A 72,089-nucleotide genomic window follows, 5' to 3' on the forward strand; every position below is an offset into this window, starting at 1 on the left:
GAGGGGAAGCTCTCCGACCAACATGCTTCGGAAGATCTGTCTTTCAACTATGGTTTATCATATTTGGGAAGAACGAAACAATCGAGTTTATCAAAGGGAAAGCAGCTTCGCAGAGACTGGTGTTGGCCAAAGTATGTAATACAATCACAAACCTTCTCCAATTGCGTTGCCTCAAGGATTGTGATTCCTCCAGATCTATTTTGCAGTCTTGGAATATATCGCCGGATTGCTGTCGCCCCCCTCCGAGACCGCCGGACTAGCTAGTGGAAGGAGATTCACAGTGCCGATTTAGGGCTATATCACTGGATTGAAAGCTTGACACCATCCTTTAACGGATATTTCATTACTCTGTTAAACGAAGTTATCAAGCTTGTTTTTGGATTGGGCTTATATGCCTATGTTGTTTGGCCATTGGCCGCCTCTTTTTGCCTTATTTAGGCCTGTTTACCTTCATGGGCTGCTTTGGCAAAAGGCCTTTGTACATGTTTTCCTTATTTAATACATTGCTTAATCTTTCAAAAAAAAAAAAAAAAAAAATTCCTGGAGGTGTCATGACGTGTTTCAGCACTTTCACCCAGAGTAATTTTGCAATTAGTGTACTAGTGCAGTAACTTACATAACATTATAATACAATTATATTACAAAATGAGTAACAATTATGTAATATATTTATATTAAAGACATAACTCTTAGGTAAAATATTATTTCATTATTCGCATAACATCATTAAAAAAATGAATTAATACATTTATATATTTGTTACATTATTAAATTAAAATTATTATATTAATAATTTAATATTATTGCATTCACAGTGTAAAATAATTGCACTAGGTACGACATAAATTCCTGACGAAAATGAGACACTATACATAGTGATTACTTTGGTATTGTTCGTAAAAAATAATATTTAAATCTATTTATATATTCAAGAAAACAAAAAAAAAATTTTAACGAAAAAAAGTGTGTTGCATTGTTAGCATTATTATGTACTAGTTTCTTTGTGCAGCTGTAGAGTAGGCCCTCAGAAAATTTAAGACTGAGAAGTTCAATAATTCATTTCCCTTGAAAAAATTGATTGAAAGCTAAAAGAGAGAATAATTGGTTCACAGCTGGTGTAGTGGTGTGTAATTATATATATTGGCCGACATATGCATGTGAAAAGTCTCCTCAACTGGGTCCACACACACGACTCATGGAAGAAGACCAAAAACAATTCAAAGTGATAACACAACCTGATATTTAAGTAAAAAATTAAATAAAATTAATATATTTATTTATTTGTTAAGTTGTGATTGGCTGAGGTCTTTTAGTCCTGGATTGTATAATAATTTGTTAGTCTGATCTCCATCGTCCCTTTCACCTTTGAGATCAACCAAATCAAGCCACTAACATACAATTAAGAGAGGAATTATTAATCGGTTAACCTGAGCTGTAGGGCAGATTCAACTTAAAAAATATATATATATATATATATATATATATATTATTACTGTTTATACTTATATAATCAATTTATAGTATTATTCTTCCTTTTCTTATTAACTTAATTGTTCATGTATTTATCTGGGCTATATATTGCTACTATCTTTCTTCTTTGAAATGTTTCAGTATTTATCTGGGCTATATGCTGCTACTATCCTTGTTCTTCGAAATATTCCTGTGTTTATTTTTTATTTCCCCCCTTTAAGAATATAAATTATGTTAATTAGAAACCACAATTCAAAAAGTTTACAATTGTTAGAAAGTGAGAAAATATCCAATTTTTCATTCAAATTATGACATAAACTCATATTTCTTAAAACATGGGCAGTTTTATTTCAAAATCTAATCACCTTTATCAATTAATAGTTAAAAGGATGTTCAAGATTCAATTGAATCATTTTTTATTTTATTTTTACCCCGAAAAACGAATTCCAAGGGGTGTTTTGATGGTGGATAATAAATATGTTCTTATATTTGATTTTAATTTGAGATCTAAACTTGGTAAATTAGGTTTTTAAGTCTTCTCTGATCGAATTTTTAGTAAAAAATGATCAATTTCATGATCTAGTTACTTGGACATGGAAGTAAGACAATATTGAACACAGCATACCTTTATCATATCTCACTTCTATAAGAATTTTTTTTAATATTTCACAACTTTTATTATATTCATCTTTAACTCTTTTACTTGGCAATCCTAACTCCGCCTTGTGTGCAAACGAATCCCCTTTGGCTTTATCAGGATTTTTGGATGAAGGGGGCTAAGAGCCAATCGTATATGAGCCACTTTCGAAACTATTTCCGCATGGGGACACCCAAAAATCACATACATACTCATATGGTTTCAACAGTCGTAGCACAAACCTCTTCTGCCTCACACCACAAACTCTCCTTTCAAAATAAAAAGAGTTTTTTAGAAGGGCATTTTTGGAATAAATTATGAACGGTCACTTACAATTTAGTGGCTATTTAAGATTGTGTTCACTATTTTATTATATATGGTGACTAAGATATAATTTTTTTAATTTTATCAAACAAAAAGTCCACTTACAGAAAAATTTAATAAGATCGCTTAAAATTACGCTCTTAAAATTTTTTATACTCTATTTTCAATTTTAGTGAGTTTTGGAAGTTTGCTGTTAACTTAAGCTCTTAATTTTTTTTATTCTCTATGCTATATATATATCTCCTTAAGTCTCAGTGGGTTGCAGTTTGTTGCCATATTGCAAGTGGCCCAAACCACTATGCATCACAACGTTGTTAGCCCAACTAAAGCCCATCCAAGGCCTAAGCTAGGACAAGCCATCTCAAATGTTTTAGTGTATGGATAGGCTTGGGCCATTATCTAGCTAGTACTTGAAAAAGATTCTGAATAATAATAATAATAATAATAATAATAATAATAATATTCAGGAGAAAAAATTTATTTTCAAAGTTCTTGGTTTACCTATAGTAAAGTTAGTATTGCTCAAGGGAATGGAGACACCCTATGTTATCAATATATATATAGATAACATATAATGCTCTATTAATATCAAAATAGAGGTCCTATAATTAGCATATACGGATGTAGGGGTATGGTGGTAATTAAACCCTATTCAGCCCTAAACAGGTTAGTTCAAGTTACGCATCGTGATTCCTGCAATAATAGTGACAAGTAACCTGATATATTGATTATTCAAGTAATCTATGAAGTACTCGCATATCAGGGGTTTAGTTAAAACATATAGGTTCGATTTATGGTAGGGTTTACTAAATTCGTGGAGTTATTCCAAATGATCAAAACGGTCAATTATTAATAAAATTTCTTGTCATCTCTTGTGAAATATTCATTTGGCTGAAGACTTTTAAACACATCGTGAGCTAAACCTAAAAAAAAATTGAGGTTCAAGATAGGCTTCCAAAGCCTAAAAAAATGAAGAGTTAATTACAACGATACTCCTGAGATTTGTTATAATGACACTCATACATAAGTTGAATTTTTTTTTGGGACAATGACACCCCTTCACAAAATTTAGAACCAAACAGACTCTTAAAAGGTTTGAAAAGACAAAATTGCCCATCAATATTTAACTAATTTTAATTGTAAAGTATTAAAATTTTAAAATGACACTTTTGCCCTTCTACCAATCTCTTCTAACCTATCGATCCCCACCCCCTTCTCTCTCTTTCACCAGCCGCCATCATCTCCTCAAAGGCAGCCCCTTAACCACAACCACCGCCACTTACCCTCAGCCACATCCCGCCGCCACCATCTCCTCAACCTCAACCTCAACCGCCGCCGCCATCATCTTCTTCTCAATGACAGCCGCCGCCACCACTTCTCCTCAATCACAGCCGCCGCCATCATCTTCTTCTCAATCACAGTCGCCACCACCATTTCTCCTCAATCACAGCCGCCCATCGGTGATTGCATAGTATTACATCTCTTATCACCACCACCACGCTTTGTGCAAAAACAACAGAGGAGCAACCAACAGATCAATCCAGATCCGTTTGCATCATGAGACAGTGGTCAGAGGTTACGGTGGAGGTGGTGGTGGTATCACCGAAATTATCTGAATCAGATTCATTTGATTCGTTTGCGCCATCTGAAATCTCGATATATGTGAGTTGATATATATTCAAGCGATATATATATATCGACTTAAATACACTGTTTTTGCGCGATCTGAAATATCTAAATCAGATTCATTTGATTCATTTGCGGTGGCGGCAAAATACACTTTGTTTTGGCCATATATCAATATATGTGAGTCGACATATATATATATATATATCTGTAACTTCTCTCTCTATATATGGTCTCTAACTTAACTTCTCTATATATCTATAATATATCGAGATATATATATATATAGGTAATGCTACTGCGAGAGCGCTCTCGCAACAGCAGCGGCGTGCTCTCGCATAACAGCCATTGGATTAGCAGACATTGAGATAAGTTCGTAAAGTATAATTAAAATATTAAGAATGCTACTTTTTAGGGGCAACAGAAAAAGGCAAGAAACTTTTATATTTTTTATCATTTGTATCTTTCTTCCTTTATTCTTTATTTCTCACGTGGGTTATTTAATGCACGATCTTTCACATTCAATCTCTTTTATATATATATATATTTTTTTATCATTTGTTTCTCCCTCTCTTTCTTAGTTCTCTCTCCACCTTGATTTGTCAATTGGGGTTCATCCTCTTGTTTCAAAAAGGCAGAAAATACTTTTTCTTACTTTTTAATTATACTTTCATAATTCTTCTCTCTTTTCTCTTTTACTCTCTTTGTTTTTTTTTTTTTTTTTTTTTTATGAGGAAGTTTGCTATGTAATTTCCGATCAAAGGGACACTCCTCCATCCATCTTCTCATCCTCCCTCGATGCTATTATACTAGATTCCGGTAAGTTAGACTCCATCCTTTGTAGTTTAAAATATTGGTTCACCAATTGTTGTTTACCTTCTTCTATGTATCAATCAACAACAATCCCAAAATAATAATAATAAAAAAAAACCATGTTTTTGTTTTATTATATGTATTTCACTATATATTTAATGATATGCCCCAAATGCCATAGAATATTCATTTATTTATTTATTAAATTGTCATTTTAATTAAAAAAAACATGTTATCATTTGAATTGTCATTTTTTCCAGAATACCACATGACTCTTTTGTGTAGTTAATAGATGGATGTTTAGATATATGTGGCCATTTTGTTTTTTATTAATTAAAATAAATGTTATCAATGCATTCTACAGGATTCTGTGTAGTTAAAAAATGGATGTTGGAAGTCAAAATTATACATGTTTTTGATCTTAACGAGGATGATGTGGAGGTTATTCAGTCAAATGATTAAGGAAAAAGAACACTAACTGAATATGATGAGAATGAGGACATTGTTCCTTATGTTGGCTTGGAATTTGAATCCATAGATGAGGCATTTAAATTTTATAATGGATATGCTTATAGCAAGGGATTTAGTGTCCAAAAAAGCTCTTCACGTGTATCTAAGAAAACAAGAGATATAATTGGTCATCAATTTTGTTGCTCACTTCAAGGATTTCGAGAATCTAGATTTAAGAATAATGAAGAAAAGAAAAGATAGTTTGCTGAAACAAGAGTGGATTGTAAAGCAATGATATCACTTGTTAAGAAAGAAGACAAATGGGTTATCTCTAAAGTTGTCGAAGAACATAATCACTCTCTTGTAACTCCAAGTAAAAAACATAAGATGCCATCACATAGGAAGGTAAAAGAAGTTCATGGTCAAATGTTATCAAATATGTGTGAATCAGGTGTAAAAACAAATTTGATGACGAATTTTTTGGCCATTGAAGATGGTGGATATCGTAATATTGGTTTTACCTCAAAAGATGCAAGAAACTTTTTGGGTATTAAACGAAGAGCAGAGATTCAAAATGGAGATGTGCAATCGGTTCTTGATTTTCTAGAAAATCAACAAACTAATAATCGGTCGTTCTATTATTCAATTCAAGTTGATTCAAAAGATAGGATGACTAATTTTTTTTGGGCAGATTCTAGATCACGAATGGACTATCACTATTTTGGGGATGTTGTTTGCTTTGATCCAACATATGGGACAAATAGGTATGGCATGCCATTTGTCCCTATTGTAGGGGTTAATCATCATTATCAAATAGTGTTATTTGGTGGTGCACTTCTTTTTGATGAAACTGAGAAATCTTTCGTTTGGGTAATTTCAACGTGGATGAAAGCGATGAATGAAAAAATACCTAAAGTGATTCTTACTGACCAAGAGTCTGCAATTGCTAGGGCAATATCACGTGCATTACCTGCAACTCAACATCGTTTTGTCTTTACATATCACAAGAAATGCTACAAAAAATTTGGGCCGTATATACAATGAACATAATGGATTTAAGAGTGATTTCAATAATTGCTTGCATGAATGTGAATCCATAGAAGATTTTGAGTTTACTTGGGATGAAATGTTAGAAAAGTATGGCTAGAAAGATAACAAATGGTTGATGGGGTTATACGGGAAAAGGGAAAAATGGGCAGCTGTTTATACACGTGATGTCTTTTGTGCATCTATGTACACAACACAACGTAGTGAAAGTATAAATGCCTACTTTGATGGGTACTTGAAGAAGGATATGCCATTATGTGAATTTGTAAAACAATATGAAAAAGCTGTCGTGCATAGGAGGGAAATGGAAAATGATGAAGATTTTGAGACACTCTATAAGAGGCCTTTTTTAAGGATTGAAATGGACATTGAAGAAAATGCATCTAAAGTTTATACAAGAGCAATCTTTAGAATGTTTCAAGATGAGTTACTAGCAGGTCTCAATTACAATCATGAAATGACTGCGAATATGGATAAAACAAATTTTCTTGTGTGGAGAGGCAATTGAAAAGATGTTGGACATATTATCAATTTTGATAATTCTGCTATATCTGTTAATGTAAAATGTACATGTCAACTCTTTGAATTTGCAGGATACTTATGCCGACATATCCTAAAGGTGTTTGTTGTCATGAATATTCGAAATGTTCCATCACAATACATATTAAAAAGGTGGACAAAAGATGCAAAGTCTGGGCTGTGGTCAATGATAGGTGAACAAATGCAAGTTGATTGTCATGCGCCTGTGACGCTTCGGCATAACAGTCTTTGTCGTGAGGCTTCAAGCATTGCCGAAAAAGGTGCTATGCATGAGGAAATATACAACTTGGCTATGAATGGTTTGAGGAAGTTGTCAAATGAAATTGATGTTGCAAGGAGAACACTCGCAATAAGCCATGCTAAATCTGAAATGACAAGAAATGGTTCTACAGTTTCCAATAATGTTGACAATCATAGAAGGTTACTTGATCCTTTGATTGTGAGGCATAAAGGGCGCCCAGGAAGAATTCAATCATTTTTAGATAGGCCAAAAAGGCTTAGTAGGGTTACCAAGCATGTGATTGCCTCACAAAGGATACAGAATATTGATCACTTGGTATGTGATTATTTACATTAATTTCAAAATTTACTATTCTATATAATCTTTCATGTAGGACAAAGAAAAAAGCATGCTTCTAGTTCAAATGATGCTGCTGGTTTTGATCTTAATGATTTTCATGAGGTAACTACTTATCAGATTGTAAAGTATCACTTTTTATTTAATTATATTAATCAATTTATTAAGATTGACAAATATTTCTCTATTGCAGAATTTTGGAAATGATATATGAAATCTTTTGTATTAGCGTGATGGTGGAGGTGAAATCTAGCTAAACAAAATTACAAGCAAAGATCTTCTTCTTCTTCGTTTTTTTTTTTTTTTTTTTTTTTTTTTTGTCAAATGGAACTACTATGAAGAAGTGAGCTTCAATAGATTGTTAGTGTTCTATGTAATTTTTATATTCATGTTTTGTTGTATTTTATTTTGAAATGTGTTTTTTTTTTACTCTTGTTGAGTGTTGTGGCCCAGAGAGGTATGCCTCTCTCTTTCCCTGTATTTGATGTTTTGTTTTTAATGAAAAAAGGTAACATTGTCCTGGGATTTCTTTTCTTTCTGAACTGGGTGAGGCTATTCATTTCCAGCGGTATTTTCCTCGTCTGAATGAGTTGGTGAACCAATATTTTAAACTACAAAGGATGGAGTCTAACTCACCGGAATCTAGTATAATAGCATCGAGGGAGGATGAGAAGATGGATGGAGGAGTGTCCCTTTGATCGGAAATTACATAGCAAACTTCCTCATAAAAAAAAACAAAGAGAGTAAAAGAGAAAAGAGAGAAGAATTATGAAAGTATAATTAAAAAGAAATAAAAAGTATTTTCTGCCTTTTTGAAACAAGAGGATGAACCCATGTGAGAAATAAGAAAGAGAGAGGGAGAAACAAATGATAAAAAAATATAAAAGAGATTGAAGGTGAAAGATCGTGCATTAAATAACCCACGTGAGAAATAAAGAATAAAGGAAGATAGAGAAACAAATGATAAAAAATATAAAAGTTTCTTGCCTTTTTCTGTTGTCCCTAAAAAGTAGCATTCTTAATATTTTAGTTATACTTTATGAGCTTATCTTAATGTTTGCTAATCCAACGACTGTTATACGAGAGCGCGCCGCTGCTGTTGCGAGAGCGCTCTCGCAGTAGCATTACCCTATGTATACATATACATATGTATGTATATATATATGTATACATAATATCTCCATATTGGCAGACACAGACAGCACAAAGTGAGTATATATATATATATATCAGGTTATGAATATATTGATCATATTGCAGATCTCGCAAAGTGAGTCGGTATATATTGATCATACAGAGAGATGCGAGAGAGGTTATTTTGGACATTTCAAATTTATTAGAATGGATAATTTAGTAATTTTGTTATTCAAAAGTGTCATGTCAGGGCATTTAGGTCATTTTACCACATGTGAGGGTGTCTATGTCAAATGCAGTAAAATTGAGGAGATGTCATTGTTTAAAAGTGGATTAACTTGTATATGACTGTTAATGAGGTAAATCTCAGAGGATTTCATTGTAATTAACCCAAAAATGAATGTCCTACGCTCTAAGGAACATATAAACTCAGTTTCAAATGTCAAAGTATACATTTTATTGCCGTACTCCTAAAACTTGAAGATAGATGCAGTTAGACAGAACAAGTACTTAACACTCAATGCATCAGTGGGAAGAGGAGGAACACCAGAAAGTTTAATTAGTCATTCCCGAACAACTACAACTAATTGTTTTCCGACGTTGCAGTCACTGAAAAGTTCTTAAAAGAGTTGCAGGACTACTATGTCAATACCTTCATGACAGTACCTGGCAACATAATAATATAATTTATCGCATTTAGTGTTTGAAGCACTTTTGCACAAAAAGAGTTAAGATGATATAGCTATGGGACTCTCCGTGAGATAAAGGGAGCTGCACTTCTGCACACATTTAGATCGATAGCTCTCGACCACCATGTATACCACTAACTGAGTAGGGTTTTTTTTGGATTTCTTCGCCAAAGAAGGCAATTTTGAGAAGCTTAGAGACAATTCGTTTAGCCTAACTTTTTATAAGGGTATTATTAGGACATTAACTTTTAAATGATCCACCAATTATTTTTTAAGTTTGGTTCCTATTTATTTTTACTCTAGTTTAAGGTTACTCTAAAGCAAAAATATTTCAATTTTGATCATCAAAATCTAATTTATCCTATTTTATTCATATCCCATGACTAATGAATGAGGAATAATTAATATATTCATAAAAATAACAAATCTACCCAAAACATAATTTAATCGGACCACAAAAGAATGTTTTCTAAAAATTTTGCTAGGACAACAAAGTCCTACTTTTAGTTAATATTTTTCAATTTGGTTCATAATTTCACTTACATTGATTTTCTTCCAATATTGCTCTTTTCTATATAAATATCATTAATGTCATTTTCTTGTATAAAAAATATTCAAAGAAAAAATTATACTATATATATATATATATATATATATATATATATATATATAACATAGTCTTAAATATACATAAAATTACCTTTAATTTTGAAATTACTTCTTTGTAACCAATATAAATAGAAAAAAGTGAAAATAATTTAAATAATTTATTAATGGTACAAGAATACACCTCATCAATACTTGTCAGTTGATAACTTGATATGCATGCTTAGTTGTTGTTGATGGCGATTTTTCTTATATCGTGGTCTTTAATTGCTTGTATATATAGAAGTTTCAGCTTTGATATTATTTTATGAGTTGATATGGTGATATTTTAATTAAAAAAAAAAAAAATTAAGACATTTATAAGAAAGGGCAATCTTGGGAAAAAAATATTGTTTATAAAATAATGTACAATTGGAATATTTGTTAAAAGTAGGATTCTCCTAAAACAAAAATAGCACTTATTTGTCTTTAAAATTTAAAAATAGGACTAAGTAGTTTCTCCTTTATTTCCAATCATCTAACCCATTGCAGCAAAATTAATTATCAAACATGCTATAAATCACAACATAGTTTCTGCATCATATGAAATCCAAAACGCAAAACGGTCCTTCAGTAATCATATATATAACACATATATATTATATATATAGAGAGAGAGACATACAGAATCAGGGGTGAAAGAAGATAAGTCAAGGCCTTGAGTTTTTTTTTTTTTTTTTGCATTAGAAGTCGCATTTTAGGGTCGCACGACAAGTATAGATTCTTCACCAAAACCCCATTAGAACCTTGTGGCACCTTCAAGTGTATAGTTTTATCAGTGCTTATATATATACATATCACTCTCTTTTGGGAACGCACTTGTATACTCTTTCAATAACACCTGTTTGTTTCTCACTTCTTCTCTTTCCACCATTGTGATTACAAACTCTCTCTCTCTCTCTCTCTCTCTCTCTCTCTCTCTGTATGTGTGTAATCAGTATGTGTAAATATAATTAATAGGGTTAATTACAATGACACCCCCTGAGGTTTACTATAATGACAGGTATATACAAGTTAGACCATTTTTGAACGATAACACCCCTTTAAGTTTGATAAAGTTAACAAAGACACCCCCTATTAGAATTTTTGATCCAAAGAGACCCTTAAAAGGTGAGAAAAGACTAGATTGCCCTTCAATAAAATACTAATTTTTGATTTAAAATATCCAAATCTTCAAATGACAAAATTACCCCTCTTAATCCCAATTTTATCTCTCTATCCTCTCTCACTGAAAACCCATAAATTTTGCCCCCAAAACCACCACCACCATTCCGCCATTGCCACCGACCACTGCCACCTCCACCAAAAAAACGAAACAGAGAAATTTTAAATGGGTTTAGTGAGAATTATTGCATACTATTAATTTTTTTTATATAAGTAATAATCAATGTTTTCTCTGTGTCTATCCAATATGTTTCTTCAATTTTGTGGGCAAAATATATATATATATATATATATATATATATATATGGGGCGATAGTGGTAGAGAGAGTGGAGGCAGCTGTGGATGAATTGCGGCAAAATGGTGACGAACGAGCTGTGACGGCTTGATGGAACCGATAAAGACGGGCTGGTTAACTGCAGCGGTGAGCAAGGAGGGGCTCTCAGCTTTGATGATGTCCACCGGCCGGCAAGGAGAACTCGGTTGTTGATATCTGCGATCGGCGATTAGAGCGACGAGGAGCTCGGCTAGTGGCTGTGGATCAGTGAGACAGATCCGGATGTCCACCGGCAGGGACTCTCAGCTTTAATGATGTCCACCGGCGGGCAATGAGAACTCGGCTGTGATTTGCGACCGGCGATGAGAGCGAATGCGAGCTTGGCCTGTGGGTCCGTCGTCAACACTTGCTGTAGTCCCTTCCCTGTTCGTGGAGGTAGAACTTGCATCCGGAAAAGAGAAAAGCTCTTTTCAGACCGCGCTGATTTCCCCGAAAACATCCATTGCTCACTCGTTTTCATATCGAACAATAAACCTCTCTGATTCGTCAAATGGAACTCGCATCCTTCTGGGCGTGCTTATAGTCCTAGTCATCTAATCCACACGAGCTTTTCTCTGCCCTTAGCCGAGGGTGATAATTGTTGAGCTAGGTAGCGAAGTCCTCAAAACCAGATGGTAGTTTGGTTTTTCCAGCCGCGTCATACTCCCGCTCGATCGATCTTGTAAGATCAACTAATTCAACGGGGTTAATGTGGTTCGAAGTTGTCGGGTTGTGGACCGGTGAGATAGATCCGGCGAGGGAGGTGAAGCTCGGCTGTGGTTGGCGACGGTGCTGCAACGCTTTTTTGTTGGACTTGGTTATATATATATATATATATATATATATATATATATAATGGTGCTGATGTAATAGTGTATATATATAAGGGCAAAATTGACTTTTCATAAGTTCTGATATTTTACCACAAAAATGAATTAAACATTGAAGGGCAATCTCGTCTTTTCTAATATTTTAAGAGCTTGTTTGGATCAAAATTCTCACAGGGAGTGTCATTGTTCAAAAAACGGCTAAGTTATATATGACTGTCAATATGTCAAACCTCAGGGGGTATCATTATAATTAACCCTAATTAATATTTGTACATGTAATTAGTCTGGACCAGAATTGCTCTATTTATAGCAGATGACTCCGTATTACTGTGGTTTTACCCTTTTGATTTGTAGTTAGTACTAATTGCTTGATAAAGTAAAAAAAAAAATAGATATATATAAAAGAGAGAATTAGTTGCATGAAATGACAAGAGAACCCCTTTGGGGGTTGGACTGTGGACAGGAGCTGTTTGGAGAGCATGTACTGAAATGTAAAAGTAACAGTTATTCAATGCTCATCACCGCTCCCAAGGTGTTTTGATTCTTGACTGTTGATCGATTTCTTGTATACACAGTACATTTTTTGTATGCATCAATAAATTACTGAAACATTGCACCTTCGAAATAGTATATGTTTTATTCTCATGTTAAAAATAAAAAAATTAACGAGGGTTAAACAGTTTTGGGTCTTCCTTCATCCCTAGAATTATCTATTCCTTGAATGCACTGGTACACACAGATTTCATGTAAAATCTAGGAGCAAAAATACTGAAAAAATAACAATTTTATTAATTTAACAGATTTCATTTTAGGTACATTAATTCTCTAAATCTTTATTCTCTGATTCAATTTTCTTGAAATGTTTGATGCAAGATCTTAAAGCTTCATTTTTAAAGGATTGTGATATTACATTAATTCTCTATATCATTCTTCTTTGATTCAATTTTCTTGAAATGTTTGATACAAGATCTTAAAGCTTCATTTTTAATAGATTGTGATATATGTTTTCTTTGAATCTTACCACATGTTTATATACATGGCTTTGTTTGTTTCGACGTAAAATATTTTTTTTCGAAAAAGATTGTTCTTTTTCAAATAATTTTTTTTTTTACTTTTTTAATATTTCCAAAAGCTTTTTAATTTTTCTTATATTTTTTTCAAAAAAACAAACTTACACCTTTTTTAACTAAAGAAAAAAAATATTAGTTGAGTCCAACCAATAAACATGCACCATTTTAGTTTGTTAAGGATAGATTGGACATATGCATATTCGGCCCACCCAATGTCTACTGTCTGCATATTTGGATCATTATTAACATATATGCATATTTGCATATTTGGATCGTTTCACAAAACCAATCTCAGAGCCCATTTAGATTTAGATTGATGCCAGCCCACGTTTAACATAATTTTAGTTGAATAACTTCCTTGAAGCCCAAATTGGTAAAACCCAACTCCAGTGTGGATTGTTTTAAACACCCCCAATTTAAAACGTTCTCAAATGGCATATTGGCATGATAAGAGTTAATTAAACACTAAGTACTATTTTTGATGAAATTCATATAATTATATCCATTCATAATAGTTCTTGATCAAACATAAGAAAATATCTGCAAGTTTGAAGAACCACTTCTCTTAACTTAATCAATAATTCGAAGTGTTTTTCTCTTGTATTCTTGATGAACATGCATGTATATAAACGTATGTTCACATCCCCCTCACACCAACATGCTGCGGGACATAATAGACAACTATACCTGTTGCACGGTGATAACAAGAACAAGTTAAACTAACAAAAGCACTTTTAATTATTCTAATCGCAATGCCCATTAGACAAACAGTCCATGCATTATTGCTCTTACAGATATTTAGTAGTTGAGCCTAGGAAAACCCGCCAAACTCCCTATCCCACAAGGCTAGCCCAACATCACGCATAAGCCCGGTTAGACTATGGGCCTCAGACCAGTGCAACTGGGCTTCACATTGCGCCGTGGAGGGTGGGGATAACCCACTGAAAAATTGAGGACATTATATCTGTAATTGATATATTTATAATAACAATATAAAAATAAATAAATTTTGTTAGGAAGATCACCGATTCACCATATTTGATCAAACAAAGGCCACATGGACATTTGGAGGCCGTTTTACATAATAATGGAACCAAGAATTAGAATAAATTTTATTCAAGGATAATTACAAAAAACATGAACTTTTGGAGGGCTTTTTACATAGTAATGAGTCAAAATCAACATTTTAGCAGTCATGGATTTTGCTTATGAAAAAAAAATATTCATTTGTCCAAACTACCCTTTATATTTTCAGGTACCACTTGTCAATTAAACTAAAATAGCTCAGCCCTATCATCAGGCACGGATTGGAAACTAAGAGAAAATCCAGATAACATTATTTGCCACAATGTACATACATAAATACTTCGCCCACTAAAAAGTCCTACAAGAGATGCAGGGCCACCCTCAAGGTCTTCAGCAATATCTTCCAAAATACACTACTTTTCCTTCTCTGATATGAGCCATAACAAAATCCAAGAATTTGGAATAAAGGGAATAGTGCTCGGAAACTGCGAATCCTTCCATAGCAACTCACTTGCATGTTAATGAGGTTCAGCAGGTTCTTCACTCCATCAGGTTTATCAAGATTGCATCGGGAGAGCGTTAGTGAATTCACATGTTGAGGAGAACTGCATCTAGCATCTTTCCTCCATCACTGTCAAAAGTTATTATGCAAAACAATTAGTCATTGACCGTGTTCAGTGTAAATGAGCTTGAGATATTACTACTATGTTATTATGAAAAGTCGTGATACTCAGGCCGACTAGTTAGGGCCGAATTGCGAAAGTGAAACAAGCCATCAATGGTCATATCTATTTCACTCTGACAAAACAGGCCATCAATGGTCATAACTGTTTCACTTTGACAAATAAGTCTAACTAGTAGGCCTGAATATCATTTCCCTATTATGAATTATGATGTCTCCTATTCAAAAAGAACCGTTACATTGCCCTTATATATCAATGCAGCAACATCTTTAGTTCAACTAGGGCTAATCATGAACTAATTTTAGATTACTTACCGTGGTACTACTAGAACTTCTTTTCATCTAAGTTGGTTTCTTGCCAAAGATAGCACTGTAGACACGGGCAAAATCATTGAACCACATAAAGCATGGTCTTCAATGGCGTTCTTGCTCCTCTTCTTTTTCTTCCTACCTCTATTGCACCAATGACTACTTTCTATTTCATACATTCTATGAACCAAAAGCCGTGAATGCTATAATTTAATTAAAGTTCTATGAGACATGCTAGAATTGACTTTCATCTAAAATGATTTCTATGAATGCTAGTACCATACAATTCAATCACTTTCGGATTTCTAATTAAAGGAACATATGTTTTTGTAAAGTAAATTAACATACACAAATGATTTCAAGATTCGTTTCATAGATGATCACAAATACCAAATTTAAAGCAAAAACGCTCTTCAAGTAGGCAGTGTTTGACATCCCCGGAGAATTGAACGATTAAATTTCATCTAAAATGGGGCATTTAAAAAGAATGAGCCATCTCCACTGCTCACAATATATGTCTGCTATTAGTATTTCAAGAAATCAGACATATTGTATATAAGCACAGATAACACTACACCCCATTGGAACTTCTCGGTACCTTCAAGCGTGTGGTGCTATCTGTGCCTATATATATACATATATGACATAGTCTCTCAAAAATGGGCTTGGAAGCCTAAAAAGCCCTTCCCCAAAACAGATGAATGTTTGGTGAATGAATTTAAACAGAGTTCAAAGAAAGCCCATTTCAAAAAAACCATGAAAACTTGCTTCTCAGGATAACATCTCTGGAAGTGGGCTGCACTTCAAGGAATAGAACTCTGTTTAAAAAATCTAACCCCATGTATTATATTGTGTATTTCATAATGAAATGCTACTGCGAAAAGACTCACCTTTTCTATACTTTCAGCACTTCCAACAATATGGCACTCCATCAACTTTGCAAACTGCCCAATGAGTTAACCAACTGCACCAGATGCTTCATACACAATGCATATTCTCTTTTCTTAGGAGTACAGATCTCATAAAAACCAACATAAGCAGTCATTCCGGACATTCCTAATAGGAAACAAATGCACAAAAATTACATGGGGCATTAGAAATATTAATACAAAACTATGAGAAGGACGTATCTAATTCAGATACTCTGTGATACTAACATATTTACAATCAACCAAAAGCTGAGCTCTAGTGGTATATCGTCTTCTTTTAAAGTAGAACGTTGAGAGTTCAGGTTCCCATATAGGGGCAATTGTTGGTGCATGCATGTGAATCAAAATAATGAAATGGGGACTTCAATCATTAGAACAACGAACAAAGGGAGGTACTCAAATAACCTATCCTCCAACTTCAGTCTATTTGAGAATTCCAAAAGGAAGTTGCAACATGGTCAAGAAATAAGGCCATCTTCTTTTTTCCTTTTACGATTTATGTTTCTTCTGACACAACAGGACAACTCATTCAGAAGGCACCCAACCCCTTCCCTTAAGCTTCCAACCAATATTTCAGAATTCCATATGCATAATGTAGGTACTGACCTTTTCAAAGCAGCATCCAAGTCGTCCTCTTTCTTGTAATTGAAAGCCCATGAAACCCAAACTTGTTCTTCAATAGATCAATCTTATATTCATAATAAATAAATAAATAGAGGTTAGTTGTTGTTCATAATCGAATCCTGTGGACCCCCTTTTCACCCAAAATAAATAAAATCAGCAAAGAGAATTTTAGTGAAGGTAAAACATCTATTATCCTATTACTATTATTAATATCATTATGGGTGAATTGCATTAACTCCCTTAACTTGTAGCATTTTGCAATAAACTCCTCTTTTAAAATTTTTTTTTGCCAAAAAACCCTCCAACTAACCGAGGGGGTTACTTTTTGACTTATTGTCAAAAATACCCCTACCAAGTCAAAGGGGCCCGGGGTATGCAGCCACATGATTAATTGAAATAGTGCTAATGTTGAAATAGTTTTATATTATTGTGGTTGTGCCATTGGGTTCCTTTAAATCTAATTTTCAAGAATCTAATTTTACAAGTATGAGTTGTCTTGTATCCTTAATCATTCAATTTTGCTTTTCTATCTTATGTTTAGAGGAGATACCTTTCTTTTGCCACAACGATACAGATGCATAGCAAAAGCTGAAGAATAAAGAGAGTTGAGATAAAATAGCTGCGTAGTGAAAGCTGAAGAACAAAGAAAGTTGAGATGAAATAGCACTCAGACTCATTTGTGAGATAAAGGAAGCTGCTATATTACTAGATTATTTCTTCATTTATGGGATTTATCACTAAAGATTAACCAGATAATGTAGGCCAACCGTTGAACCATATAATACAGTCCTCTATTTTGTTCTTGTTCTCTTTTCATTTTTCATTTATTATTATTATTATTATTATTATTATTATTTTTGCTGCACTTATTATTAATTTCTTTTTTCTTGCAAGCTTTAAAACAAATTTTCAACGTCATAATCTCCTACAACAATTTTAAATTTTTGAGTAAAATGATTCCCGAACATACAATTCATTTTATACGGTAAAACCAATCTCAGATTTGCAATTAGAGGGACATAAACATTTGTACAAATAATATAGCCTATACAAATGATTTTATTGTTTAACTATATAGATGATCACAAATTACTGAATTTAAAAATTCCTGTCCTCTTTCTTGTTGATTTCTTATACTGCACTCGCTTATTTTGTTGTTTCAAACCAAAATTCAAAATATTTTAAGTTGGGATTTATTCTAGAGTTCTATGTGACAATCATCTAAGTAAAGATCAAAAGGACATAATCCTGAAAACAACTGATGGTAATTTACTATTAGCATTTTGTGAAACAATGCATCTCTCTTTAATGTCTTTTCATAAGTAATGGCAATCTTGCCTTTTACTGTTGTTGAATGCCAGTCATTCTAAATGATGAATTTGTAACAAGAATTATATTTGCAACACAGAACAGAATGACCAACACAAAAGGCGTCTAACTCATGCCCTTGTCTTTTAAAGCAATATTTTGGACTTCAACATGAAAAATAAAAGTACTGATCTTTTCAAAGTTGCATCCAAGTCATGCTCTTCTTTGTAATTGAGTGCATCATCGAACCCAAACTTGTTCTTCAACAGATCAACTTTACTCAAAATAAAAGCAAAACTAACAGATTAGCTATTGTTGAGGACTGAATCATATAACCACAATACTTTTGCCCAGAAGAAATAAATTCATAAAGAATAGATTTAGTGAAGCTAAAATATCTACATTTTCGTTTTGAAATTTGTCAATCGTTTCTATTATTCTAGTACAGGGATGTAGCAGTTACGTTTACCGGCATACAAATAGCTGATGTCTATTAGGCTGACTTTTGATTGATGGATTTTAAACAAATGGATTTATATTTGGTCATTCAGTGTTGTAGATAGAAATTGGAATTCAACAATGTCCATGGATGGTTTAACAAGGTGACACGAGTTATTTGAAATTCATCCCATGAAAGCATTCATTGCACAGAGAAGATGGTAATTCTCTTACCATTACTCTTATCATTTCTCCCATCTCTCCCACTTTTACTCCAGTAGTCAATATTTGTCAATCGAATCTCAAATTCCATCTTATTAAATCATCAATTCAAACAAAACCTCAATATTTTTAATGAATGAGACAGGCACATGTTACAACAAAAATTCGGAGTCCATGAATACTAAAACCATGAAGTGGGAAGAGAAATACAGATGGGCTGAATATTTGATTTATATGCAGTTTTGAAATTATTCATTGAAAAATGTCAGACACCAGTGTCAAAGACATTCAAGTATTATTGCAGGGAAAACGATTCAAGGACAATTTAGAGTGCGAAAAAAAGAAGAAAAAGACTACATCAGGGGTCATAGTAATGTAATTTATTTCATATGGAATTAACTTTCAGTTGTAAATTTTGAATGACTATATAATATACATGACAGAATGAGGATGCCCACATTAATTAACATCAATATGTACAAGACTGGATAAGGATACCCATGGTTAATGAAGGCTGTCAAATATGTGACTGAAGCATTACCTTGAAGATATCCAACAAAGCATCCACCAAGAAATGCTACTGAGATATGAATCGCCTTTTCTTTACTTCCAGCACTTCCAACAACATGGCACACCATCAACTTTGCAAACTGACCAATGAGTGGACCACTTGCACCAGATGCTGTAGAGACAAATACATATTCACTTTTCTTAGGAGTACAAATCTTATAAAAACTAGGATAAGCAGTCATTCCGGGCATACCTAATAAGAAATAAATGCAAGAAAATTAGGCACGGCATTAGAAATATTAATGGCATAACTATGAGAAAGACGTATCTAATAATGACACTATGATACAAACATATTTACAAGGAATTAAAAGTTTAGCTCTAGTGGTATGTCCTCTACTTTTAAAGTGGAACGTTAAGGGTTGAAGTCCCCATAAAGGAGCAATTGTGGGTGCATGAGTGTGACATACTTGCCCAAAAAAGAAAGAAGAAAAGAATAAAATTATTAGAACAATGAAAAAGGGGAGGTCCTCAAATAAGCTAACCTCCAACTTCACTCTATTTGAGACTTCTAAAAGGGAGTTGTAACTGTTGGGAAACGTGCAAGTTTTAAAAAATTTTCGAGAGATTTTGATTTATAGATCTTGATTCATCATATAGAGACAAGTTTTATGCAAAAATAAAAATATGATGTATCATTCAATTAATGGATTGAATACTTACATCAAAGATCTGAGTAAACCTTTAAAACTTTCCTCTAAAGTGAATGTTCTCACTTATTGTAGATCCCTTAGCAAGATGCCTTCTTCTTGGATCTCCATCTTCTTGGTAATTGTTTTGCCTTTAGGAATCACTCATAAGCCTCCATGAATTACCTTGGAAAACTAGGCTTGTGGGAGCCTCCATTAGATGAGAACATAAACCCTAATTTTCTAGAGAGAGAAAATTTATTCCTTTTTCATTCTCATAAAAATCACCCCCCAAAATATACATAGACCATGTATATTTATAGGCAACATAAAAATAAAGAAAAGGAAACAACAAATTCTTCTCCATCTCTAATTCATATGTCTCAAATCTAATATGATTCCAATATCAAGTTGGGCTATGAGTGAGAATCCATTGGGCCTATTATTTTATTGGCTACAATGAATTAATAATTGGCCCGGTCCATGGACCCAATTCAATTAATTCATAAATTAATTTCTACTCCACTAAAAGAAATTAATTGAACTCCAATTAAATAATAAACAACCTCTAAGTCAATATTGCACTTTGACCCCTCTATGCATAATTAGTTATCGGATAAATATAACCATCAATCCGACTACTTAATTAATATATTTATTTTGGTGCCTTTAATTATTTCTGGCTCGATCACAATAAAACATTTGTTTGACAAAAATAATAATTAAAATAAATAAATATATAATAAATCATTTTATCTAAAAACACACGAAGGCCTTCGAATTTACTTTGTGATCAACCATAATCAATACAAAATAAATACAAGTAGCAATGATGCAAATATTGAAAATATAACCCTCTAACTATTAATTACATAACTACCCAAAGTGTCGGTCTAAGGATCCCGAAGAATCCGCCGAACAAATCAAAGTAATTATTAATTAATAAAAGAGTCTATACTTTTCTCATGCTTAAGAGTCAAATGCCATGACGGTGATAGGGAGTAATTGCATACGACGGCTCTCGCAATATATCTCAACCTAACGCGGATCCAGTTCAAGTCTTAATTAATTATGAGTCCATCCATAATTACCGACTTTGAATAATTTATAATTACTATTTATATATCATGCATTGATTGTCATCACATACATATATATAAATATTTCTTGTAATTACATGGACACTATCAGTTTCATAGTGAATCGAAACATAATACATTGAATTCACCAATTATATAAATCATAAATATTTCAGATATGTCAGGAACATATGTCACTACAATCCAGATAGGAATTTGCTACGCCAGGGCATATAAATCCCAACAGCTCTCACTTGCCCTCATAGCCAATTCAAATTGCACCTAACTCCAATGTTATCCAGATGATGATCAAAATTATTGATCAATGACATCTTTGATAATGGATCAACAAAGTTGTGTTCCAATGCAATGTTCTAGCTACAAGTACATTTTCTTGCCGGATAATATCATGTAGAACATGATACTTCCTATCAGTGTATTTTGTTCATCTATGGAACCTTGGGTCATTGGTTTGGACTACTTCTGCACTATTGTCGCAATATAGCTCGATAGGCAGGCTAGTATGCTCCACAACCTCTAAATCAGTGAGATCAAACCAATAGGCTTATATTGCCACCTTTAAGGCTGCAATATATTCCACTTGCAGGTTTGAGTCAACAGTTGAAATCTGCTTGACAATCTACCAACTGATTTCCCTTCCATTAAGTGAACATACACTAAGTCATGAACCTCATAGTATCTACTTCTGATTGAAAATCAGAACTAGCATACCTGACTAGGACCATATCATCACATCCATAAATGAGTATGATATCATTGATTCTCCTTAGGAACTTAATGATATTTTTCACAATAGACCAGTTGTCAAGTCCAGTATTGGACTGATCTCTACTGACTATCCCTACTATGTAGCGGATGTCCTGTTTGGTATAGACCATGGCATATATGAGACTCTCATATGCCGAAACATATTGTTCCAGTCTCATTTGCTCAATCTCCTCTGCTAGTCTTGAAAAACTACTTACTAGAGAGAGCGATCCATATCAATAAAGCAAGAACTCATTCTTTGAGTTATGCATACCAAACCTGGTCAAAACTTTATCAATGTAGGATTATTAAGATAAGCCTATTTTGCTTTTAACCTGATCTTGCAAAAGTTTGATCCTAGGAATATAGCTTACATCTTGAAAATCCTTCATTTAAAAGTAATTGAACAACTACCTTTTAATTGATGACAAAACTTCCACGTCATTATAAATGAGTAGGATGTCATCATTATATAGAATTAAGAAAAATAATGACATTCCCTTGTACACTCATGATTTATTCACTAAGAAATCTTCTGGTATCTTTTTGTAGATTAACTTGCCTTCCATAGGAATCACCCTACTAGAAAGTTCTACAAGATCCCAGAATTTATTAGAATACATAGATTCCAACTCTGATTTCATCGTAACTCACCAAAACGATCTGTATCCACATCGGTTCACGCTTCTGTGTAGCTTACTGGGTCCAACTCATGTTTAACAGGGATGTCTATAATGGTCTCACCTAAAAACATGATTCTGTCGAATTGGATGATAATCCTCCCACTACATCAATGTACCGATGCAAGAATCTGTGTAGTAGATGATGCTAACGCATCAATAGGGAATTCATATATTATTCTCAATCTCTATAATAAGTGTGTTCACATGTGGTACATCTGGTACTCATACCAAATTCTCTAACATTATGCTACTAGGTATGTGATTCATAATATGATTCTCCTATAGATAAACAGTGAGTGAAGACAATCAACTTTTATCTTTGAGATCATAAAATAATCCATCCTAGTGACATTTAGAGTAGCTATCAAATCTAGCATGCCTATGATCTGATTCCAACTTACTTGTCCATATCAAACGCACATGTGCAAGACTACCCCATATGTGCATATGATTCAAACTAATATTTAGTAAAAAACACAGCTCAACGGTATCCTTGAGACAGACTAAGATGGAATGCAGTTCATAATGCGTATCGATGTCATTAACGCTAAACTCTTAAATGAAAGAGATAATGTGGCATTACTGATCATAGATCTAACCATGTTAAGTGGAATTCTGTTATTCCTATTTGACACCTAAATTAATTTAGCGTCAATTGCAGAAAACTGGTACACAACACCCTCATTGACCATATAGTCTTTGCACTATCCCAAGAAATACTCAAATACTCGATCAGATCGAAGTGTCTTGATAAGTTTACCTAATCTGTGCTCCACATCAGTCTTGACCCTCTCGGAATATACCAAAAGTATAAGACTTGTGTCGCAACAGGTAAATTTATCCAAAACGTGAGTAATCTTGATTGGATGTTCATAAGACTACACGTGTACGTGTGTACCGACTCCAATTGTTCTTTATGTCTATTTCATTTGGCTGATTAAGCCCTTAGAGTTATCTATCCTTCAAAACAAGATTCACAAGTTTGGTTTAGGCTCCTCTGCCTCACTAGGTAATAAACATTCTTTAACCAATTTTTAAATCTCATTTTGATTGATCATAACCCAAAAATAGACACCAAAAATACAATGAGTCAGGAATAACAAATTTTTTCTTAACATTCAATCTAGAAGATGCAACATTAGTTTCTACATCCTGCAAATCTTAAGAGCTTGTGATTATAGTATATTAATCATCTTTCAATGCACCAGAAGCAATCGCATATCTATTCAATTTTATAAAACCAGTTTTACAAAATAACGATCTAGTTTTTATAAGCCAAAAGTGAAATAAGAATGAGATTGCGTTTCACTTCTGTGCATAAAGATAGTTCTCTAATACTAATATCCTCATACTCTCTAATTTCAGATGTAATACTCCCACTGACTTAACTACAACCTTGGCATCAGGTCAAAAGATAAATATATATCCATATCATCAAGGCTTCTGGATTCCTGAAATCCTTACAATAAATTGCAAACATGTTTAGTGGCTCTAGAATCTATCCATCAGAAATCAATAGATACAACCACATAACATGGCTCAATGATTAAATATATATTTTCCTATGCCACGTCATTGCTTAGACAGTTTGTCCTTTAGTGTCTTAGTTAACGGCAAAAGAAACAGTTTCATTCGCCCTCAACATACACTGCCTTATTCCCTTTAACCTTTTAGATACCTATGTTTTGTGCTAGCCTAGTCCTATTATCATCCTTCTTTTTTGCTTTGCCCGTTCACTTGGGCCTAGAAGAAGATGGTATAGACTAGGTTAGATTGATAGGAACACCTATACTCTTGATTATCCCTTCATCTGTTACCAATTCTATAAGAATATCAGCGAGTGTAAACTTAAACTGATTCCTTATGTAGTTCACTATAACAGAATCGAACGAGTTTGGTAACAAGACAATAATCATGTCAACTTGAAACTTACCACCCAAGTCAGCCCTATTGATCTCCAGCTAATTTTAAATAATAAACAATCATTTTCCAAAATTTGATTTCAAACTGGAGTTCATGAGGCTATCTTGATGGTATTTAAATTTGACACAGTACTTAGGCATATGCGCTATCTAATCTCACCAAAATATCTCATTGACATTTAATATGATGCTTGAAGAAAATAAAATAATACAAATGTTAGCTTTGGAGTATATTCGAGCTAAACTCTAGAATATTGCACCAAGTCATATCATTTGCCTTATCTAATTTATTAAAAGCATTAATGTCAAATTTGGTATCTCAAAGTAAAAGAGATAGGTATAGGAGTAATAAACACATTTTGTACCCTTACGTTGTGAATAAAATATCTAAGTTCATTTTCCAGTCATTATAAATAAGGTCCAATATCATAGAATATGTAAGCAAGCAGATAAACTGGATTAGATATCATTAATCTGAATATAAATGCATTCATACAATATGCAAGGTGAACTATTAATAATGTCATGCATATTTAAAATTAAAATGAGCTTGTTAACCACATAATACAATAAATCTCAATCGAACAAGAGATCATTATCATTATTGGTGAACAATCCCTTTTAATTAATGCGGGTCCCTCAACTCTGTAGCATAATAAATCAACCAATCAATATGTCAATAACTTATCCTGTTGGAGGAGTTCATTATTACTATTGTTGAGATTCATTTGCTATTAAGCGAGCACTTCCATTAAAATAATAATATGTGGGTCCCTTAACCACTGCATGAAAAATCGAATAACCAATACGCCAATAACTTATTCGGTTGGCGAAGTTCATTATTGCTATTGGCCGGCAAATCCCATCATTTCCATATCTCTTAAGACAATGCCTTATCTATCATATGAAATGATTCCCGATTTAATTTAGCCTTTCTAAAATCACCTAGTATAGACCACTTCGTTGGGAAGCTAACACTATTGATTTTAGATTGAGTGTATAACGTTATTAAAGCTCTAATGAAAAATAAAACATTAAATATGTTGTCATTATAATCTAGACTCTTTAAATCATGCGTAGGGCCTTATTTTTAAAGATCTAATTACAATGAACATTTAATATTTTTATTTTCATGAGACAACCATTCTTGTAATATTAAGACTCTTCAAATCATGCGTGGGGCCTTATTTTTGAAGATCTAATTACAATGGTTTTAATAACGAAGGCCATGGGATAATGTATAAAAATCCTCACTCCCACTCAATTTTTAGTCATTAATAATTAGGGTTTTCAATTTACATGATATAATGCATGCAAAACGTCTTGATTTTAATCCCATTAAATTTAGAAAATATTTGGACTTTAAATGATTCACTAATATTTAATTTGAAGCACACTTTAAAAATAATTTACAAAAATAATTTTTCGTTTCCCAATAAGTGCCCTCAAATTAATTAGTAATCTAATCCAATTAATTTTCATAATTTAATTAATGTAAATCAAGCCATTTAAATAAATATCATGGATCCAATGCATGAATAATAATTAATTTAAAAATTATATATTCCATGCATTTCATACATCGCATAAATAAATAAATGACAGATAAAGCAAATAAAATGGCCAATGGAATCAGCTTTTAACATTTAATTGCTCTAATCACTGCACGAAGATCTTCCATCAGCTTGCAAACACCTACAGGAAGCTGGTAGGCATCTGGAAAAGCAAAACAGTGCTTGGAACGCGCCCGGAGAGTGTCCAGCATGTCCCCACGCGCTCCCACGCGCTAGGGGAGTGGACAGGAAGTCTCCACGCGCTACTTGAAAGTTCCAGCGCGTGCCACGCGCCTGCACGCGCTGGAGGGATGATACAGCGCATGCCACGCGCCGGCACGCGCGCGTGTGATGTACCTGCTTGGCCTGGCGCGTGCTCCTCACGCGCCAGCAAGCAACTGATCTGGCGCGTGTGGAACACGCGCCAGTTGCATGTAAGGTGCGCTGCACCTGATTCCTCTCTCCAATCCAACCGTTGTGGATCCGTGCGCACGATACTAAGGTGTACCTTACCGCACTTGATCCTCCTCAATCCCTCCGGCTCTACAGTCGTTGCCGACGGCGCTCCGGTCGCCGGGAAGTCGCCGGAAAACCGCCGAAAATAATTAAAAATTCCAGAAAAATTAAATTTAAGCCCAAAAAATTTCAGAAAAATTCCAAAAAATTCCGGAAAAATTCTAGAAAATTCCTGAAGCCTAATTTAATCCTCTTGAACCTTCTTGAAGCTTCATAACATCCTTTGATGAAAATTACATAGCTTTAAAAATATTTACAATTTGAAATACAATGGAAAAAATTAAATTACATCATTGAACTTTCAAACGGCTAAATCAAAGCCTTAATTACATTCATCCAAAGATAAAATTACATTCAATATTCCTATAAGCTTCATCCATGGCCCATACATACATCATCATTCATTCACAATTATTCATACATCATCATGTATCAATATATATCAACATATTAAATCATACATCAACATACATTAATAAAAATATATATGAATATAATTTTGGATCCACGAATGATGGTTTTCATAAAATCATGATCTCTAGTAATGAATCAAACCATGCTCTGGTACCACTGTTGGGAAACGTGCAAGTTTTAAAAACTTTTCGAGGGATTTTGATTCATAAATCTTGATTCATCACATAGAGACAAGTTTTATGCAAAAATAAAAATATGATGTATCATTCAATTAATGGATTGAATACTTACATCAAAGGTCTGAGTAAACCTTTAAAACTTTCATCTAAAGTGAATGTTCTCACTTATTGTAGATCCCTTAGCAAGATGCCTTCTTCTTGGATCTCCATCTTCTTGGTAATTGTTTTGCCTTTAGGAATCACTCATAAGCCTCCATGAATTACCTTGGAAAACTAGGCTTGTGGGAGCCTCCATTAGATGAGAACATAAACCCTAATTTTCTAGAGAGAGAAAATTTATTCCTTTTTCCTTCTCATAAAAATCACCCCCCAAAATATACATAGACCATGTATATTTATAGGCAACATAAAAATAAAGAAAAGGAAACAACAAATTCTTCTCCATCTCTAATTCATATGTCTCAAATCTAATATGATTCCAATATCAAGTTGGGCTATGAGTGAGAATCCATTGGGCCTATTATTTTATTGGCTACAATGAATTAATAATTGGCTCGGTCCATGGACCCAATTCAATTAATTCATAAATTAATTTCTACTCCACTAAAAGAAATTAATTGAACTCCAATTAAATAATAAACAACCTCTAAGTCAATATTGCACTTTGACCCCTCTATGCATAATTAGTTATCGGATAAATATAGCCATCAATCCGACTACTTAATTAATATATTTATTTTGGTACCTTTGATTATTTCTGGCTCGATCACAATAAAACATTTGTTTGACAAAAATAATAATTTAAATAAATAAATATATAATAAATCATTTTATCTAAAAACACACGAAGGCCTTCGAATTTACTTTGTGATCAACCATAATCAATACAAAATAAATACAAGTAGCAATGATGCAAATATTGAAAATATAACCCTCTAACTATTAATTACATAACTACCCAAAGTGTCGGTTTAAGGATCCTGAAGAATCCGTCGAACAAATCAAAGTAATTATTAATTAATAAAAGAGTCTATACTTTTCTCATGCTTAAGAGTCAAATGCCATGACGGTGATAGGGAGTAATTGCATACGACGGCTCTCGCAATATATCTCAACCTAACGCGGATCCAGTTCAAGTCTTAATTAATTATGAGTCCATCCACAATTACCGACTATGAACAATTTATAATTACTATTTATATATCATGCATTGATTGTCATCACATACATACATATAAATATTTCTTGTAATTACATGGACACTATCAATTTCATAGTGAATCGAAACATAATACATTGAATTGACCAATTATATAAATCATAAATATTTCAGATATGTCAGGAACATATGTCACTACAATCCAGATAGGAATTTGCTATGCCAGGGCATATAAATTCCAACAGTAACATCATTACACAGATTTCTCAAAAGTTCACATTTCATTCCCTTGCTTTAAAACATATATTTCATACGAAGCTATACATACACTCAGTTTTGTAATCGTCCATTTGGCTGGTGCTAATCCTGTTTCTTCCAGTAAATTTGCAGAAATTTGCAGAAACTTCATACCAATACGAAAGAGGGATCTTAATCTGAACCAAGCAAGTAACATATAAAGCTATACATACACTTCAGTTTGTAATCATCCATTTGACCAAGTTTCATTACATCTTATATGCAAGTTTGTCATCCCCTAATGCGTACCATTAAAAGTGGAGTGAACATTGTTCCAAGGAAAGTGTACTGCCCCTGCCCTGAATCAGTTTTCCATATCAAATTGTTTCTCTTCCACAATTAACAGAATGATAGTTCCACTTTTCATTTTGTTAGATGGCATTTTTTTCCCTTAAATTTTAAGCTTAGCAGAGTAGGAAAAATATAAAAATTTCACAAGTTGGTTCATAGACTCTTAGTGAAAAATAAAATAAAAATAAAGCTAATAAAATGTCTCACCTTTTAGATTAAAACAAATACGAATAGGAAGAAGAAGGCTGTAAAACTAATCCAATAATGCGCTCATCAAGATGCCCCATATAACACATGCAGAAAGTAGACATCCAGACAGTTCCTGAGAAGGTAAAAAAGGATAAATACAAAAGTATCAATCTTCTTTCTATATCTGCATCAATGGAAGTTGCACAAGCAAAACACACACACACACACATAAACACATTGAGTTGTTGCAATTTATAGCAATGGTCCATATAAACTTGTGTACCAGTCCCATAAAAAATAAAAATAAAAAATCAATTGAACTAAAATAAAGAGAATGACAATGAACAAGAAGCGAGAAGAATGAGATGGAATTTTATGGTCTTACCAAAATTCAGATCAGACATGATTTCCCATGTGTATGACATTGTCATCATTTAATATCAGGATTATATGCGGTTTTGAAATTATTCATTCAGAAATGTCAAAAACCAATGGCAAAGACATTCAATTAAGAAATTGAATCATTGCAGGGAAAATGATTAAAGGACAATTTAGAATGGGGAAAATAAAATATTGTAACAGAGGTCATAGTGTGGTAATTTATGACATTTGGAATTAACTTTCAATTGTAAATGTTGAATGACTATATAATATACTTGATAGGATGAGGAAACCCACATGAACTAATGAAGATTGTCAATATGTACAAGGCAGGATGAGAATACCCAGGGTTAATGAAGTCTGTCAAATATGTTACTGAAGTATTACCTTAAAGATATCCAACGTAGACTCACATTTTCTTTAATTCCCGCACTTCCAACAACATGGCACCCCATCAATTTTGCAAACTGCCCAAGCAGCTAAACAACTGCACCGGATGTTGCAGACATAAGCAGTCATTCAGGGCATACCAAATAAGAAACAAATGCAAAAATAATTAGATGGGGTAACATAACTATGAGGAGGACATATTTAGGCCATGTTTGGTGTGAGTGAATGGAATCAAATGAAGTGGGAATGGAATGCTTTTGTTTTCATTATTTAGTTTGGTAACTAACTTTAAAGTTGGAATGATGATTCTTGCTTATTCTCTGATAATGGTGATTCACACTAATTCATTCCACTTTCCAACTAAAGGAATAACCATTCCATTCCCACTTTAAAAATAATAATAATAAATGAATGAATAAAAAAACATTTGATGAAATGTCAGCCACACACACACACACACACACATATATGTTTTACAAAAATATGATATTTTTCTGTGCAACCAAATATGGGAATGAGAATGGTCATTCCATTCCTATTATATTCTTTGATTCATTTCATTTACACTTTATTTCATTCAACCACACCAAACTAGCCCTTAGTTCAGATACTGTGTGATGCTGACATATTTACAAGTAACCAAAAGCTTAGCTCTAGTGGTATGCTGTCTTCTTTTAAAGTGGAACATTGAGAGTTAAAGTCCCATAAAGAGATAATTTCTGGTGTGTGCGTGTGATATATTTACAAATATATATATATATATATATATATATATTGTTAATGTACCAGAAATAAAATGGGGACTTCAATCATTAGAACAGCGAAAAAGAAGAGTCCTCAAATAACCTATCCTCCAATTTCACTCTATTTGATAGCTGCAAAAGGGAGTTGTAGCATGGTCAACTTCACTCTATTCAGCATATTAACTATGTCCTCTAGAAACTGACACTAGTTTTGTTATATCTTATAAGCATATTATACATTTCATGAAAAGACTGCCAGACCTTGCCTTGAATCAGTTATCCAAATCATTTTATTTCTATTCCACAATTTTACACAACAATTAAGAAAATGATAGTTCCATTTTTCATTTTTTTAGATGATATTTTTTTTTCCCCTTACATTTTTAAGTTAACAGAGTAGGAAAACCTAAAATTTTCACAAGGTGGTTCATAAAAGTGAAAAAAAAAAAAAAAAAAAAAAAAGCTAATAAAATGTCTCACCTTTTAGATTTAAACAAATACGAATAGGAAAAAGAAGGCGGCTGTAAAACTAATACAAATAATGTTCCTCCAGACTTGTGTACCAAATAAAGAGATTGACAGCGAACAAGAAGAGAGAATAATATGGTTTTTTACAAAAATTCAGATCAGAAAGAATTTACCTTGTATGTCGTTGTCATCGTGTAATAGAAACATTTGGAATGTGAGCAATCTTTGGCTAATCTTCCCCTGTTTCTTTCTGGCATCTACCATGTAAAACTCGAGGGCATAATGTAATTTTGAGTTTTTGTAACGCATTGAGCCGACCCATTCCTTCAGGCAGTGATGTCAATTCGAGGCTGTTGGAAATGGAAAATTGTTCAAGTGATGTGAGGTGGTCTATCCACTCTGGCAAAGCCGTCAAATTGATGCACTGTCCAATAAATAGCTCTTGCAGAGTGGTAACATGTTGAAGCCCCACAGGAAGACATACCAACTTCGGAACACCTTCGATTTTGAGATCCGTCAGGTTCTTGAGGCCTTGAAATTGCATGCCGTCATCATCATCTAACAGATCAAGCATTTTGCAGGCCTCGATAGACAAGGAATGGAGGGCGGTGAGATGTCGCAGTCCTCCTGACAGAGAGGTTAGTCTTCCACAATAACAAATCTTAAACTTCTGGAGGGAAGTGAGGCTTCGAAACGACTCCTCAGGCAGAGTAACTAGATCCTCAATTGCAAATAAATTTAGATACTTTAATTTGGAAAGAGAAAGAAGCAAAGAAGATGAAGAGGACGAGGTTGCGAGTGTTGTTGGGGACAAAATCATCATTAACTGTTGTTGCACCAGCTTCTCGCTGACCATCAAGAGATCTAGGTTTTCAAGATATGGTTGCAGAAAAGGCACCGATTCCAGATTAGGGCATGAAATGATGGTTAATTTGGAAAGAGAAGGAAATAATGGGAGCTGATGATGTTGGTGTTGGGCTGGTGAAGAAGTAGTTGTGGTTGCTGTTGCTGTTGCTTCGCTCCTCCACCATCCCTTCCATTTAGGCATCTTAGAGAAATCGAGTAGTTTGAGCGATGGGAAGAATGTTGTAGAAGAGAGGCAGTCGTATCCAGTACGGTTGTCTATGTACTCCAAGGATTCCATGCCTTCAAGCCTAAGAAATTGGAGAGAAGGAAGTTGGCCAAATGGTGCAAGATGTTTCCATCTGTGGCACATGGATATATGAATTGTGACGAGATTTGGGAATGATAGAAGCTGTTGCTGCTGCTGTTGGGCTGCTCCTTCTTCTGCTTCGCTCCTCCACCATCCCTTCAAATTAGGCAACCCCCAGAGTCGGAGTTCTTTCAGCGAAGGAAAGGATGTTGCTGATGAAGAGAGGCAGTCATTGCCAGTACGCATGTCGTCTATGTACTCCAAGGATTCCATGAATTGAACCCTAAGAAATTGGAGAGAAGGAAGTTGCCCAAATGGCGGAAGATGTTTATATCCCTTACATTGCCCCATATGAATTCGGACTAGATTTGGAAGGGATAAGCCAATTTCGCCAACCATCATCCAACTTGGGTAACTCACTCCCTCGTAATCCCTTATATTCAGGTTCTTTAAATTTGGGTGTGGACGTAGGGCTTCCAACAATAACTCCTCCCCACCATTTAATTCCAGCTCCTTAAGGTATTCTTTGGTACTCAAGTAGTTTGTCCCCTCAATTATTCCCTGTGCTGTTGCTTTTGGTAACCACCTGTGGCCAGATGATTCCCTAATACGTCGAAGTTCAATTTTTAACCTTCCCCGTAGATTGCTTAGACTCTGCAATTCACTCAGTCGGCTTTTTGAATCCGTTGCAAACAATGTTAACGTCATAAGAGACGTCAACTCACCCAATCCATACGGCATGCTAGTCAAGTCATTACAGTCGTCCAGCTCAAGATGTCTAAGGCTCACCAATCTTTTAAAATCTCTTGGCAATTCTACAAGACTCCTGCATCCATTGAGTTTTAAGGTTTGCAAATTTTGTAACATGGTTATTGAACTTGGCAAAGTCTTGATAAGTGCATTTCTGCTTAGATCAAGATATCTTAATTGTTTCATCTTGTTTACGTAACTCGGCACAATCTTAATATTTGCCGAATGTAAATCCAATACACGAAACCTTTTAAAAGTACCTTAATGAATTAATTTATCAAAAAATCCAACCTCTCCACCATTCCCAATGAATGTCCGTAACTTTTTAGCTCTAACCAATTGGGTTGAAATTTTTTGTGATGAATTAACACCGTAATCAACAAACACATGCCGAGTTCTTTCCGTAACATTTTCTAAATATGAATTCACCAAGAAAAATCTGGACCTCCCAACTGAGAGTGTAAGGTCATGGACAAAATCATGCATTTTGCAACTTATTATATCACCCCAATTATCTATTATCACATCTTGAAAAAGGGACCTCCTCAATAAATTCATAAAATATGAATTACCAACTTCCTCCAACGATTGATTTTCAGCCCGAATGAGTCCCTCTGCAATCCACAATTGGATTAATTCTTGTTTATCAATTTTTTGATCTTTCAAATATAAGGAACAGAATGCAAAGTATCTCTTCAGCTCTGAAGGAAGGTAATCATAACTGAATTTTAGTATTGGAAAAATAGCATCATCTTTTTCAACTATTTTTGACAAATCATTCTTTTTAAAAAGCAATCACTCATCATCTGTATCTTTAATGTACAGTAGGCTTCCGATAGCCCTTAAGGCAAGAGGGACTCCCTTACACTTCTGGACAATTTCCTTGCCGATTGTTACTTGAATTGTATTCACCGACTTTTTATCTTGTTTAAATGCCATTTTCTCAAATAAACACCAAGACTCCTCCTCAAACAAGCCTTTTACAAAAAATAGTGAATTTGTCCCTGAAACATTTGCAACCAACTCGGCCCGTGTAGTTAGTAAAATTTTACTTCCTCTCGAACCATCCATCATCAAATCTATCAATTTTAACCATTTGTCACGATTTTCATTCCACACATCATCCAACACAAGTAAAAATTTCTTTCCAGTAATTTTTTCACTAAGCTTTTCTTGCAATTTATCCATCAAAAGGTTTTCTGGTGTTTTGCCTGTTGCAGACTCTATGATCTTTTCTGTGATGAGTTTCACATCAAAAATGTCAGAAACACACACCCACATCTTAAGTTCAAAATGTTTAGTGACCCTCTCGTCGTTGTATACTAACTGTGCAAGTGTGGTCTTTCCTAGTCCCCCAATTCCAACTAATGAAACAACTGACACATTTTGATCTTGAATGTTGCTTTCCAATAAAAGTTGTATGATTTCCATTTTATCACTATCCCTCCCAATAACATTTTCTGCATGAACAAGAGAGTGAGTCTCCTCCCTCTTAGTATTCTCAACTCGCAGCTGATTTAGAGATCGTTCAGTGAGATGAAACTTTTTCTTATCTTCGGCAATTGCATCTAGTCTCTTCCTAATGGCCTTAATATCATGAGCAAACTTATTGACGAAAATAGGCTGATTTGAGCTTGAGAAGAAATTGCGTACCTTCTTTAGCCTTTTGTTTCGAGTCGTAACCTGGTGTTGGAGAACATGGGTGGAGAAGTCATCGAGCACGTCATCAGCATCATAAAATGCATCGTTGAGCTTCTCGAGCCAGTCTGCAACCTCTTTGTTTGTGTCTTGCTGCAACTCTGCATCAACAAGTACTGCTCCAATTGTGGAAACTGTGTCACTGAGTTTTTCAATTTCATCCTTCATGCCCCAAGCAAGTCGCACCTCTTGGAGAAGGGCGGAACCCAACTTCTTGACAATTTCAGCGAGAATTGCTTCTGCCATTTCTTTGGAAGAGAATGCTGAATAGTTTTTTTGTGCAGCAGTAGAATGAGGCCTTGAAGAAATTGAAAGGATTGAGAAAATGAATGCTAAAAGAATGAGTAACTGAAAGTCAAAGTTGCCGACAAAACTACTATTTGAAAATTAACTGAAAGTGATATTGGCCTATGATATGATATGCAGGCATGAGTGAGCCCACAAGCTTTTTTGTATGCTAGCAATTATTTTCTTATGCATGATTATAATTAATATGGAATTCCATTTTACTCGTTTGAAAACAGTTTGTTAGAATAATAGGCTATCCCTATTTTTAATTTATTATTTTTAGATAAATTTACCCAACAATCTTCAAAAATGCTTCAACTTTGGCAACAAAAATACCAATTTGTTGCAACTAAGGTTCAGACATCCAATTTTATGTCACATGCGTGTGAACCTAATTGGCTTTTAAAGAATAATTAATTTTCCCATTATATGGAAGAAGCTCATATTAGCAAAAGATACAAAACATAATATTCACTAATTTTCTGCTGGCCTCACTTTATCAAGTTGAAAATGTCCATTCTGTAGACATTAAAATTTCTGTGACGACACTTTTGTCCGCTAAAATATTTGTGAAAGACATTGTAAAAATGTTTATTCTGCCGGCCTTACTAAAAATGTCTATTCTGCCGGCCTCACTTTTTCAAGTTGAAATAAAATATCACTCTCTCATTGCAGACCTTCTTCTCTCCTCTCCATTTTCTCTCTCCTCATTCATGTCCTTAGTATTTTCCTTTTAACAATGGCTTTGGACAGAGCCAAGGTATCATCTATCTTACAAATGAATTAATGACACAATTAATTAGTATATTGTTCTCTCTCTGTCTCAAGATGGGCTTTCAAGCCTTAAAATGTCCTTCCCCCAAAAAATTAATGTTTGGTGAATGATATAAAACTGTGCTATAAGTGCCGCATTTTAATGTAATTATTTGGTAAAGACTTGGTTCGGGATAATAATTGTTGCTTACTGTTTCAAGATTTCGAATTTTCAATACTTAGTTGGGTGAGTAGTGATCTCTTGCTCCCCTTAGAGTAAGAAAAATCTTCCGCACTTTCTATAGTGTAAATCTAATGGTCAAATTCCAAACCCACCTATATACTTTCCTTTTGATATAAAACTTCTATCACGATTTCTAGTTTCTAAATTTAAAATTTATCAATACCATTAATTACAATAATAAAAGGTAAGTACCAAACAAATTTAAAATTTATCAATGCCATTAATTACAGTAATAAAAGGTAAGTACCAAACAAATAAAATAGAAATCACTTTATCTCTAAAACGTCTCACCACCACTAATCGGGATTTTTGTTTTCTTTGATGTCTATGATAAAATAATAATAGGAGTACTAAAGAAAACATTAAGAAAAACAACTAATTTATAAGAGAAATTTGAAATTTCATAGAATAATAAAAATTTTTGTCGTGAATCTCCTCATTACGTCAATAAATTTTTGCTATTATAGTAGAACTGGACAAAAAGATTTTATGTGACTTATTATGACATATGAGAATTGGAATGTGTTTACAACTAGTTAGAATCTGGAATAAAATAAAACAAAACAAAATTAATAAAAAAAAAAATGAAACAATTTGTGTCAAAGGGTTAGAGAAAACTAGATTGAATTTTTAATTTTTAAATAGCATGCATTTAGGGAGGTATACAATAATTTAAATTGTAATCTATTAAATTTTTGGGTAAAGTACAGCCAAAACCCTTGAGGTTTGGCAAAAGGACCCTCAGAGGAAACTTACCTATTTTTTTGGACAAAGACACCCCCTGAAGGTTGAAAAATAGACAAAGACACCCCTTTACAAGAGAAATTGACCAAATTACCATTTGATCGTTTATGAGACTTTTTTAACTTTACCATTTAATAAATTGGACCAATCTACCCTTATGAACAATTCATGCATAAAAAAAAGTAAAAAAAAAAAATAAAAACTTTATCTTGTTCTTTTTTTCTTTTTTTTTTTTTTTTTTATTTACTTTATAAATGTCCGAACTTCTTAAAAATGTAGATGTCTAAAATGATTTTTTATCCAATACATATATTTCAAATAAATTATATTTTGTTATTACTTCTTTTCTTTTTCTTTTTTATTTTTAAATTAAGATGCTTAATTCTTTCATCTAAAAAAATTAAACCAATCTCTTTTCCTTAAAAATAAAAAATATGATACCAGTATAACTTTATGCATCTTAACTTTATACATGCCTTTGTTTTATTATTTTTTTCCACTTTTATGTTGGGAAGTGCATAATATTTTATATATAACTTAAGATGCATAAAGTTATACTGGTATCATATTTTTTATTTTTAAGAAAAAGAGATTGGTTTAATTTTTTTAGATGAAATAATTAAGCATCTTAATTTAAAAATAAAAAAGAAAAAGAAAAGAAGTAATAACAAAATATAATTTTTTTGTAATATATGTATTGGATCAAAAAATCATTATAGACGTCTACGTTTTTAAGAAGTTGGGACATTTATAAAGTTTTTATTTTTATTTTTATTTATTTTTATTTTATGCATAAATTGTTTATGTGATACCCCTCGATTCTAGAGCCACGGGTGATCAAGTCCGAGCACAGATCCGTGGGATATCAGACAATTAATATGTAAACAAGCAGGAATAAAAATTGAATTAAGAATAAAATAACAAAACCAAAATAAGAAAGAAAATCCTATGTAGTCGGAAGAGTGAGTGACTGTATTTGCATCGCCACGATCAAGCCCTAAACCTGGTACTCACGAACACCTGAAAAATAAAGGTGGGTCAGACCCACATGCAAGTTATATCCTATTACAATCCATACATAAACCCGATACGCAGATACATCCTAAATAGCTCGGCAATATCTAAAATAGTCCATATATATATATACACACACTATAGGATGCTCACTAGCCTATAACATAGTTCAGCCTGGGTAGAAGGTGACATAAAAACACACTTTCCAGCGGCCAAGTACCTAGACCTATCAGGGAACATCAGCTATATCTAGCTACCCAATCTTTGCGATATACGCACCCTAACCGTGATCAGGAGACGCAAGCTCGTATCACAGTATCATAAGTATATATATAAATTCCTTCCTAGTGCAGAAAGATAAAACAAATATCCATTATGTCATTCAACTGTTTTAGTTGACAGGACATGCATCCATGTAGGATTTCACTGTTTTAGTTAATCTATTCCTTATGTATGAATGGGTAGGGATTAACGTTGTGACCTAATCCGTCCCTCCGTATGCCACCGTCCCATACCGGTTCATATCATGCAAATGATCCGTAAATGATGCAACATTTTAAGCAGTTCACAAATCAAATCCACATAGTCCAAATAGTTGATATACAGAATTTAAACAGTTAATCAACTAGCAATCTAGAATCCCTTCACGTAACTAGCAAGACAAAGTTAAACAGTTCATCAAGTTAAAGTCTAGCGTCCATCCAGATAATTTGACAGAAAATATATAATTAATTCTGCAATTAATTCCAGGCCAACATCCAATTAGATCGACAGAAGTTAAGTATTAGTTCAACAATTTAAGTCCAAACCAAAATCCAATCATTTCAGTGTACTACTTAACATTATAGCAATTAAGATTCCAAGCTTAAATCCATACATTCCAGAAAAGAATTTAGAACTTCAACCATTAACATCCAAGTTATGCATAGACCAAACTTGTTAATTAAATGATCCTAGCATGCAACCAAAATAAGATTTATAAATATATACATATTCCGTTCAATTGCTAAAATTAAATTAGACAATTAAACTCCTTCCATTAGTTAACCGCCTAAACCGTTGTATACTTCCCTACGGTTAAATCCATGAATACTAAGACCTAAATTTATTATAGGTGGCTCTAATATAGCATGGTATAATGTTTAAAGTCCATGCTACAATCCGTTAAATTTTTAAAACAAGATTTAGCAATTTAATCCGTCCTATCCGTTAGAGTGTACAAAGTTGCTTATTTTTACCCTGTTTCTTCCAATTGCCCTAGGAACCAAATTATACCATTAGAGGGACTAAAATCCATTGTAATTACTTTTAGAATTCCCATTCCAGTCCCTAAAACCATTTAAAATCCCAAACGGTGCCCAAACAATGTCCAAACAGTGTCCAAACCACGTCCAAACACAACCCAACCAAGGGAGCCTGCTCTAAAATCATAGAGCAGGCTTAGCCGGCTCCCTAACCCCTTGGAGTCGGCTCTTTGAAGGGGGAGACGTGTCATGCCCCAAATTTATAAGACGTGATAAATTATGATGTAAAAAGAAATTGGGACAGCAATCCTTGTTGGACCAAAATTATGCGCAGTGCCTAATCAAAAATTTGTATAAAATTTGATTTTAATCGAAACAGGGCAAACGAAAATGATTTGAAAACTAGACTAAAAGGAAAATGTGTCACTACAATTCCAGCAACTTAAGCTTTGCTGATAAAATCAGGTTTTGGAAAGAAAATGGCTGTCTAAGAATGCTGAAAATAAAGTGTTTCAGAAAACTTCATTCGTTTGAAAAATATCCGAAGCTAAGAAAAATTCAAATAAATTCATTTTAATAAAGTAGACTTAGGGAAGTATAAAAATGGAAATTTTGATAAAGATCCAGTCTCAAGAAGTTGGTCAAATAATTCATTTAAAATCTGATTTCCAGCAGATGTAAAATTCGGACAGCTGGTACTCTCGAATTTTTATAAAAATATCTGTTGATCCAAAAATTACAAAATTTTATGGAGAAATAATAAATGCATAAAGGAAGTTGTGGTAAAAATTTGAAAGTATTTGGATCAATATGGCTCCTTAGAGAATTTTTTTGAATTTCAGAAAAATTGAAAGAAAAATGAATTTCCTGCAACAAAACAATTTCCGATTCCCCATCATCAATTCTATCATTCAAACCCACAAAGAACATCAGCAAGAAGTCTCTAGATATCCATTTACATATAAGCAGATATAATTACACACCAAGGTCTTTATACATATGGGTAGAAACTTAGTCAATTCACAAAAACTACATTGGCATACATATAAAAGAGGGTACAACTAATACCCTGACATACATTAACACCATAGCATGCTTTACACCCAAAGCCAACTATATACAACACCAAAATCAAATATATACAATAGAAGAGCATGCTAACATTTTCGAACCAGCACAAAAAGTGAAAATTCTACAACCTACTACAGGAGTCATACTACAACTACTATAATAAAAGCCAAAATAAAACTGATCATGCTATCAGCTTAATTTCATCAAGCAACATAGGCTTCTATCCAAAAATATATCCCAGAGCAAAAACAAGTCATGGACCACAATTAGCATCCCCACGTCCACCATCTCGGTTGACGGTACCTGAAAATTGTTAGGAGTGAGACAACGCCCAGTAGGAAAATTCTAATGATGCCTCAATGAGGTTTTGTGCATATGTTGGACTTTTGAAAAAATATATTTTGATTATAAACTATGCTATATATATCAGAATCTTATATTTTCATACAAAAGAACAGACAAAACTCATAGTGAACTAACAAAATATTCAGGAATTTTGTTTTAAAAAAAATCATTTTATTTTCTTTGGTACCATTCATCGAACACCTTCAACTCATCCTGGAGTGTCCCACACTGTCACTCCCACACCGATCAGTATGTTAACAACTCCCAAATACCCAAACAAGGGTCTACCGCTGCGGGTTTTGGGACTTTCACCCTAGGGTAGCTCGTACCCTCTTTTCCCTTCTGAGACTTCACGCACCCAGTCTTAATTCACGCAAGGAAATCTGTTCTCATGATGTTTGATGTACCAACTTAAAGGTTCAAACTTGAAGGAAGTCTACTCAATGTATTTCTTATGCACAAACTAGTAAACATCTCACTTTTACACAATATGCATAAAGGAATTTTACAAACCTTAACTGGAAGTACCTTTCTTTACAAATAATTAAAAAAAGAAAACTCAGTTTTTAACATGATATAGACAAATGCTTATTTCAATCTTTCAAATAGGAAAAATCAGAATCTATGCATATTAGTAAACATGACATTCAAAAGTTCTAAGTATCACAACTAGAGAATAATATTTCATGAGCTTACAGCCATAGTAATTTCAAAATAATATATAGGACTATCAAAGAAATTAAAGAGAATAAAAATCTCCTAAGTCAGCAAAATTAGAGAATCCCTACCAATTACATAGATGAATAAACAGCGATGGATAAATCCCTAGCCTTTCTTGGACTCCCTTTTTCTTCTTCTCTTCCTTACTCGATTTTCCCCTTTCTGTTAGTTTCTTTTAATAATTTTACATGCAGAGAAAATAGGTGGAGAGGCCTAAGCTTGGTGTCTTGGTGTCAATCTTAGAACACAAACGTGTTATTAGAATGCTAGGATTAATGACAGGTGTTTCCCACTAATACATAAATCTTGTGTAATTAAGCATTTTATAAAGAACCTAATAAAAACTCAAGATGTCACAAGACGGATCCCACAAATCTGGAGCCTTCTCTCTCCCACTTTGAGCCTTCTCTACTCCTCTGTTAATCTTCTCTGCTACTGGCAAACTCCAAGCTTCAGTTCTGAATTTTTTTTGAAGTTTCAGGGTTCAATCAAAGTCTAAAGATCCCTAGGAACCCCTCATATTCCAATGTAAACCAATTGACAAAAAATATCGAAACCAAAAACAACATAGTTTATGCAAGAAACAGGTTTCAGTTCTTTAGACAAAAAAAACAATTTACAGTCTAACAATCTTGTATCAAATTTTTGTTTTTAAGTTTCCAGTGTTAAATTGTAGTCCAAACCATCCTAGAAACTCCTTGTATTCCCTTACAAATTAATTACAGAAGTTTAAAACCATAATCAACACAGTTTTATGCAAGAACCAATTTCAGTGTTTTAAATAAAACAAATTACAATCCGGTACATTATGCATCAACCACCATGTTTTAACAGTTGAATTAATCCCTAGAGACTATAAAGAATGCACAGAACACAAGTTTATAGGAAAGGAATAGAATGAAACTTGCCTTTAGGTTTCAGTTTGAAACCTTTCGCCGTTTCTAAATTGTAGAATATCCAAGACTGTATTTTCCCCCTCTGATCACCGTTCCCTTCCTCTACTGTTTCATGATTTCATCCAGAAGCAACTCCCTAATAAATCTCTCAAGACCCTCACTGTGTATCTCTCTTCACATCCCAGAGCCTCTGTTTCCCTTACAGGTTAATACTACGTAAATAAGGTTTTTATTTTAACCCTAGCAGACTACACAAGAATATATATATATTGGAGTGTATACAACCCTCTCTATGTATCTCAGTTTATCTCTCAAATTACTCCTACGTGAATAGGGTTTTTTCCCAAAACCCTTACAACATATATCGTTCTATATATATAGACTCATCTGAAACCCTAATCCTAAGTCCAGCCTAATTACAAGTCGGCTATCTTATTTATATCAATTAAAACCCTAAACCTAAAACATACACAAACACAGTATTAAATAATTACATCATTTACAATTAACTAAAATAAGTAATTAATAACATGTAAACCAAATAAACAAAGGAAAATAACTAAATAACTTTAATTAACTAAATCATTCCAAACACATAAACAATTAAATTAAAACAATAACAATTAACAATTAATTTAAATACACACAATTAATCCATTAGAAAAACAAAACAACTAAATCACATAATTAAATCAATTAATCAATAAAAAGTAAAATTAAATACCTATTTTATCCTTTTGAAAACTAGGGGCATTACATTCTTCCCCCCTAACAAAAGGAATTCCGTCCTCGGAATTCACGAAACTCTGAATTAATGACTTTACAAAATTCATTTCCGTTTTCGTGTGGCACAACTTTTTTTAGATGAGCTCTACCAAATTCTTAACATATCCAACAATATACTAAGTTTCTATGTAAAAGAAATATAGCATAAATGGACAACTCCTAGGTTCTATCTATCAACGAACCAATCTAATATGTAACGATCCCTAGTCCTCCAAGTTCCATAGAACACACGCATAAAATTCCGATGCATCCAGCGCTTAACAAGTTGGTAACACTATAATATAAACAACTGCCTAACTTGATTAACAAAATCCGTAAAAAGGAAATGTAATACAGAAAACTAACCTTCCTCCAAAACAACCATTTCCTGATAAAGAACTCCTATGTACGAGTTCAACTATCCACAAAATCCGACTATCGCCTCCAAACCGTGCGCACTCATTACCAAAAGAGAGTATATTTCTCCGATGTATCCTTACATAAAGTCAAGATCTTATCAGATAACCTTACTTCCATGCCAGACCAACCAGTGAGTGATCGGCACAACCTACTATCCAAAATCCCAAACATTGTCGCACAAATGACTTTGATCCACGACTCTTAATCCAGAAGGAAGTAAAATTCCAACCAATGTCGGTACTTCCTACCAACCATCCCCTCCTGATCGGTCCTACTTCCATGTTGATATAGGAAGTAACTAAAACCTCCAATGATATCCAAGTATCAACTTTACTCCTTGTTAACAGGTGACACTCGGAGACAGTGATATACAGGTCTCTAACTATTCCGGCTTACCAAAACGAACTTGGTAAGTCATGCTGTAACTCCTATCCATTTGACTGCACCGTAAAATTTATAAATTTTACATTGCAGTTACTCCGACCTTCTTTGAATCAGAAAGACAACTACAAATCCTCCTTCAGTACCCTAAACGTATCTGAGTAAGGTACTACCTCCTGTGGGGTCAGCCCAAATATTCTAAGTTGACCACTTCTATTTCCCTGGTAATAGCAAGTGTTATTATTTCCACATGCTAAACCACAATGGATTACGCAATAACCACTGAAGGTTCAATTACCATATCGGTTGATAAGATCATCCTCCTCCCTATTACTTTCACCAGACGAAGCTTAATGTAAAGTGTGAATCACCACATTTGTGATACCCCGTAATTTCGGAACACGGGTTGATCAAGTCCGCGCACAAAATCAGGGAAATATCAAAACAATTAAAGTATTTCAAACAAGCACAGAGTACAAAAAGAAATAAAAAGAATAAATAACTCGCTAAAGGAAATCTATTAAATAAAAGTTCTATTACTAATTCTATAAAACTTACAACTCGGGAATCTTGTAACTCAAGGACCCCTTAACCAAAACACATTATCCAGAAGTTCATTGTTAAATACCAATATAAAATGAAACAATAATAATATCCTACTTTTAAATAAACGGAAGGAATGGATAAGTCCTCCAGCTACGAATCCTTAACCTTGAGACTTGACCTTCTAACAACCTGAAAAATAAATCGCGGGTTAAACCCTACGAGCAAGTTCTCTCTACCAAGCCTCTGAAAACCAATAAACAGATCATTTTTACCAAAACCATCCTTAATAAAGCTTTAACTTTAATATTCGATGCTACAAAAATATATACATACTTATATATATATTACAATAATCCTATCTGTTAATAGGGCATTAAATTGTCCAAAACCACTCACAAATAATTAATTATTAGTCATACCTAGACCAAGCCCCCCCTTTATAATTTTCTCATAAAGTAAACTCCACTCGCCTTAATTCCATCATAAACAGTAATTTAGTCATTTAAAAAATAACTTACAATTTAGGAAAAAAACATCCGATAAATCCATAACCCAATAATACTTTTGATTATTTAAATTACATATCCAAAATTTAAGCTTTGACAAATCATTCATGTCTCCATCACTATTATTTTATTAACATATATACAATAATACATTATCCTGTATGCACTAAATTATTCTAGTCATAATCCAACCTATACATACCCTAACCTTAGAAGACATTTTAAACATCTAAACACATAGCAACTTAATTAGGCACCGGCAAATCAACCATGCCATTTGTAAATATATTTATTTATATACTAGCAATTCAACCATGCTTTCTTAAGTATTTTTACTTATAAAATTAATTAGCAATTCAACCATGCTTCCCATATATGAAATTTATTTATAACCAATAAGGCAATATATCAAAGCCTTAGGCAACTCATCCATGCCTACAATTCAACCATGTACTAACTTTAAACTTAACTCTAGGTTTAATTATACCTAGACTTCACATGCATATTATAAACATGTCCTTAATTTAATAACCGAGTATCTATTACGATTTTAAATCAATCATACCATCCACAAATCAAGTTATACCAAATAAGATTTATAATATTTAATAATCTTAAATGATATACATATATATATATACACACACATATATTTTATAATATAAATATGTGTATATAATACATTCCATACTAATCGTTGACTATTTAAAATCATATCTACGTATATGTACATATATATATATATATATATATATATATATATATATATATATATATACACCTTCTTCCATGGTAAAAAAATATTTATTTAATTATATTTATAACAATTAAATTATACCAAGTATCTTAGTAACACTCTGAGGCTCTCAGAACACCAAGAACACACCCTCTAATGGTTAATTTTAACCCTAACAAGCTTAAGATAAATACTGGAAACTCATCAGACTCCCAAGAAACTTTCCAGGACCTCACACGCATCCCCATACATCGCCACGCGCCGCCACATACTCCTAGACTATTCACACGCACCCCCACGCGCTGCCCCTTACTGGCAGGCGCGTCCACGCGCCTATACGCGCCCTCACATGCCAGATCTACTCTCTGCGTGTGTTGGCTGTTTCCCATTGACTGTCCTTTCGTCTCTTGGTGAGCTCGTCCACACCGTGTCATCTCCCAGCATTTAATTTACATCCAACGGCCAGATCTTGAAGACACACCAATTCTCCATAGACCGCGGCACACTAGATCATCATCCACCATCATCATTGCCACCAACAACCCAAATCAGTGATTGCACCATTGTTCTATGTATACACACACACTGAAACATTCCTATTTCATCAGGACCATCTATTGGTCCTGATTTGAGGCGCACCGTAGCTCAGTGCACGCCGCCGCACCGTAGCTCAGTGCACGCCGCCGCATCGAATCACCTCCCCTTAAATGATGCGCCGATCACACACACCCCCAGTACGTACATATAAATAGTATATATATAAATATATATATACAGAATATATAAAAATAACTTCTGAAATCCTAAAATAATTCTAAAAAGTTTCCATAAAATCCCAGAAAATTCTAGAAAAATCCCACAAGCTTAATTTAATTATTTTGAGCCTAACTGAACACACATAATTAAATTAAGATCTATTTAATTCAATTCATCATGTTTCACAAGATTAAAGTAATCTATAAAAATTTCTGAAAATAAAGTTTAATTAACCTAACCTCACATAAGGATTTTAAATTATCAGAACATCACATATATACATTCTCATGTTTAAATTTATAATTTTGTAAAGACTAAACATGCTCATATAATCCTATTAATAAACTAATTTAATTGAAAATAATTAAATAAATAAATAACATAAAACTATAATCTCGATAATCAGGTGATAGGCTTATGAGCCCTAAGAGGAGAAATAGAGAAGAACTTGCCTTCCAAATCCGATCTCCTCCTTCTTTGATCCGGTCTCTTCTTCGTTAGCCCTTCTTATTCTCTCTCTAACTCTCTTATTTTTATAATCTGGAAAACCCCTAACCCTAAAGTCTTATGTGTCTATTTATACACATCAAAAACCTAAATCCTTTTCCCATTATGATTACCATATAAAATAAATAATATTTATCTTTTAAATAATATATATACATACATATATTTTAATATAAATATATATATTACCTTCCATATATAACCATTAGTTAAATAAATTATATATACCTATATATATCAATATATATTTATATTGACATATATACCCCTCCACATGATTTAATAATGAATTAAATTTATACACATGTAATTATATAGGTATAATTATGCAAAGATAATTATTAAATATCCTCACAACCATGGGCCTTTAATAATTAACCCAACAAGGCTTCCTTCAAGCCCAATACCACATCCGTTCATCCAACTTCCCTTAAACCCAATTCAAATAATTTAAATACCTAAAATAATGAAATTAAATTTAATAGCTACCAATAATTAACAATAAAGTTACACCAACATAAAATCACACAAATCAAATAAACAATTCACTAACTAGCATTCCACAAATCAAACACCATATAAATTTAACAAATAAAATTACAAAATATAATTTAATTAAAACAATACAATTTATCTACGCACTTAATTAAATAAAACAAATCACAACTATCAACGCACCTAATTAAATAAAACAAATCATTTAAAAATAATAATAATAATAATAATATAATATAAATTAATTTAATTAATAAATCCTTTTAAAATATCGGGGTATTACAACATTTATCCATCTAAGCCGTTTCGTGATCCATGCTATTCGTAAGAACTGATATCTTACCAGTTCGAAAATAGACAAAGTGAAGCTGATTTAATTTTATCAGTTAAACAATATCGCAACCAGAATCCTGACCCTTGTATAGAACCAGCAATCTTTCATCTAGATCCGTGGAAACTACTCTGCCAGTCCCGCTCTAGTATAAGAAGTGGCTGCAATGATCGAAAGATCTCTGACGGTCCATCTAGACTATCTACTAGATATTAGACCTTGAGACAAATCCCTATGTCCCTCCTCCTACCTGCCCTCCAAACATCTGCTTCCTTCAGTGAAGCATTATGTTTCCTCCAGGTGCAATAAAGAACTAAGAGTGACGAACCTCAGTCCGTATATCCCCCTTCCAATTTGTCCAACGAAAGTATCGTTAGTCTGGTAACACAAGCTTCCATATTTAGGTGTTCGATCCCACCTTCATATCTTTGACACCCTACTTCCTAACACAAGTAAGTTTCTATTAGACTTCCTGTCTAACTTCAAAAGAATATGGATTCTTTCCATCCTCTATATAGTTAACAATTTCCAGCAACAACTATTTGTTGCGAACTGTGACCTAAAAAAAAATTTCCATATTAGTTGTGCAAATGAGTGACTTTGCGTCCTCCTTGACATGTAACTCCAGCACCTCCTCCTAATGACACCCACTGATGAAAATAAAATGCTTAATTAAGAATTGACTAATGACTAGTCAATCCGTCTACTATCCTCAGTCGGTGTCATTTTAATAAGTACTTAAACCAGTACTAAATCCTCCTGCTGACTTGGGACACCCGTTTTAAAATTTTCGAGGAGCCAAGTCAATTCCTCCGATAAACCATCATGACGTTACATTTTATCAAATGAATCTATATCAGTTGACTCGAACTGCCAGTTTACTTACCCCATCCTGAAAGCGTACTATAACCTCGCATGTCTAGGTTCATCAGATTGGCTAAAAGTTGGTATACCTACCAAATCCCATGACCACATGCCCAAAATCCTAGCATAATTAACGCTATTCCTCCAGAACAATAGTTGACTGTTCACTCACTTGTATCCCCAACTAAACCATATTCCCGATCCTGAATAATTAATGAAAAGGAAACACATAATGCACACATAATAATAATAAAAAAACACAGTATAATCCTACGTAACACATCGTTCCTCCTAACAAAAAAAATCTCTTTTAGAAATTAACTTTACTTGATTGGTTCATAATCTCCTTTCTACAGTTTCAGAGGTAATCATCCAACCTCGAAACATAGCTCAAAACAAACTCCATTTGCCTCAGCAAATGCCAAGGGCTTAACCTTCATCCTCCTTATACACGGAATGCAAACCGTCTAATGTAGCTGTATAAAACAACTTAGATCGTCAAAACCTAATCCCCATACTCCCCGGAACGTGCTATATAATCTTTGCTTCATTTTGAGAAGAACTCCATCCGATTCCTGAACCCCTAAAGAGTTCTCTTGATCTACCTCGTTTAAAGGTAATACACAAGGTTAATTATCCACCTCAACTCTACGAGTATCGTTCACTATGCTATTAGTGAACAAGATCACTTTCGCGTGATCCTTGATTTTCAATATTCAACACCCTCTTTCTTGGATATGTTGAAATCTCCTCCACTAGAATCCTCTTTGGACTCCTATCCCTCGGTTGTCTCCTTTATGAGAACAACTAAAATCGTGTTGGTCCCGTTATGTGGTGACCTAAAACGCACTCCTATATCCCTCTTTGGCTTATACTTGTAAAAGTAGGGCCAACCGAAACTAAACCTTTAATCCCAAGTTCTGCTTCTGATAGAGAACTCGATAACGTACTCCCCCACTTCTTCGGTCTGATTCGCTATCGCCGCGAACCCCATCTTCCTTCTAGTGTCAACCATTCCATAATTATGGAATATAATTGACATCAGCTGCTCCTCCTAATGAACCGTAAAAGAGTACAACGAATCCTAATATGGCTCTAAGTTTTTTTTAAGAGACGCAACGCGGAAGACTTCTAACGAAAAACACTCCTGAGGACACTAGAACCTGGAGTGCTTTGATACAAACTGTGATACCCCTCGATTTTAGAGCCACGGGTGATTAAGTCCGAGTACAGATCCGAGTGATACCAAACAATCAATATGTAAACAAGCAGGAATAAAACTGAATTAAGATTAACATAATAATACGCTGAAAGAAATCTAAAATGAAAATCCTCAAACCTTAAATAATAAATTAATATAATTTAAATCCGTACAACTCGGGAATCCACCTAGTGGACCCCTAATTCCAAATCTTTAAATAAATTTACATAATTAAAATCCAAAACCAAAATAGAAAGAAAATCCTATGTAGTCGAAAGAGTGAGTGACTATATCTGTATCACCACGATTAATCCCTAAGCCTGGTACTCAGGAACATCTGAAAAATAAAGGTGGGTCAGGCCCACATGCAAGTTTCATCCTACTACAATCCGTACATAAACCCGATACGCAGATACATCCTAGATAGCTCGGCAATATCTAAAATAGTTCATATATATATATATATATATACACACTATAGGATGCTCACTAGCCTATAACATAGTTCAGCCTGGGTAGAATGTGACATAAAAACACGCTTTCCAGCGGCCAAGTACCTAGACCTATCAGGGAACATCAGCTATATCTAGCTACCCAATCTTTGCGATATACGCACCCTAACCGTGATCAGGAGACGTGTAATACCCCTAATTTTAAAAGGATAGTCTCGGTATTTATTTATTTGGTTTAATTGTATTTTTAATTATTTAATTGATTATTTGACCAATTGCTTATGTGTTTTAATTGTATTTTTAATTATTTTATGGTAATTTGGGTAGTAATATTCAATCTAATGTATATGTTTTATATTTAAATAATAAAAATATACATAGATTTGATACGTGTTATGTTTTAAGTTACTTTATAATATTATGGTAACTTAAGTATTATTGGATAATCCATTTATAAATAATGGGATGTGTATAATTTATTTATTTAATAAAGATATACATAAATTATATACTTAACATATTTTACTTACCTTTTTAATATTTTAATTTTTATTTTTTAAGTTGACTTGGATTGGGAAAATGGTTAGGGTTATTTTATTTAGCCTATAAATATATAGCTATAGGTTGTAAAAAAGGGTTAGAAATATTCACGTGATATATTCTAGAGAGAGAGAGAGTTAGAGAGGGAAGGAGGAAAAGAAAGGAAGGATGAAAAAAACCCTGTAGAAAGAAGATCAAGGAAGAAGAAGTTTAACTTTCGATCCGAAAGTTTAAGGCAAGTTCTTCTTCTATCTCTTTCCCTTTGATTCGTGTTTCTGTACATGCCTAAAAAATTCCAGGATTTATTAAACACATAAAATTAAATAATTATGCATGTTTAATTGGATTAGAACATAGGTTTTATGAAATTAGTTCATAGTATGAATTGATAAATGTATGATTTTGATTTAATTTCTGGTGTGAATTTTTACATGTTTGAATTATGTATTTTTCATATCTGTGGAATGATGGAATGTAAAAACATGCCTAGGATTCCTGAACATTAAATAGGAATTAGGTTTGGGTTTAAATAAATTTAAATAGACTCAATCATAATGATGCTTGCTATTTGAATGTTTTAAACAAACGAATGGATTTAATCTTTTAAAATGTTTTAGCAATTGAGATTAAATGTGTAAGATGAATTGGATATGTAGAATGCTTATTTGACGGTATATTAAAATATCACCATGTTTAAGATTCAGTTTGTGTAGGACATATGATATAGGAAGCTTAAATAAATACTAAGTCATTCCTATTTTGTGATAACTTGATATCATATTATCATAGTTATTTCTGGATTGTTTGATTGGATTGTGTGGTTTAATGCACCGGTATAGGACGGTGACATTTTAGGGACGGATTAACTTATCAGTTAAGTCCTACCTATTTTATATAAGGGAATGGATTAGCTAAAATGTTAAGTCTTACTTATATTCAAGTCAGGTCAGCTGAACAAGTTGAATGACTTATGGAGGATTAATTTATTATATAAGGGAATGGATTAACTAAAATGTTAAGTCCTACTTATATTCAAGTCAGGTCAGCTGAACAAGTTGAATGACTTATGGAGGATTAATTTATACTAGATAGGATGGTTACTAAATTATATATATATAAGTATGGTGCCATGATATGAGCTTGAGTCTCAGGATTAGTGGTTAGGGCGCGTATATCGCCAGGGATGTGTAGCTAGATATAGTGTAGTTGTGTACCCTTGTAGGTCTAGGTACTCATGCCTACTATATGTGCGTTTTGCATGTTGCCTACTATTTAGGTTGAGACAACCCTATAGTCTAGTGAGGTTCCTTTAGTGTGTATATATATATATATATACGCACTACTAGTTATTGTTGGATTGACTAGGATGTATACGTGTATCGGATCTCTACTTGGGCTGTAGTAGAGTAGAACTTGTTTGTGGGCCTGACCCACCATTATTTTTCAGGTGTTCGTTAGGAGTAGAGGTTGTTCGTGCTGAGCGGGGATCAGTCTACTTCATTCTTCCGATGCTGCATAGGAGTTCCTTTATGATTCAGTTTCCTGATTTAGACAGTTATTGCTGTCATTTGTTTAGTTTGGATTTTCTAGGGGTCCACACAGTATGGACTCCTGAGTTGTATTTTGGAGGATCAGCTGTATCAGAAGAGTTTATTAATTAATGGAAATATATTATGAGGTTTATTATTAGATTATCATTTTAGTTTCTTATCAGCATTTTATTTATTCTTCTTTATGCTTTTTGTACTCTGTGTTCGTTTATTGCCGATTCGTTTTTGATATCCTCGGGTGTTCGGGCATGGGCCTGGCCAACCCGCATTCGGAAATCTGGGGGTATCACAAGACGCAAGCTCGTATCACGGTACCATAAGTATATATATAAATTCCTTCCTAGTGCAGAAAGATAAAACAAATATCCATTATGTCGTTCAACTGTTTTAGTTGACAGGACATGCATCCATGTATGATTTAACTGTTTTAGTTAATCCATTCCTTATGTATGAATGGGTAGGGATTAGCGTTGTGACCTAATCCGTCCCTCCGTATGCCACTGTCCCATACCGGTGTATATCATGCAAATGATCCGTAAATGATGCAACATTTTAAACAATTCATCAAATCAAATCCACGTAATCCAAATAGTTAATATACAGAATTTAAACAGTTAATCAACTAGCAATCCAGAATCCCTCCACGTAACTAACGAGACAAAGTTTAACAGTTCATCAAGTTAAAGTCCAGCGTCCATCCAGATAATTTGACAGAAAATATATAATTAATTCTGCAATTAATTCCAGGCCAACATCCAATTAGATCGACAGAACTAAAGTATTAGTTCAGCAATTTAAGTCCAAACCAAAATCCAATAATTTCAGTGTACTGCTTAACATTACAGCAATTAAGATTCCAAGCTTAAATCCATGCATTCCAGAAAAGAATTTAGAACTTCAACCATTAACATCCAAGTTATGGATAGACCAAACTTGTTAATTAAATGATCCTAGCATGTAACCAAAATAAGATTTATAAATATATACATATTCCGTTCAATTGCTAAAATTAAATTAGGTAATTAAACTCCTTCCATTAGTTAACCGCCTAAACCGTTGTATACTTCCCTACGGTTAAATCCATGAATACTAAGACCTAAATTTATTATAGGTGGCTCTAATATAGCATGGTATAATGTTTAAAGTCCATGTTACAATCCATTAAAATTTTAAACCAAGATTTAGCAATTTAATCCGTCCTATCCGTTAGAGCGTACAAAGTTGCTTATTTTTACCCTGTTTCTTCCAATTGCCCTAGGAACCAAATTATACCATTAGAGGGTCTAAAATCCATTTTAATTACTTTTTGAATTCCCATTCCAGTCGCTGAAACCATTTAAAATCCTAAACGGTGCCCAAACAGTGTCAAACCACGTCCAAACACAACCTAACCAAGGGAGCCTGCTCTAAAATCATAGAGCAAGCTCAACCGGCTCCCTAACCCCTTGGAGCCGGCTCTTTGAAGGGGGAGATGGCTCCCACAAATCTGGAGCCTTCTCTCTCCCACTTTGAGCCTTCTCTACTCCTCTGTTCGTCTTCTCTGCTAATGGCGAACTCCAAGCTTCAGTTCTGATTTTTTTTTAAAGTTTTAGGGTTCAATCAGAGTCTAAAGATCCCTAAGAACCCCTCATATTCCAATCTAAACCAATTGACAAAAAAAATCGAAACCAAAAACAACATAATTTATTGAAGAAACAGGTTTCAATTCTTTAGACAAAAAAAACAATTTACAGTCTAACAATCTTGTATCAAATTTCCGTTTTTAAGTTTCCAGTGTTAAATTATAGTCCAATCCATCCTAGAAACTCCTTGTATTCCCTTACGAATTAATTACAGAAGTTAAAACCATAATCAACATAGTTTTATGCAAGAACCAATTTTAGTGTTTTAAATAAAACAAATTACAGTCCGGTACATTATGCATCAACCACCATGTTTTAACAGTTGAATTAATCCCTGGAGACTATAAAGAATGCACAGAACACAAGTTTACAGGAAAGGAATAGAATGAAACTTGCCTCTAGGTTTCAGTTTCAAACCTTTCGTCGTCTCTAAATTGCAGAATATCCAAGACTATATTTTCCCCCTCTGATCATCGTTCCCTTCCTCTACTATTTCATGATTTCATCCAGAAGCAACTGCCTAATAAATCTCTCAAGACCCTCACTATGTATCTCTCTTCACATCCCAGAGCCTCTGTTTCCCACACAGGTTAATACTACGTGAATGAGGTTTTTATTTTAACCCTAGCAGACTACACAAGAATATATATATATTGGAGTGTGTACAACCCTCTCTATGTATCTCTGTTTATCTCTCAAATTACTCCTACGTGAATAGGGTTTTCTCCCAAAACCCTTGCAACATATATCGTTCTATATATATATCTCCTCTGAAACCCTAATCCTAAGTCCAGCCCAACTACAGGTCGGCTATCTTATTTATATCAATTAAAACCCTAAACCTAAAACATACACAAACACAGTATTAAATAATTACATCATTTACAATTAACTAAAATAAGTAATTAATAACATGTAAACCAAATAAACAAAGGAAAATAACTAAATAACTTTAATTAACTAAATCATTCCAAACACATAAAAATTAAATTAAAACAATAACAATTAACAATTAATTTAAATACACACAATTAATCCATTAGGAAAACAAAACAACTAAATCACATAATTAAATCAATTAATCAATAAAAAGTAAAATTAAATACCTATTTTATCCTTTTGAAAACTAGGGGTATTACAGTTTATGAGGGTAGATTGGTCAAATTTATTAAATTGTAAAGTTAAAAAAGTCTCCTAAACGTTTAAAGGGTAATTTGGTCAATTTCTCATGTAAAAGGGGTGTCTTTGTCCATTTTTGAACCTTCAAGGGGTGTTTTTGTGCAAAAAGTAGGTAAGTTACATCTGAGTGTCCTTTTGCCAAATCTCAGGGGGTGTGGCTGTACTTTACTCTAATTTTTTTTTTTTATGGGTGAAGTGTTGTGCAAATCACGGATTACCTTAAGTTAATCAAGTGGATAAAAAAATAGAGATTTTATTTTTTATTTTTTATTATTTTTTACTCCGATGTTTTGTATATCAATAGTGCAATTTTTAATTTCTTTTTCACACTCAAACAAATAGGCAATGTCAACTTTAGTATCAAGTCATGGATACAATTCTCTAACACTTACAATTTCTTTTTTAAAGAAAACAAAATTCTGATTAGTTATAAGACGTAATTTCGAGAGGTGAAGGGATATCTATTTTTATTTTTTTTATACTTACCTTTTTATTGTTATAATTAATGGTATTGATAAATATACAATTTGGAAACTAGAAATAGTGATAGTGGTTTTGTATTAAAAGGAAAGCATATAGGTGGGTTTAGGATGTGACCATTAGATTTAATCTAATGGTCATTATAAAAGATGCGGAAGAATTTTCTTACTCTATGATAAGCAAGAGATCAGTATTCCTTGGTTGAGTTACTTATATGTTAGTTTAAACTGAGCTGTTTGAATATGCAAGGAAAATTGTGCCAATTTTGAATTAAATATGGTGGGTTTAGATTGGACAATTGGAATGCTTTAAAAATGTTTGGTGGACTTTAAACAACCCTACCAACAAGTTGGTGGAATAAATTATTAATAATATATTTTTTTTATCAATGTTATTCCACCGACTTCAATGTTAAAATATTGAAATGTTGAAGTCTATGGAATAACATTGATAAAAAAATTCAAATCAAGGGTGATGAAAACAAAATTGCAAGCTATTCAGAAGCCTACTTATTTTTTTAATATATAAATTACTGTATAATATGAATGCATATTGCACCCAATAATTGAAGCAAGTATACATTCATATTATATATAGCCTTACTGACCTATTGTCATTAGCCATATGGTGGTTGAAGTAAGAGAAATGATCCTTTTTTTAGGTGACAAATTCATATATAATCAAATAATATGTATATGTGTCATAGTCTCGTGAAAATAAAATAAAAATGTGTGGATCAGAATTGCTCAATTGTCATAATCTAGATCAGAATTGCTTTATTATGATGAGAAGTTGTTAGATGCTTCTCGGCTAATTACATACACACCTAAGTAATGGCGTCAAAAATGTGTAATCAGTCAATTGCTTACGTATTTTCGATACAATTACTTACGTGTCCAATAATAATCGGTCAGAATGAATGATCCTAACAATTTAATATTTCGTTTGAAGAATAAACCGTCATTATTAGCCTAGTGTAGGCTAATTACGGACAAGTGTAAGTAATGGCGTCAAAAATGTATAATTAGTCAATTACTCATGCATTTTCTATACAATTATTTACGTGTCCAATAATAATTGACTAGGATGAATGATCCTAACAATTTAATACTTCGTTTGTAGAATAAACCGTGATTATTAGTTGAGTGTAGTAGAAGTACTTCACACATTTAGAAGAGTCCGTGTAGCATAGTTATCCAGTATCCATCATTTGCGATTCCGAAAGGGAGTCACAAGATGGTTGAATTTCGTATCTCCATTAACTTGATCCCAGCTCCCAAGGTTCTATTTGGATTGAAGGATTTCAAATGTATTGAAGGATTGAAGGATTTCAAATGTAAGGATTTCAAATGTATTAAAGGATTGAAGGATTTCCAATGTATGTACCAGTAAAAGATATAGCTTGATAGATTTGAGATGACTTCAAATGAATGTATTTGAGAGAATTGTGACTGAATTTCATATAACAAAGTATAAGGAGTTATTTGAAATCTATTGATTTCATTCTTTTATCCAAATGGCCCCTAAAATAAGAACAAGACCCCATATCATGAATAAACCAGTAACATACCAATTGATCAGGGGTGTCAACACGAAATTGAATTCCGAATCCCATTGCTGATGATGAACTAGAAAATTTCCAGAAAATAAAAGGCCAGTTACTTACCCAAAATTCCTAGAGAGTATGATAGAAGTACATCAGTATGGTATTCTGAAAAGGGACTCAGGTTTCGTAACGAGACCGTAGTCTTCCCATCCAAATGTTTATCATCTGCATTCTTTCACCATAGAAATTCATATAACCAAGCTCAAGAATACTCATGGTTCAAAGTAGACTGATTGGAGGAACTGTAGTGCCCTGCACCAAAAAATGCACCAAACACCATTAGTTCAAATCAATTTTTATACAAGCAATATGTATTCAACTCATGTAACGATCCAAACTCGAGGGTTCAGATCATTATTTGGGTCCTTACCCGAACCCGAAATCATCTAAAGGCATTACGGTCGTTTCTAATGTGGAAATATAGTTAATACTGTTGGGAAACGTGCTAGTTTTAAAACACTTTTCGAGGGATTTAAAATCATAGATCTTGATTCATCACATAGAGACAAGTTTTATGCAAAAATAAAATATGATGTATCATTAAATTAAAAGATTGAATACTTACATCAAGGTTTGAGTAAACCTTAGATTTTTTCTCTAAAGTGAATGTTCTCACTTATTGTAGATCCCTTTTGCTAGACACCTTTTCCTTGGATCTCCATCTTCTTGGTACTTGTTTTGCCTTTAGGAATCACTTATAAGCCTCCATGAATGATCTTGGAAAACTAAGCTTGTGGGAGCCTCCATTAGATGAGAACACTAACCCTAATTTTCTAGAGAGAGAAAATATATTCCTTTTTCCTTCTCATAAAAATCACACCTAAAATATACATAGACCATGTATATTTATAGGCAACATAAAGGTAAAGAAAATGAAACAACTAATCCTTCTTAATCTATAATTCACATGTCTCAAATCTAATATGATTCTAATATCAAATTGGGTTATGAGTGAGAATCCTTTGGGCTTATTATTTTATTGGCTACAATGAATTAATAATTGGCCCGATCCATGGACCCAATTCAATCAATTCATAAATTAATTTCTACTCCACTAAAAGAAATTAATTGAACTCTAATTAAATAATAAATAACCTCTAAGTCAATATTGCACTTTGATCCCTCTATGTATAATTAATTATCGGATAAATAAAGCCATCAATCCGACTACTTAATTAATATATTTATTTTGATACCATTGATTATTTCTGGCTCGATCACAATAAAACATTTGTTTGACAAAAATAATAATTTAAATAAATAAATATATAATAAATCATTTTGTCTAAAAACATACGAAGACCTTCGAATTTACTTTGTGATCAACCATAATCAATACAAAATAAATACAAGTAGGAATGATACAAATATTGAAAATATAACCCTCTAACTATTAATTACATAACTACCCAAAGTGTCGGTCTAACGATCCCGAAGAATCCGCCGAACAAATCAAAGTAATTATTAATTAATAAAATAGTCTATAATTTTCTCATATTTAAGAGTCAAATGCTATGACGGTGATAGGGAGTAATTGCATACGATGGCTCTCGCAATATATCTCAACCTAACGCTAATCCAGTTCAAGTCTTAATTAATTATGAGTCAATCCATAATTACCGACTATGAACCATTTATGATTACTATTTATATTCATGTATTGATCGCCATCACATACATATATAAATATCTCTTGGAATCAAGTGGACACTATCAATTCTATAATGAATCGAAGCATAATACATTGAATTCACCAATTGTTTAAAATATGAATATTTTAGAAACGTCAGGAACTTATGTCACTTTAATCTAAATAGGAATTTGCTATGCCAGGGCATATAAATCCCAACAGCTCCCACTTGCCCTCGTAGCCAATTCAAATTGCATCTAACTCCAATGTTATCCAGATGACGATCAAAATTATTAATCAATAACACTTTTGTTAATAGATCAATAAAGTTGTGTTCCAATGCAATGTTCTAGCCACAAGTACATTTTCTTGCCGGACAATATCATGTAGAACATGATACTTCCTCTCAGTGTATCTTGTTCCTCTATGGAACCTTGGGTCATTGGTTTGGACTACTTTTGCACTATTGTCGTAATATAGCTCGATAGGTAGACTAGTATGCTCCATAACCTCTAAATCAGTGAGATCAAACCAAAAAGGCTTCCATTGCCACCTTTAAGGCTGCAATGTACTCCACCTGCAGGTTTAAGTCAGCAGTTGAAATCTGCTTAACAATCTACTAACTGATTTCCCTTCCATTGAGTGAACATACACTAAGTCATGAACCTCATAGTATCTACTTCTGATTAAAAATCAGAACTAGCATACTTGACTAGAACCATATCATCATATCCATAAATGAATATGAGATCATTGGTTCTCCTAAGGTACTTAATGATATTTTTCACAACTGACCAGTTATCAAGTCCAGGATTGGACTAATATCTTCTGACTATCCCTACAATGTAGCGGATGTCTTGTCTGGTATAAACAATGGCATATATGAGACTCCCATATGCCAAAACATATAGTTCCAGTCTCATTTGCTCAATCTCCTCTACTAGTCTTGGAAAACTATTTACTAGAAAGAGCAATCCATATCAATAAAGCAAGAGCTCATTCTTTGAGTTATGCATATCAAACCTGATCAAAACTTTATCAATGTAGGATTATTAAGATAAGCCTATTTTCCTTTTAACCTGATCTTGCAAAAGCTTGATCTTAGGAATATAGCTTACATCTTGAAGATCCTCCATTTAAAAGTAATTGAACAACTACTTGTTTATTGATGACAATACCTCCACGTCATTATAAATGAGTAGGATGTCATCAATATATAGAATTAAGAAAAATAATGACATTCCCTTATACACTCATGATTTAATTACTAAGAAATCTTTTGGTATCCTTTTGTATATTAACTTGCCTTCCATAGGTATCACCCTATTAGAAAGTTCTACAAGATCCCAGATTTTATTAGAATACATAGATTCCAACTCTGATTTCATAGCAACTCGCCAAAACGATCTGTATCCATATTGGTTCACGCTTCCGTGTAGCTTACTAGGTCCAACTCATGTTTAACAGGGATATCCATAACCGTCTCACCTAAAAACATGATTCTGTCGGATTGGATGATAATCTTCCCATTATAATAATGTACCGATACAAGAATCTATGTATTAGATGATGCTAACACATCAATAGGGAATTCATATATTATTCTCAATCTCTATTATAAGTGTGTTCGCATGTGGTACATTTGGTACTAATACCATATTCTCAAACATTATGCTACTAGGTATATGATTCATACTATGATCATCCTATAGATAAACAGTGAGTATAAACAATCAACTTTTATCATTGAGATCATAAAATAATCCACCATAGTGCCTTTAGAGTAGCTATCAAATCTATCATGCATATGATTTGCTTCCAACTTACTTGTCCATATCAAGCGCACATGTGCAAGACTACCTTATATGTGCATGTGATTTAAACTAAGATTTAGTCAAAAACACAGCTCAAAAGATATCCTTGAGATAGACTAAGATGGAATGCAGTTTATAATACGCATCGATATCATTAACGCTAAACTCTTAAATGAAAGAGATAATATGGCATAACTGATCATAGATCTAACCATGTTAAACTGAATTATGTTATTCCTATTTGACACCTAAATCCATTTAGCGTCAATTGCGGAAAACTAGTACACAACACCCTCATTGACCATATAGTCTTTGCACTATCCCAAGAAATACTCATACCCACGATCAGATCGAAGCGTTTTGATAAGTTTACCTAATCTGTGCTCCACATTAGTCTTGACACTTTCAAAATATACCAAAAGTTTAAGACTCGTGTCGCATCAGATAAATTTATCCAAAACGTGAGTAATCTTGCTTGGATGTTCATAAGACCACATATGTCTGTGTGTACCGACTCCAATTGTTCTTTATGTATATTTCATTTGGCTGATTAAGCCCTTAGAGTTATCTATCCTTCAAAACAGGATTCACAAGTTTGGTTTAGCCTCCTCTGCCTCACTAGATTATAATCCTTCTTTGACTAATCTTTGAATCTTATTTTGACTGATTATAACCCAAAAATAGATACTAAAAATACAATGAGTCAGGAACAACAAATCTTCTCTTAACATTCAATCCAAAAAATGCAATATTAGTTTCTACATCATACAAATATTAAGAGTTTGTGATTATAGTATATCAACCATCTTTCAATGCACCAGAAGCAATCGCACATCTATTCAATTTTAAAAAACCAGTTTTACAAAATAACAATACAGTTTTTATAAACCAAAAGTGAAACAAGAATTAGATTGCGTCTAACATCTGTGCATAAAGATAACTCTCTAATACTAATATCCTCATACTCTCTAATTTCAGATGTAATACTCCCACTGACTTAGCTACAACCTAGGCATCAGGTCAAAAAACAAATATATATACATATTATCGAGGCTTCTGGATTCCTGAAGTCTTTGCAACGAATTGCAAACATGTTTAGTGGCTCCAGAATCTATCCATCAGGATTTAATAGATACAACCACATGACATGGCTCAATGATTAAATATACATTTTCCTATGCCAAGTCATTGCTTAGACAGTTCTCTCATTTAGTGTGTTAGTTAGCGGCAAAAGAAACAGTTTCTTTCACCCTCAACATACACTGCCTTATTTCTTTTAATCTTTTGGATACCCATGTTTTGTGCTAGCCTAGTCATATTATCATCCTTCTTCTTTCCTTTGCCCGTCCACTTGGGCCTAGAAGAAGATGGTATAGACTAGTTCAGATTGATAGGAACGCCCGTACTCTTGATTATCCCTTCATCTATTACCAATTCTATAAGAATATCAGCGAGTGTGAACTCAAACTGATTCCTTATTTAGTTTACTCTGAAAGAGCCGAACCAGTTTGGTAACAAGGCAATAATCATGTCAATTTGAAACTTACCACCCAAGTCAACCCTATTGATCTCCAGCTAATTTTTAAATAATAAACAATTATTTTCAAAATACAATTTCATACTGGAGTTCCTTAGGCTATCTTGATGATGTTCAAGTCTGACATAGTACGTAGGCATACGCCCTATCTAATCTCACTAAAACATCTCATTAAGTATCTTAAAGTAAATGAATTAGGTATAAGAGTATTAAATACATTTTGTACCCATACGTTGTGAATAAAATATCTAAGTTCCTTTCCAAGTCATTATAAATGAGGTCCAATATCATATAATATGTAAGTAAGTAGATAAAATGGATTAGACATAATTCATCTGAATATAAATGCATTCATATAATATGCAAGGTGAATTATTAATACTGTCATGCATATTTAAAATTAAAAAGAGTTTGTTAACCACATAATATAATAAATCTCAATCGAACAAGAGATCATTATCATGATTGGTGAACAATCCATTTTAATTAATGTGGGTCCCTCAACTCCATAGCATAATAAATCACACAATCAATACGTCAATAACTTATCCTGTTGGAGGAGTTCATTATTATTATTGTTGAGATTCATTTGCTATTAGGTGAGCACTTCCATTAAAATAATAATATGTGGGTCCCTTAACCACTGCATGAAAAATCGGATAACCAATACGCCAATAACTTATTCGGTTGGCGAAGTTCATTATTGCTGTTGGCGGGCAAATCCCATCATCTCCATATCTCTTAAGACAATGCCTTGTCTATCTATATGAAATGATTCCCGATTATGTTTAGCCTTTCTAAAATCACCTAGTATAGACCACTCCGTTGGGGAGCTAACACTATTGATTTTAGATTGAGTGTATAACGCTATTAAAGCTCTAATGAAAAATAAAATATTAAATATCTTGTCATTATAATCTAGACTCTTTAAATCATGCGTAGGGCCTTATTTTTAAAGATCTAATTACAATGAACATTTAATATTTTAATTTTCATGAGACAACTATTTTTGTAATATTAAGAATCTTCAAATCATGCGTGTGGCCTTATTTTTGAATATCTAATTACAATGGTTTTAATAACGAAGGCCATGGGGTAATGTATAAAAATCCCCGCTCCCACTCAATTTTTTTAATCATTTATAATTAGGGTTTTTAATTTATTCATCTACATGATATGATACATGTAAAACGTCTTGATTTTAATCCAATTAAATTTAGAAAATATTTGGACTTTAAATAAATCACTAATATTTAATTTGAAGCACACTTTAAAAATAATTTTAAAAAATAAATTTTCGTTTCCCAATAAGTGCCCTCAAATTAATTAGTAATCAAATCCAATTAATTTTCATAATTTAATTAATATAAATCAAGTCATTTAATTAAATATCATGGATCCAATGCATAAATAATAATAATTAGCAATTAATTATTTCATGCATCACATACAACAATAAATGACAGATAAAGCAAATTAAATGGCCAATGGATTTAGCTTTTAACATTTAACTGCTCTAAGTATTGCGCAAGGGCCAATCAATGACTTGTGAACACCTGTAGAGAGCTGGTACGCGCCTGCGGAGGCAAAACAGCACTTGGAACGCGCCCGGAGAGTGAGCAGCACCTTCCCACGCGCTGGCACGCGCTAGGAGAATGTCTATAGAGTCCCCACGCGCTTACACGCGCTGGGGAGGTAAGCAGGCGTGTGACACGCGCTTACACGCGCGTAAGCAAGTGGCCAGCGCGTTCCACGCACTGGCATGTGCCTGATGGCGCGTCAGTTGAGTTCAGTGTGTGTTCTGCACACGCCTGATGGCTGACTTGTTCCAGCGCGTGATTCTCACGCTCCCTTTGGTTGGCTGCGCCTTAAGTCTTCATTAGCCGCGTCACATGGGATTACACCTCTCATGTTGATTTCTATCCAGTGACATTGGATCCAGGTGCACTGTATGGTGGTGCACCACAAGGTACTGGAGCAACATCTTGCACTTTCGGCGCCTCCATTGTCGCCGGCTTCGCACCGGTCGCCAGAATATTGCCAAAAAATCGCCAAAAATTATAAAAAATTCCAGAAAAATTAAATTTAGGCTCTAAAAATTCGAGAAAAATTCCAGAAAATTTCTAAAAAATCCCAGAAAATTCCTAAAGCCTAATTTAACCTTCTTGAAGCTTCATAGTAACCTTTGATGAATATTACATGGCTTTAAAAATATTTACAATTTGAAATACAATGGAAAAAATTAAATTACATCATTGAACTTCCAAACGGCTAAATCAAAGCCTTAATTACATTCATCCAAAGATAAAATTACATTCCAATAACCTATAAGTTTCATCCATGGCCCAAACATACATCATCATACATTCACAATTATACATACATCATCATTTATCAATATATCAATATATTAATTCATACATCAATATACATCAATAAATAAATATATACATATCAAAATTGGATCCATGAATGATGAATTTTGATAAAAACATGATCTCTAGTAATGAATCAAACCATACTCTGATACCACTATTGGGAAATGTGCTAGTTTTAAAAAACTTTTCGAGGGATTTAAAATCATAGATCTTGATTCATCACACAGAGACAAGTTTTATGCAAAAATAAAACATGATGTATAATTCAATTAAAAGATTGAATACTTACATCAAGGTTTCAGTAAACCTTATATCTCTCCTCTAAAGTGAATGTTCTCACTTATTGTAGATCCCTTTTGCTAGACACATTTTCCTTGGATCTCCATCTTCTTGGTACTTGTTTTGCCTTTAGGAATCACTCATAAGCCTCCATGAATGACCTTGGAAAATTAGGCTTGTGGGAGCCTCCATTAGATGAGAACACTAACCCTAATTTTCTAGAGAGAGAAAATATATTCCTTTTTCCTTCTCATAAAAATCACACCTAAAATATACATAGACCATGTATATTTATAGGCAACATAAACGTAAAGAAAAGGAAACAACTAATCATTTTCAATCTATAATTCACATGTCTCAAATCTAATATGATTCCAATATCAAGTTGGGCTATGAGTGAGAATCCTTTGGGCTTATTATTTTATTGGTTACAATGAATTAATAATTGGCCCAATCCATGGACCCAATTCAATCAATTCATAAATTAATTTCCACTCCACTAAAAGAAATTAATTGAACTCCAATTAAATAATAAATAACCTCTAAGTCAATATTGCACTTTGACCCCTCTATGCATAATTAATTATCGGATAAATAAAGCCATCAATCCGACTACTTAATTAATATATTTATTTTGGTACTATTGATTATTTCTGGCTCGATCACAATAAAACATTTGCTTGACAAAAATAATAATTTAAATAAATAAATATATAATAAATCATTTTGTCTAAAAACATACGAAGGCCTTCGAATTTACTTTATGATCAATCATAATCAATACAAAATAAATACAAGTAGCAATGATGCAAATATTGAAAATATAACCCTCTAACTATTAATTACATAACTACCCAAAGTGTCGGTCTAAGGATCCCGAAGAATTCGCCGAACAAATCAAAGTAATTATTAATTAATAAAAGAGTCTATAATTTTCTCATACTTAAGAGTCAAATGCTATGATGGTGATAGGGAGTAATTGCATACGATGGCTCTCGCAATATATCTCAACCTAACGCGGATCCAGTTCAAGTCTTAATTAATTATGAGTCAATCCATAATTACCGACTATGAACCATTTATGATTACTATTTATAGTCATGTATTGATCGCCATCACATACATATATAAATATCTCTTGTAATCAAGTGGACACTATCAATTCTATAATGAATCGAAGCATAATACATTGAATTCACCAATTGTATAAAACATGAATATTTCAGAAACGTCAGAAACTTATGTCACTTTAATCTAAATAGAAATTTGCTATGCCAGGGCATATAAATCCCAACAAATACATTATATTACGCTTTGCAGTGTACCGTGGTACCAATGAATGAGACTAGATAAAAGGGCAAATGGACTAGGCTGTGTCGGCCAGTCGAAACAACGATTCTAAGGACCCAACTCTCTATCTGTGCCAAAATTGCACTGTCGGTCGGGTAGCTTATATCATCAGTCGACCGACACGCCTAGGAGCTGCAGAAATGCTTGGTTTTTGGTACTTAGGGCCTTGAACACACTCGGACTCATTTGTGAGTCTAAGTATGACATAAACCTATCCCAACAACATTCACAAATGGTTTGAAATATACATGATAACCCAAGATATAAAATCAACTATATGGTGATGCAAAAGAACTTGAATTCATTTAATCATTATTCATGCTTTACATTTAACCACAGAAATCCATTTCATCATATACATGTCCAAAAAAACATATTTAAACATGCCGAAAAGAATAATATTACATTTAAAAGGTCACAATCCTTAATGCCATTACATAACATTTGCAGAGACTTTACAAAATATACATCCTAATACAAAAATGGCAAAAGGAAGTCCTTCCTAATCCAGCCTACACTTGTGGAAGATTATTATCCACCACCTCTTTCTCGTGACTTGAAAAATATAGAGAAATTATCACAAAGGCCAGTAGAAATTGCCTAAGTGGCATCTCATCAAGTAAGGTAAGTAATCACGGTCTTACATATAATGAATAGGAAAGAGAGAGGAATCATGCAAGGGATTCACATACAACACTTCTATCTTCAAATAATCATCACCACCATCCACATGCAATACAATGCATGAAATGCTCAATGCAACCACACACCACATCCTCACCCTTGCATATCTACCCATAAGTCTCTTACCCACACAACTCTTATGCCCATGAACACCATTATGCCATATATATGGAAATGCTTCAAATATGATCATTCACTTCTCATCATGCTTCCATAATACAATAAACAATTTTATTGTCAAAACGAGATTAATTAACAATTATATCATGCTTCAAACATTATAGTATCATCTAGCATGTGAATAGCCAAAGACATCACAACAGCCATATAGGGAGATACATAATCCATTACAAAACAAGTTAATAGCATGTCATTTGCAAATTTATACATAAGATAAACATATGATTACATAGAACACATCAATTTGACAAAGCTCAAGCATAGACCAAATCTTAGAATCAAATCATACAATTAAACATCAAATTGACATGCTAAAGAAGTCATCGACACTAAAATTTCTGTAAAGACGCTTTTGTCCACTAAAACATTTGTGAAAATGTTTATTCTGCCGGCCTTACTAAAAATGTCTATTCTGTCGGCCTCACTTTATCAAGTTGAAATAAAATATCACTCTCTCATTGCGACCTTCTTCTTCTTCTCTCCTCCCATTTTCTCTCTCCTCATTCATGTCCTTAGTATTTTCCTTTTATCTCTCTTACAAATTAAATAATGACACAATTGGTTAGTATATTGTTCTCTCTCTGCCTCAAGATGGGCTTTCAAGCCTTAAAATGTCCCTCCCCAAAAAAATGAATGTTTGATGAATGATGTTAAATATAACGGCCGTACAAATTAATTAATTCACAATTAATTAGTATTTTGAATTAAATACTGTGGGTATATTTTGATTATTTAGATCGGACAATTGGAATGCTTTAAAAATGTTTGCTGGACTTTAAACAACCCTAAATAATTTTATTTCCTTACTACTCCGTATTACGAATCTGATCACGATGCCAACGAAGTCAGTGGAATAACATTGATAAAAAAAATTCAAATCGAGGCTGATTAAAACAAAAATGCAAGCTGTGCAGACTCTACCTACTTGTTTTTTTAATATATAATTTATTATATAATATGAATGCATATTGCACCCAATAATTGAAGCAAATATACATTCATAATATATATAGCCTCATGACTCTACCTACCGTCCTATTGTCATTAGCGATTGTCATTAGCGATATAGTGGTTGGAGTAGGAGAAATGATCCTTTTTTAAGGTGACAAATTCATATATAATCAAATAACATGTATATGTGTCATAGTCTCATGAAAATAAAATGAAATGTGTCGTAGTCTGGACCAGAATTGCTCAATTGTCATAGTCTAGGCCAGAATTGCTCTATTATGATGAGAAGTTATAAGCAAGGTGTCAAAAATGTGTAATCAGTCAATTGCTTACGATACAATTGTTTATGTGTTCAATAATAACTGGCCGAAACAATGATCCTGAGATCAATGATATTAACAATTTAATAATTTGTTTAGAGAATGCACCGTCATTATTAGCCGAGTGTAGTAGAAGAACTTCACACATTTAGAACAGGGCCGGCCCTAGCCCAAGGCAACCAAGGTAGTCGCCTAGGGCCTCAGAATATAAGGGGCCTTCAAATTTATAGACCCATGTATGATGGGCCACAAAAAAACAAAATAATAATAATAATAATAATAATAATTTTATAACCAAATGTAGCAAATCAAAATTTATAGGCCCATGAATGTTGGGCCACCAAAAAAAAAAATTTATAACCGAAGCAAAGGGCCTCAAGAATGATGGGCTACCCCAAAAAAAAAAAAAAAAAAAGTCTAACCAAATGCAGCAAAAAGTGGCCTCAGAATAAAAATAAAAATAAAAATAAAAATAAATTAGGGCAAGCATATCACTTGAACAATTGAACCTCGCCTCCATCCAAATCCAAATTCTCGCCCTCTCTCTCTCTCTCTCTCTCTTTCTTCTACAAGAGCAGCAAGACTGCAACAGTGAACAGTAAGAAACTTTTTTTCCTTAAAAATCTAAAGTTCAAAACTCAGTTCCTCTAGCTCTTGCTATCAATTGTTATCAACTATCAACATGAAACTGATTATCGAATTTTGTAAGTCTCTGTATATCCACCTGACCTTCAGTGTCTTATTAATTGTGTGTTTTAGTATTCAGACTATTCAGTACTAATACAAATAATTTTATTTTCGTATATCAGTTCTCGGTTTGACTTGTGGTGTTATTTTATAATTCATATTTGACTTAATAAGATCCCACAAGCCTAAGACACAGTCACATAAAGATTTTTAGGAAAAAAAAGAAGTAGAACAAATATATCAAGAAATTCAAAGCTTTGACTTGACTTCTTGATTCTTCGAACATTACTCTTGATTGAATCAACTAAATCTTTAACCAACCACCATAGGTCCATAGATCCAAACAAATAGATGAAAAATTGAAGAGGGTGTGTAATGACCTACTCCACCATATGGTATGATATTGTCTGTTTTAGGCTTGAGCCCGCACGGTTTTGCTCTTGGGCTACCCCAAAAGGCCTCATACCAATTGAAGTGACATACCTACATATAAGCACTTCACCTTTCTTATACCCAGGCGATATGGGATTGTGCACCCGTAGCTTGCCAGTGTGGTAGCCTGACAGTGTATCGCACTCACACAGTGTTTGCTGATTCTGTAGACAGTGTCTCACACCAGCCTATGGCACACCCGTACACAGGGTCATCACAGGGTGTCTCTGGTTAGCTAGAAACTAAAAGAAGGGGAAAGAGAAGTAAGTGATGCTAGACATCACTAGAAGAAAGGTACTAAGCCCCAGTAATAAATAATAATTTCTGTTGCCTACAGAATCAGCAGAACACTCACTCCAAAAACAACCATACATAAATATATTATATAAAATTATATCTCTGGTTTAATCTTATAAATGGGTACTAAGATTTTTCACCAAAAATACAGAATTTCATGCCAAATAAACTCAGAAAGACAAGATCTATTATTGGGGAGAGAGGGTGCGGGAACCCTAAGAATAACTGTTGTCTTTTTCTTTTCTTTTTTTTTAAAAAAAGATTTTTAGCGTGAAAGCCGACATTGCCCCATATCTCAATTGTTCTTATGGAATTATTGTTTGACAAATGAATTTGTTCTAATACGGGAGTTCCAATCCAACAATCCTTCACTTGAAGACATATCATTTAGACATCTCATAAGGTATTTTTGTTTTTCTGTAAATCATATTATTGTATATTGAGCCATTGATTATTGTTTGACAAATGAATTTGTTGTAATATAGGAGTTCCAATCCAGCAATCCTTCACTTGAAGACATATCATTTAGACATCTCATGAGGTATTTTTGTTTTCTTTAAATCATATTATTGCATATTGAGTCATTGAGAATGAGGTAATCTACATTTTCTTTTAGCAAAACAATTTTTTTTTTAAAGTATAGTTTTATGTTGATTGTGTTTCTTGTTATTTAGATTTCTGAATGGATTGGCTATCTTGTCTATTGAAAAAGATGTGTCGGAGAAAGTTGATTTAAACGCTTTAATTGATAATTTTGCAGCTCAAAATATAAGATGGTCACATTTACTTTAATGAAAATTTCGCACTTATATACTTATCAAATAAAAAATTCGCACTTTTATAAAATAAAAAATTTGCGCGTGTGAAACTTATGTATAGAGAGCCTCACATTTAAAGTCCGCCTAGAGCCTTTCAAGATTTTTTCAATCTCAAGGCCGGCCCTGATTTAGAAGAGTCCATGTAGCAAAGTCTTCCAGCATCCATCATTTGCGATTCCAAAAGGGAATCACAAGATGGTTGTGTTGGCATAAAGCCTTTAGTCAAGAACAATCTAGTGATTTTGATGATTACAAATCATTAATGGTGTTTATAGACTAATGTTTACATTGAGTGTTATAGATGATTCATATTCAAAGAATGACCTCAATGAAGCAATAAAGATCACATCAATGGAAAAGAATTGATACAAAGAGACATGAAGTTGCAAAGAACCAAATACAAGTCCATCCAAAGATGGCTTGGACTACAATGAGCAAACAAGTAACTCAAAGAAAGGAAGAGAACAAGAATATCTCAAAACCTAAACGATCATAAACAAAGCTTGAAGAAAGGGGTAGATAAAATGGTGAGCATTTAGGATTCAATGTCAAAGTATTTATGAATCCATTTGAAACTCATCTTTATAGGACCATATATATCATATTATTATTCATATATTCCTATATCCATTAGCAATAGACTACGAACTTCATCATATATATTTGAGATATGAAATCATTGCTAAAGAATGAGTTAGTTCAAGCTTGCATAAGTTTTGAAAGAACTCATCACTTGAGCTAGAAATTCTAGCACTATGCACATCAATTGTAATGTTTCTAATTTTTGCTATTTTCTTTTTCTAGAAATTTCTGTTTTTATAAGGGCATTTTCGTCTTTTCTCGTTTTGCATACCGGACACCATAGGGTGTGCCAAAAATGTTTGAGAGTTGGTTGAGGCATTCCATTGAGTTTAAGACTCTTGAAAATGCACCGGTTGCCATTTAGGCGTTTCTCCGTTTTTCGGGCCGGAGAGTCCCGTGTGGGACCTACATCCGGAATTATCGTGTACGGAGGTTTTGGTTAAGCCCACTTGTATTTCATTTTATTTATTTAGGTGTGTTTTAAGTGCTATTTGTATAGTTGATATGCATTTATGTGTGTGTGGTGGAAAAAAAAAAAAAAGAAAAAGAAAAGTCAAAAATGAATTTTTGTGGTGGGACCACCACTAGTGTAATTTGTGTGGCCAAAAGACCACTTAGCCTCACAATTTTCTCTCCCTCATTCTCTCTCCCTGGCACCATCTCTTCTTCCCCTTTTCATTTCATTTTTTTTTTTTTCACTTTGCTTCAAGATTTCAAAGTTTGATTTCTTTTCAACCGATAAGAAATTTTGGGTGCCGTTTGCTGCAAAACGGAGAGCTCGGTGAGATCTATATGTGGGTAGAAGCAATTTCACCATTTGTCCAACCTAAGGATTTTGAAATTAGGGACTAAAATTGGGGTTTTCTCCTTCATTGAGGTAGGGGTGTTCTAATGCATGATTTCTTGTACTTTTGTGAGATTTCTAGCTTAAATTCATGTCTAATATGTTCAATTGGTATAAATTCTTACAAAATTGTTTAAATGATAAGTATGGAATATATGTGACTACTTGTTAGTTATTTTGTGGTGATTAAACATGCCTATATGAAGTTAAATCCATGTCCTATATGTTTATTATGCAAAGTAAATGTTGAATGGAAACTTGAGTTATATACTTTAGAAATTTGTTTTGTATAGCATGTCTGAAAGTTTTGTAGTTGAATTGATGAATTGAAGCATGAAGCATTCATGCAT

General features: G+C 33.3%; 1 protein-coding gene, 1 long non-coding RNA gene and 1 pseudogene across 2 annotated transcripts; 1 reads left to right on the top strand and 2 right to left on the bottom strand.

Moving 5' to 3' along the window:
• Positions 1-3,489: 3,489 nt before the first annotated feature.
• Positions 3,490-8,009, top strand: LOC132302655 (uncharacterized). Its single transcript, XR_009480891.1, has 2 exons — positions 3,490-7,589; positions 7,678-8,009. It is a non-coding gene; the product is annotated as an uncharacterized LOC132302655 (long non-coding RNA).
• Positions 8,010-18,354: 10,345 nt separating this feature from the next.
• Positions 18,355-57,114, bottom strand: LOC132275950 (2-alkenal reductase (NADP(+)-dependent)-like; annotated as a pseudogene).
• Positions 33,513-34,946, bottom strand: LOC132273936 (disease resistance protein RGA2-like). Its single transcript, XM_059775089.1, has one exon. The coding sequence runs from the start codon at positions 34,944-34,946 to the stop codon at positions 33,798-33,800; it is 1,149 nt and encodes a 382-aa protein (XP_059631072.1). The 3' UTR covers positions 33,513-33,797.
• Positions 57,115-72,089: the final 14,975 nt, after the last annotated feature.

This window comes from Cornus florida, unplaced genomic scaffold (genome assembly GCF_030987335.1).
Source record: "Cornus florida cultivar Cherokee Brave unplaced genomic scaffold, ASM3098733v1 CherokeeBrave_3.0.0_Hap2_Chr01, whole genome shotgun sequence".
Taxonomy (NCBI): Eukaryota; Viridiplantae; Streptophyta; class Magnoliopsida; order Cornales; family Cornaceae; genus Cornus; species Cornus florida.

What these genes read in the sequence shown, in the direction of transcription:
- LOC132273936 (XM_059775089.1), bottom strand. Translation starts at nt 34,946, where the DNA reads ATGGCAGAAGCAATTCTCGCTGAAATTGTCAAGAAGTTGGGTTCCGCC.